At 40.7% G+C, this 72,089-nt stretch overlaps 1 protein-coding gene across 5 annotated transcripts; it reads right to left on the bottom strand.

Moving 5' to 3' along the window:
• Positions 1-46,802: 46,802 nt before the first annotated feature.
• On the bottom strand, positions 46,803-62,763 carry LOC118578460 (cytochrome P450 4A12A). 5 transcript variants are annotated; one of them, XM_036179419.1, is made up of 13 exons: positions 62,575-62,763; positions 62,063-62,077; positions 60,915-61,047; positions 60,077-60,115; positions 59,502-59,629; positions 52,719-52,843; positions 52,044-52,198; positions 51,516-51,622; positions 51,231-51,421; positions 51,004-51,137; positions 50,063-50,127; positions 49,779-49,855; positions 46,803-46,971 (listed from the first exon to the last, which is right to left on the bottom strand). In XM_036179419.1, the coding sequence occupies exons 1-13, from the start codon at positions 62,761-62,763 to the stop codon at positions 46,803-46,805; spliced, it is 1,527 nt and encodes a 508-aa protein (XP_036035312.1). The 5 variants fall into 5 exon arrangements, with proteins under 5 accessions (XP_036035312.1, XP_036035313.1, XP_036035310.1 ...); XM_036179420.1 differs by lacking the exon at positions 62,063-62,077 and adding an exon at positions 61,950-61,961; XM_036179417.1 differs by lacking the exon at positions 62,063-62,077 and having other exon boundaries at positions 60,915-61,056.
• Positions 62,764-72,089: the final 9,326 nt, after the last annotated feature.

Below are 72,089 nucleotides of genomic sequence, written 5' to 3'. Positions count from 1 at the left end.
TCCCCCTTTTCATTTCTGATCTTGTTAATTTGGATGCTCTCTCTCTGTCTTTTGGTTAGTTTGGATAAGGGCTTGTTTATCTTGTTGATCTTCTCAAAGAACCAACTCTTTGTTTCATTAATCCTTTGCTTTGTTCTCTTTGTTTCTATTTTATTGATTTCAGCTCTCAATTTGATAATTTCCTGGCATCTGTTCCTCCTGGGAGACTTTGCTTCTTCCTGTTCAAGAGCTTTCAGGTGTGCTGTCAAGTCACTAGCATGAGATTTCTCCAGCTTCTTTATGTGGGCATTTAGTGCTATGAATTTCCCCCTTAGCACTACTTTCATAGTGTCCCGTAAGTTTGGGTATGTGGTGTATTCATTTTCATTGATCTCTAGGAAGTCTTTAATTTCTTTCTTCCTTAACCCACTGGTGGTTCAGTTGAGCATTATTCAGTTTCCATGAGATTGTAGGATTTCTGTAGTTTTTGTTGTTGGTGGTGGTGGTGTTGAAATCTAACTTTAAACCATGGTGGTCCGATAGAACACAGGAGGTTATTCCAATTGTTTTGTATCTGTTGAGATTTGCTTTGTGGCCAAGTATGTGGTCGATTTTAGAGAAGGTTCCATGAGGTGCTGAGAAGAAGCTATATTCTTTTTTGTTTGGGTGAAATGCTCTGTAGATATCGATTAAGTCCATTTGAGCCATAACATCAGTTAAGACCATTATTTCTCTGTTAAGTTTCAATTTAGCTGATCTCTCCAGAGGTGAAAGTGGGGTGTTGAAGTCTCCCACTATTAATGTGTGGGGTTTTATATGTGATTTAAGCTTTAGTAATGTTTCTTTTACATATGTGGGTGCCCTTGTGTTTGGGGCATAAATGTTCAGAATTGAGACTTCATCTTGGTGGATCTTTTCTGCGATGAGTATGTAATGTCCTTCATCATCTCTTTTGATTGATTTTAGTTTGAAGTCTATTTTGCTGGATATTAGGATGGCTACACCAGCTTGATTCTTAAAACCATTTGATTGGAAAGTCTTTTCCCAGCCTTTTATTCTTAGGAGGTGTCTATCTTTGAATTTGAGGTGTGTTTCTTGTATGCAGCAGAAAGATGGGTCCTGCTTTCATATCCATTCTGTTAGTCTTTTTATAGGTGAATTAAGTCCATTGATATTAAGGGATATTAATGATCAGGATTATTCATTCCTGGTTTTTTTTGTTTTTTGTTTTTTGTTGTTGTTGTTGTTTTGGTGGTAGTGTGTGTGTACTTCTCTTCTTTGGGGTTTACTGCTGTGGTGTTATCTGTTGCCTGTGTTTTCATGGGTGTATCTGACTTCCTTAGGTTGGAATTTTTCTTCTAGTGCTTTCTGTAGGGCAGGGTTTGTGGATAAGTATTGTTTAAATCTGGTTTTGTCTTGGAAGGTCTTGTTCACTCCATCTATGATAATTGAAAGTTTTGCTGGGTGTATTTGTCTAGGCTGGCATCGATGGTCTCTTAGTGTCTGCATTATATCTTTCCAGGTCCTTCTGGCTTTCAAAGTCTCCATTGAGAAATTGGGTGTTATTCTGATGGGTTTGCCTTTATAAGTCACTTGGCCTTTTTCCTTTGATGCCCTTAATATTCTTTCTTTAATCTGTACATTTAGTTGGACTTTTTTTTGGGGGGGGTCTAGTCTGTTTGGTGTTCTATAGGCTTCTTGTATCTTCATAGGCATTTCCTTCTTTAAATTGGGAAAGTTTTCTTCTATGATCTTGTTAAATATATTTTCTGTGCCTTTGAGTTGTTATTCTTCTCCTTCCTCTATCCCTATTATTCATAGGTTTGGTCTTTTCATGGTGTCCCAAATTTCTTGGACATTTTAGGTCATGACTTTGTTGGTTTTAGTGTTTTCTTTGACTGATGAATCTATTTCTTCTACTGTATCTTCAACACCAGAGATCCTCTCTTCCATCTCTTGCATTCTGTTTGTTATAGTTGCCTCTGAAGTTCCTGTTCATTTACTCAGGTTTTCTATTTCCAGCATTCCTTCTGCTAGTGTCTTCTTCATTTTTTCTATTTCCCTCTTCAGGTCTTGGACTGTTTCCCTTGTCTGTTTCATTGCTTTTTCATGATTTTCTTTCAGGGACTTACTGTTTTCTTCTGCTTTAATTGTCCTTTCCTCTAGTTTTTTATAGCGTTCTTCCCATTTTTTTGTTTGTCTGTTCCTCCACTTTATTTTTGATTTCTTCTATATAAGGCTCTAGCCTCTTCATGATGTTACTTATGAGGTTGTTTTCTTCTGCTTCTTCCATTCTGTGATGTTTGGGTCTAGCTGTTGGAGAAGGGCTAGGTTCTGGTGATGCTGTATTGCTCTTTATTTTGTTGTATGTTGATGTCTGCCCATCTCCTCGAGGATTCAATTTTGGTCTTATCAGTGTACTTGGTCCAGACAGAGCTGACAGATTTAGGGAGCCTCTCTCTGGTCCAGATGGAAGCTCTAGGCCAGATGGGAGCTCTGGTCCAGATGAGAGTGCTGGCCGGATAGGAGCTGGGGGGCTGGACTCTGAGTCTCAGGAAGTCCCTGGGGTTTCCTTATCTTGTCCAGATGGGAGCTCCTCTTGTCCAGATGGGAGTTCCAGGGCAGGATGGAATGCTGGACACTGGTTTCTAAGTCTCTGGAAGTGGCTGGGGTCTCCTGCAGATGGGTATGGGGGCAAGGCTTTGAGGTTGTAATGTCCTCCAGAGGGTCTTTCTGTTCCAGATGGGAGTTCCAGGGCGAATGGGAGCTGGGGGCTGGTCTCTGAGTCTCAGGAAGTGGCTGGGGTCTCAGGCAAATGGGTGTGGGGGCAGGGTGTGGAGACTGCAGTGTTTGCCTGCAGTCTTGGAAAATGGGAGTCTTCCCAAAGGGCTTGAGGAATGGCTGGAAACTGGGGCCAAGTTGGGCAGGTCCTCCAGGGATGGCTGGTGTCCAGGGGTGGGACCCAGGGGCAGTTGCCTCTCTGACTACAACCCTAGGTACTCACCTCTGGTCCAGATGGGTGTTCCGGGGCAGGATGGAATGCTGGACACTGGTTTCTAAGTCTCAGGAAGTGGCTGGGGTCTCAGGCAGATGGGTTTGGGGGCAGGGCGTGGAGGTTGTAGAGTTCATCAGAGGGTCTTGGATACGGGGATCCTTCCCGGTGGGGATGGGGGGTCCTGTCCTATGGCCAGAACCTGGGGCCCATTTGCGCAGGTTTTCCCTGGAGTGGCTGGTGCCCCAGGCTGGGAACCAGGTGTGGGCCTCTCTGGATGTAACCCCAGGCACTCACCTCTGGTCCAGGTGGGAGTTCCAGGGCAGGATGGAAGCTGGGGGCTTGTAGTTAGAGTTTTCCTGCCTGGCCCAATCAGGACAAATCTCTCTTACCTGCCAGTCCCACAGTGGCTCAGACCCAACCAAGTAAACACACAGAAACTTATATTGCTTACAAACTGTATGACCATGGCAGGCTTCTTGTTATTTACTTCTTCTATCTTATATTAACCCATTTCTGTTAGTCTATACTTTGCCACATGGCTTGTGGCTTACCAGTGTCTTTACATGTTGCTTCTCATGGCGGCGGCTGGCAGTGTCTGTCTTCCCCAGCCTTCTACCTCCCACACTTCTCTTCTCTGCTTGTCCCACCTATATTTCCTGCCTGGCTACTGGCCAATCAGCATTTTATTTATACAGAGTGATATCCACAGCACTTCCCATTTTCTTTTTTGTTAAAAAAGGAAGGTTAACTTTCACATAGTAAAATTACAGATAACAAAACAATTATCAAGCAAGAATTACAGTTATAATATTAAAGAAGATGTCCTAACTATCTTATATTTGTGAGTTTAAGGTTTTATATCTAACTTACCCTTTATCATAACTAAAGAAATTATATCTATCTAGTCTTCAACTACATCAAGTTCTCAGAAGGATATAATATTACCTGAGAACCAGAAGAGGGATGCAAGCAACTTTCGGGAGTCTTGCAGGGTAGACAGAGACAGCTGGCAGCCTGGACAGTCACCTAATGTTCCTTTGTAAAGTTGGGGCATTTGTCTTCAGCCCACAGGGCTAGAGTCTCTTGGTCACATTTTTTAGGGTCCTGCAGAATGTCTGGCAGTTTCCTCTGCGAAGCAGGAACCTGAAGGACCATTTTGTCAAGCAAAGTTCAGTGGTCACCTTTCTATATGTCCTGCATGTCCAGTTGATCAAGCAGTCCAGGCAAGAACAGTTTCTTGCCCAAATGGCTATTTTTGTCAAGGTGAAGATAAACTCCATATGAAGTGTCTTCAATGCCCATCTACCTCTCTGAAGTAAAACGGTGCTGCCAGGAGCAGACATGTCTCACTGTCTAGAAAGTCTAAATTTAAAAAGTATTTTAAATGCCATATTCTGTAGGTCTTTGAAGTATTTGAAGAATACCTATCTATCTGAAATATCTCTGTATATACCTAGAAGACTTAACTAACATGGCTATGAGTATGATTATCATAGATGACTAATTATTAATCTATTTTTAATTATCCATTATAATTTTAAATGAGCTGTATAAACATAATACCTTAAACAAGAGTAGAAATATACACACAGTATAACAAAATTAACTTTAAGTTTGTATCAATAGACTAAAATCTATACCAATGTAAAACATTTTAAATAAGTTGTCGCTCTTTAGAAGTAAGTTCCTTAATCTACCCTTTCAGACTATTATATCTATATCATATCCCCTTTGCTTCTTTAGAAAGAGATCGCATTTATAATCAACTTGCTTTAAATAAAAATATTGGTTTTTTTCTGTCCCACACCAGAGGGCTCTTCTGATTTGGGATACAAAAATCTCTTAACCTTTTCTTATAGCAGTATGTCTAGGCTTAGAGAAGGAGTGAGCCAATTCCATCTCCAAAGCCAGCTTGATAATTTTGGGAAATTGGGCGTAGTTTTTCTTACTACTTCCTGCTGGAGGGGGGCGCTGTATCTTATGGGGACACAAAGAAAATTTTAGGATTATGGAGTAGTCTGTGAGGGTAAACCTCTGAGACAGTTGCCTTGAAACCATTCTGGATGTTGGATCATTTGGGCCATGTTGTCATCTGAGACCTTTCAGGTGGTCTTGGCTGATCAAACCTGATGCATCTTAATCTGGAACAAATCCACAGCCTCTGGCTTTCTGTGAGAACAAAAGCAGAGACTCTTTTCCAAAGCAACATATCCTTATATCCAAATTTTGAAGTCAAGGTACCTTTAAAATTTACATATTTGTTTAACTCAACAGCTTTTATGATCAAATCTTTTTCTGTAGTTAAAAATTCCAAAGACAACATAAACCAGATTCTCTGTGTAATATCCATCTTTGTAAGACTGAAACACCACTGTGGCTGCTGGCTCTGCCACCTCAGCTTCCCAACATGTGGTGGTACAATTTACTACCAGCTCTGGGTTTGGAGCCAAGTGTACCATCAACTAATAGAAGCAGTTCTATCAAAGTAGTGCATAGCCCAGAAACTTTTTTTTTTTTTAACTAGCAAAGGTGAAACCTACCATGCAGCAGAGTAAAGTGCCACTTGTAGATTCCTCATTCCTGCCACACTGCAGGTCAGACGAACACGCCAGGAACCCACCATAGTAGCTCAAACCGGCAGGCTGCCGCTTACTTGAGAGAGACAACTAGGAAGCTGTTTTTAGCTCTGTTTTAGAATCTTTTTTCTCAGGTTTTAGGTAGAAACTCTTGCCAACACATTGGGCGCCTTCTCAGGTATTATATTCCTTCTCAGGTCTTTGATGAGGTTGAAGATTAGCAGTTATAGTTACAACTATACATATATAATATCTTAGATAGAATATATTATGTATTAGACTCAGGTTCTTTAGGATAGGACACCTTTTGGAATGATCTTTGTAACATGCCACCTACCCATGCTCTAGACTTCCCTGGATTTTACTATGTATTTTTTGCTTGATATTGTTTGCACTTATTGTAATTCCAACTTATCTAGGTCATTATCCCTCATTACTCCTGGACAATATTTGATAACCATCTCTTTATATTTAGTCTTGTATTAGGTTAGAACTTTCTTATTTAGACAAAAGGGGGAGATGTAGTGGATAGCCATCCCAGCATTGGCCTGGAAGTTCCAACCCCCTTTGAGGCTTTGGTAATGGTGGGGTGGAGGAGGAAGTGGAAGACCCAGGATCCAGAGGAGGTCTCTCTCTTGGTTCTGGGATGCTAGACGCAGGAGGTAGACCGAGCAGAGTTCTCCAGAGAACACTGCCAGACTGAGCCATACCTTTGCCAGACCTTACAACCTATCCCTTCATTTGTAAGTTACCCCACAAAATAAACCTCTCTTTTAACCACGTGGAGTGGCCTTAATAATTTCACCAATAGGGGCTGGTCTCTGAGTCTCAGGAAGTGGCTGGGGTCTCAGGCAAATGGGTGTGGGGGCAGGGTGTGGAGACTGCAGGGTCTGCCTGCAGTCTTGGAAAAGGGGAGCCTTCCTACAGGGCCTGAGGAATGGCCAGAAACTGGGGCCAAGTTGGGCAGGCCCTCCAGGGATGGCTGGTGCCCAGGGGTGGTACCCAGGGGCGGTTGTCTCTCTGACTACAACCCCAGGCACTCACCTCTGGTCCAGATGGGAGTTCCGGGGTGGATGGGAGCTGGGGGCTGGTCTCGGAAACTAAATTTTATTGTACGGTGTTGCAATGGTGTCTGCTTGTGGAGCAGATAATTTTGTTTCGTTCACATCTGCCTCAGGAAAAATACTCTCCTCTGCTACTCAGGACTTAGAATTAAGCTGTCTAAAGGCCAAAAGATTCCACAGAACTCTTTCTGCCTGTTTTTCTCATCTTTAATAGATTTTTCTTTGATTCTTCCCCAAGACTTTGCATTCATAATCCCATAGTTGGAAACCAAGGACATAGTTCCTCTGTCTTGTCACTTATTTTATTCTACCTTACCCTAAGTTTCTTTTTACCCTATGTTCCCAATTCTACTCCTATTCTAAATTTCTTCTTATACTATATTCCTATATTATACCTTACATTTTTTTCTTAATTTTTATAGATTAGAAAATAAGAGAGGGGGCTGGGGATTTAGCTCAGTGGTAGAGCACTTGCCTAGCAAGCACAAGGCCCTGGGTTTGATCCTCAGCTCTGGCAACAACAACAACAGAAAAGAAAGAAAGGAAGAAAGAAAGAAATTAGGAGAGAGAGAGAGAGAGAGAGAGAGAGAGAGAGAAGAAAGAAACCTAGATAGAAATATACACCACAGTCTCCTTTTCAACTCCAGCATTCTGCTGCCTAACTTTCACTCCTGAGAATAAAATCCCATTGCATTTATATTTAATTCCTCATCAGTCATGCCTCCTCACACCCAAAAGTCCCCTTGACACTCCTTGTGCCAAATTCCTGGTCCCTGTTCAAAAGCTGGGAGACTGGCTCCCACATTTTACCCCAGGGTACTCTTGAGGAGTGAGAGATAAGAGATTTATATTGAAATATAGAAGGGATAGAAACAGATAGAAATACAGAATAGCCTTGGGAGGGCCTGTTTCCTTATCCACTGGCCCCTCTTGTCTCTTATAAAGGGCTATTTATAGGAATGCCAAGGGGTGGGGCAAAAGATTTCCCCCTAGCTCAGCCAAGTATAGACCCTTCCAATTACCTGGAAACCAGGCACATGGTCAAGCAATCCTCTAATGCAGCTCTGATGGGTAAAACAAGCTCAGATCTCACCAGGAAACCTTTGTGGGCCTCCACAAACCATACCCATGAAAAATAAATGGGAAATAAATGGTCTCACACCTACAAAACCAAAAGAAGAGGGACACACACACATGCACACACACAGAGAAAGAGAGACATACATGTATTCATGCACACTCACACACTACCACCACCAGCAGCAACAACAAAATAACAGAAATTAACAATCATTGGTCACTGATATGTCTCATCATCAATGGACTCGATCCCCCAATAAGAAAAGACATTGGCTAACAGAATAGATGAGAAAACAGGATTCATTCTTCTCCTGCATACAAGAAACACACCTCAACCTCCAAGATACACATTATCTTAGGCAAAGGGTTGGGAAGGGATTTTCCAAGCAAATAAATCTAAAAAGCAAGCTGGTGTAGCAATTCTAATATCTAACAAAGTAGACTTCAAGCCAAAATTAATAAAAAGAGACAGGGAAGGACACTTCATACTAATTAAAGAAAACATCAAACAAGATTATGTGTCAATTCTTAATATTTATGCTCCAAATACAAGGGCACCCACATTTGTAAAAGAAATATTACTAAAACTTAAATCACATATCAACCCTCACACATTGATAGTGTGGGAGACTTCAATACCCCACTCTCATCAATGGACAAGTCATCTACATAAAAACTAAACAGAAATACTGACACTAACTGATGTTATGAACCAAATGGACCCAACAGATACACAAAAGAATATACCTTCTCAGCATCTCACAGAACTTTCTCCAAAACTGACCACATGCTCAGTCAAAAAGCCAGTCTCAACAGATACAAGAAAATTGAAATAACACTCTGCATCCTATCATAACACCACAGACTAAACCTGGATTTCAACAACAAAAACATCAGAAAGCCTATGAACTCATGGAAACTAAATAACTCTATTGAATTACTACTGTGTCAAGGCAGACATAAGTAAAGAAATTAAAGACTTCCTAGAATTCAATGAAATTGAATACATAACATACCCCAACTTATGAGACACAATGAAAGTGGTGCTAAGAGGAAAGTTTATAGTACTAAGTGCCTACATAACATAGTTGGAGAGATCTCATGCTAGCAACTTAACAGCACACCTGAAAGCCCTTGAACAAAAACGAGTAAGCACCCAACAAGAGTAGATTGCAAGAAATAACCATACTGAGGGCTGAAATCAATAAAATGGAAACAAAGAGACAATACAAAGAATCAATGAAACAAAGAGAAAATTGACAAGGTTTTTTTTTTTTTTTGAGAAAATAAAAAATAAACAAACCCTTTTTAAAACTAACTTAAGACAGAGAAAGAATGTTCAAATTAACAAAATCAGAAATGAAAAGGGGGACATAACAGCAGACACCAAGGAAATTCAATGGATTATTGGGTCATACTTTAAAAACCTGTTCTCTGCAGAATTGGAAAATCTAAAAGAAATGAACAATTTTCTCAATAGATACCACTTACCAAAGTTAAATCAATATCAGATTAAAAAATTTAAATAGGTTATGACCCCTAAGGAATTAGAAGCAGTCACTAAAAATCGCCCAGCAAAAAGAAGCACAGGGCCAGACAGTTTTAGCACAGAATTCTACCAGACTTTCAAAAAAAAGAGCAAATGCCAATACTAGTCATATTATTCCACAAAATAGAAACAGAAGGAATGTTGCCCAATTTATTTTATGAGGCCACAGTCACACTGATATGCAAACCACACTAAGATTTAACAAAGAAAGAGAACTACAGACCAATTTCCCTCATGAATATAGAGCTAAATACTCAATAAAACCCACAAACTGTATGCAAGAACACATCAAAAAGGTAATTCACCATAATCAAGTAGGCTTCATCATAGAGATGCAGGGATGGTTTAGCATATGGAAGTTAGTCAATGTAATCTACCATATAAACAAACTGAAAGAAAAATAATGACATGATCATCTCATTAGATGCTGAAAAAGCCTTTGGCAAAATCCAACACTCCTTCAAGATAAAATTATTGGAGTGATCAGACATACCTAAACATAATAAAGACAATTTACAGCAAGCCTATAGCCAACACCAAATTAAATGTAGAGAAGCTCAAAGCAATTCCACTAAAATCAGGAATAAGACAAGGCTATCCAATCTCTCTGTATCTATCTATTCCAGATAGAGCAATAAGACAACTAAAGGAGGTCAAGGGCAGATAAATTAAAAAGAAGTCAAAGTATCACTATTTGCAGATAATATGATAGTGTACATAAGTGACCCCCAAAATTCTACCAGAGAACTCCTACAGCTGATAAACACCTTCAGTGAAGTGGCTGGATACAAGATTAACTCAAACAATCAGTAGTCTTTCTGTATACAAATGACATATGGGCTGAGAAAGAAATCATGAAAACAACACCCTCCACAATAGGCACAAGTAATACAAAATATCTTGGGGATAACTTTAACTAAGTAAGTGAAGGATTTGTATGACAAAAACTTCAAGTCTTTGAAGAAAGAAATTGAAGAAGATATCAGAAGACAGAAAAATTGGGTTGGGGATTTAGCTCAGTGGTAGAGTGCTTGCCTAACAAGCGCAAGGCCCTGGGTTCAATTCTCAGCTCAAAAGAGAGAAAGAGACAGAGAGAAAGAGAGAGAGAGACAGAGAGAGAGAGAGAGAGAGTCAGACAGAGAGGGAGAGAGAGAGACAGAGAGACAGAGACAGAGAGACAGAGAAAGGCTACTGATTTTGATGGGTAGTGATGGTACACGCCTTTAATCCCAGCACTCTGGAGGCAGAGCCAGGCAGATCTCTGTAAGTTTGAGGCCAGCCTGGTCTACAGAGTAAGTTCCAGGAAAGGCACAAAGCTACACAGAGAAACCCTGTCTCGAAAAACTAAAACTAAAACTAAAACTAAAACTAAAACTAATAATAATAATAATAATAATAATAATAATAATAATAATAAAGAAAAGAAAAATGTCCCATTCTCATAAAATGGTAGGATAAAAATAGTAAAAAATGGCCATCTTATCAAAAGCAAACTACAGATTCAGCGCAATCCCCATCAAAATTCCAACACAAATCTTTACATATTTTGAAAGGACAATATTTAACTTCATATAGAAAAGCAAAAAACCCAAGATAGCTAAAACAATCCTGAATAACGAAAGAACTGCTTTCCCTGATTTTAAGCTGTACTACAGAGCTATAGAAATGAAAACCACATGGTATTGGCATAAAAACAGATAGGTTGATCAATAGACTTGAATTGAAGACCCAGATGTAAATCCACAAAACTCATATGATTTTTTATTAAGAAGCCAGGAATACACAATGGAAACGAAAAAAGAAAAAAGAAAGCATCTTCAAGAGATGGTGCTGGTTGTTGTGGGATATTTATACACTGTGTGAACATATATTGCTATAATTGGTTTAATAAAGAGCTGAACAGCCAGTAGCTAGGGAGGAGGTATAGGTGGGATTTCTGGGCAAAGAGAGGAAGTAGGAGGAATCTAGGCATCCAAGAGTTACCAATGAAACATGGAGGGAGTCAGACATACAGAATGAAAGAAAGGTAAAAAGTCATATGGTAAAATGTAGATGAATAGAAATGGGTTAAGTTCAGGCTGGAGAGATGGCTCAGAGGTTAAGAGCACTGATTGCTCTTCCAGAGGTCCTGAGTTCAATTCCCAGCAACCACATGGTGGCTCACAACCATCTGTAATAAGTTCTGGTGCCCTCTTCTGGCCTGCAGTCATACATGCTATACACATAGTAAATAAATAAAAAAAAAAATCTAAAAAAAAAAAAAAGGGCTAAGTTATAAGAACTAGTTAGGAACAAGCCTAAGTTATAGACCAAGCTTTCATAATTAATAATAAGTTTCCATGTCATTATTTGCGAGCTGGCTGGAAGGACAGAGAAAGACTCATTACAGCTGGTCTAACTGGATATCTGCATGTAGAAGAATGCAAATAGATCTTATCACCTGCATAAAACTTAAATTCAAGTGGATCAAAGACCTAAACATAAAATTAGATACACTGAAGCTGATAGAAGGGAAATTGGGCAATAGCCTTGAATGCATTGACACAGGAGACAACTTCCTGAACAGAACACTAATAGGGCAGACACTAAGGTCAACAATTAATTAATGAAGCCTCATGAACCTGAAAGCTTCCATAAAGCAAAGAACATAGTCAATAGGAAAAATGGCAACCTACAGAATAGGAAAAGTTTTTCACCCGCTCCACATCTGACAGAGGGTTAATATTCAAAATATATAAAGAACTCAAGAAATTAAACATCAACAATGTAAATAATCCAATAAAAATGGGGTACATATCTAAACAGAATTCTCAACAGAGGATTCTCAAGGGCTGAGAAACACTTAAAGAAATCCTCAACATCTTTAGCCATCAGGGAAACACAAATTAAAACTTCTTTGAGATTCCATCTTATAGCTGTCAAAATAGCTAAGATCAAAAACACAAGTGACAGCTCATGCTGGAGAGTATGTAGAGCAAGGGGGATACTCTCCCATTGCTGGTGGCAGTGCAAATTTGTATAGCCATTATGGAAATCAATATGGTGGTTCCTCATAAATTCTTGAATCAATCTACCTGAAGATCCAGCTATACCACTTCTGGGCATACATCTCCACCCTACCATAAGGACACCTGCTCAGCTATAATCATAGCAACTTTATTCATAATATGCAGAAACTAGAAACAGCCTAGATGTTCTTCAACCAAAGAATGTACAAAAAATGTGGCATATTTACACAATAGAGTATAACTCAGCTGTTAAAAGCAATTACATCATGAAATTTGCAGGCAACTGGATGAAACTAGAAAAAAAAATCATCCTGAGTGAGGTAACCCAGACCCAGAAAGACAATCACAGTATGTACTCACTTATAAGTGGATATTAGCTATTATGTAAGAGATATTCATGCTACAATCTACAGACACAGAGAAGTTAAGTAACAAGGAGAGTTTGCAGAGGGGACACATGGATCTCCCTGTGAATGGGAAATAGAATAGATTTTTTCAGGTGGACTAGGGGCAGGTAGGGGTGAGAACAGGAAGGATCAGGTGGGGGATGGGGAGAGATAGCCAGAAAGAGTACTGGGAGTGATGACTGGATTTGGGAGGTATTGTGGAAACCTAGTGCAGTGGAAATATCCTGGAATCTATGAGGGTGACTCTAGTGACTACTTCTAGTAATGGGGCATATGGAAGCTGAACTGGTTATCTTCTGTAACCAGTAAAGTCTTCCAGTGGTGAGAATGGGACATCAACTCAGCCACAAAACCTTTGACCTACAATTTGTCCTGCCTGCAAGATGTGCTCAGGAAATAGTGGCACAGAACTTGTGGGAGTGGCCAACCAATGACTGGTCCAACTTGAGGCCCACACCACTAGAGGGAATCCATGCCTGATACTGCCTGGATGACCAGGAACAAATGCTGAATAGCTCAGAGACCTAGGATAGAACCAAACATGACTGTTTTTTAAAAAAAGTCAATTCAATGGTTCCTAATGATATTCTGCTATATTCATAGATCAGTGTACAGCCCAATCATCATCAGAGAAGCTTCTTCCAGCAACTGATGGGAGCAGATGCAGACTTACAGCCAAACATTAGGTACAGCTCAGGGAATCCTCCAGAAGAGGAAGAGGAAGGATTGTAGGAGCCAGAGGGGTCCAGGACATGGTAAGAATATGGCTCATAGAATCAACTAAGAAAGGCTCATAGGGGATCACAGAGACTGAATTGACAATCATGGAGTCTGTATGGATGTGAGCTAGCTCCTTTGCATATATTATGTTTATGTAGTTTGGGGTCCTTGTGGGACTCCTAACAGAGGGAGTGAGTGGTATCTCTGACTCTTTTGCCTGCTCATGGTACCATTTTCCTCCTACTGGGTTGTCTCCTCCAGTCTTGATATGAGGGTTTGAGTCTAGTTTTATTGTAATTTCTTATTCCATGTTCGGTTTATATTCCTGGGAAGTCTGCCATTTTTTGAAGAGAAATGGAGGAGTGGATCTCATGGAGAGGGGAGTTGGAGAAAGGACTGGAAGGAGTGGAGGGAGGGAAAACTGCAGTAGGGCTACAATGTATGGGAGAAGAATAAACATTTAAAGAAAGAAAGAAAATTGGTAAAGGAAAATGAATTTATATGCAATTAGATCAAAACAACAGGATAAATACTACTGTTTTCCCTCTATCTTTTTGGTAGTAGTGTTATTATTTTATAGAAAAATATAAAACACCCCCCAGGAAATCTGCATATGTATTTAACCAGAAAATAAGCTTTCAGAAATGTGTGAAGTCATCTCTTGTGAGTCAAGTTCTTCTAGCTGACACCAAAAACACTAGCCTTATTTTTTTCTCAGTGTAAGATTTCTAGGGACATTTCAATTCCTTTGGGTCCATTGATTAAATAGTCTGACAATCATAAGGAGGGACGCAGGTATCTCCCTCTAAAGTACCTATTCATCCATATGGGTGATGGCTATACAAGGGTAAACAGCTTGGTTGACAGGCTGTTCAGGGCTTATGTGGCCAGTCAGAGACAGTCAGGTGGAAGACAGATACACTGTGGTAATATTGTGTGTCAAATAAAGCTTGCCTGAGGATCAGAGGACAGAGCCAGCCACTAGATTAAACAGAGAGGACAGGCAGTGGTGGTACACACTTTTAACCCTAGCACTCGAGAGGCAGATATCCATTTGGATCTCTTTGAGTTCAAAGTCACCCTGGACTACATAAGGCACACATCTTTAATCCCAGTACTTGGGAGTCACATGCTTTTAATATGGCTGGGCGGAAAAAGGTATATAAGGTGTGAGAAGACAAGAACTAAAGCCTTTTCAGCTGAGGACTCATAGATGTTCAGTCAGAGGATTTGTAGAGCTAGAATCTTGCCTTCCATTTGGCCTGAGGATTCAGTAGTGGTGAGAAGTTTCTCTAGTGGCTTGTTCCTTTGTCTCTCTGATCTTTCAGCATTTACCCCAGAATCTGGATCTAAGTTGTAACACAAATTGCTAAACAGTCTTATTAATCTTATGAATAAAAAAACTTGAAGTCAGATATTGGGGTGAAAGCTGAAAGATCAGAAGAATAGAAGAAGCCAGCCACAAGTTCTTGCTGCTAGGAGATCCTTAGGCCAAGAGAGCTATTTTCTGTATACTCACTTTCTGTGCCCTTCCAGCTTATTTCTTCTCCTCTACACCCAGCTATATCACTTCCTCTTTCTGACCAGCTCTATCACTTCCTGCCTGTCTGTACAGACCTCCAGACCTCTATGGTTAACTAGTGCTGGGATTAAAGGCATGTCTGTCTCTGTTCCCAGTGTGACCTTGAACTCACAGAGATCCAGATGAATCTCTGCCTCCAAAATGCTAGGATTAAAGGCATCTGCTACCATTGCCTGACCTCTGTGTTTAACATAGTAGCTGGCTCTGATCCCCAGGCAAGCTTTATTTGTTAGAGCACAAATAAAATATCACCACGATAACTTTTTATTATAAGACCCTTTAGATTTCATGCAACAGTATACATACAATTGGGAAGAGTCTGGGAGAGTTAGAGAAAGGGCAGAAATCTGGGATGACAGGAGACATTATGGACAGCAGAAGAGAAGGAGGACAGGCGTCATGAAAAAAGCAAACTAAGTAAGATAACCCAAAAACAAAGCAGGTGACAACAGGAAGTAGTGCAGGCAGTGGGCCTCCAGGGCTGTCCTTTCCTCCACTGGTGTATTTTAGCTTCTTGAGAAGCAAATAGATCCCATTCTTGGACTTTAGCATGGATCCTGTCACGAGGACTGGGACTGTGGTGATATTGTGTTCCCCAAATATTGTGCACCCTAATAAACTTATCTGGGGTCAGAGAACAGTGTGGTGATACTATATTTGTAAAATGTGTGCTGTGGATATCGCTCTGTGTAAATAAAGTTCTGATTGGCCAGTGGCCAGGCAGGAAGTATAGGCGGGACAAGAGAAAAGAGAATTCTGGGAAGTAGAAGGCTGGGGAGACACCGCCAGCCGCTGCCATGAGAAGCAACATGTAAAGACACTGGTAAGCCACAAGCCATGTGGCAAAGTATAGATAAGCAGAAATGGGTTAATTTAAGATAGAAAAAGTAGATAACAAAAAGCCTGCCACAGCCATACAGTTTGTAAACAATGTAAGTTTCCATGTGCTTTCTTGTTTGGGTCTGAGCGACTGTGGGACTGTCGGGTAAGAGAGATTTGTCCTGACTGGGCCAGGCAGAAAAACTCCAACTACAAATGTGATTTTATTTGTATATTAATAAAGTTGCCTTGGGGTCAGAGCAAGCCATAGCAGAAGCTGGGTGGTGGTAGTGCATGCCTTTAATCCCAGCACTTGGGAGGCAGAGCTAGTTGGATCTCTGTGTGTTCAAGGACACAGACAGCATGGCGACACATGCCTTTAATCTCAATATCAACCATAAAAGACCTGGAGGTCTGTATAGGCAGGCAGTGATGAGGAGGTCATGTGGCTGGGTTTACAACCAATGAGAAAGCAGAACAGAAAGCCTATATAAAAGACAGGACACACAGAAGTAGGTCTCTTGTGGAGAGGAAAGACAGCAGAAGCCATGAAGGTTAAGCTCTGACCTCGTGGCTTTTACTTCTGCAATTGTTCTGTGTTTCTTATTTAACAAGACAGTTACATCTACATTTGGCGTCCATTGTAGCAAGAATTCATTAAAAAACCGCTTGGCTTGGCAGTGGGTCTGGCTTCCCACCTGGGCGGGCCTGGCTCCCTAGCTCAGGCCTAGCTCGGGTCTAACTCGGGCCTAGCTCAGCTTAGGACTCAGGCCCAACCTACCTTAGCCACAAGCCATTACCACTGCAGCTGGAGTTACTTGCTTGAAAAACTGGTGCTACTAACAACTCAGGTCTGCGGGAGCTACCACTAATTGCAGTAGCTACACGCAACTGCAGATAGGCTGCTTTTGGCTGAAACGCCAGCGCACATGGTCAGTCGGAGCTTAAGGAAGCCAGAGCCCAGGCTCAAACGGGAACACATGGTTGGATTCAAGCTTTAAGCCAGAATGTGACTATGCTTTCTTGCTTTCTTCCTCTCTCTCTCTCTCTGGATTCCCACCTCAGACAATAGGTAGCTGTGTTGAAATTCCCTCAGATTTCTACTGTTCTACGCAGAATTGGTAAGTCAATTATATCAGATATTTTAAAGGAAAGTATTTAAAAGATATTTTTTCCACATTAAAAAAAATGGGTTTTATGTGTACATTGGAAGAAAATTGGGCTTTGTTTGAAATTTTAGGCAGTCTGACAATGGAACAACTGTATGAGAAGATTAATGTTGATCGAATTATGTACATTCTTCTTATTATTATCCTTATTTTACAATTTAAAAAGATAGTCAATTTAAGTGCCAGGATAAAAATTTTAGAAAAACTTGTTAAACCTGTTGAAATGAATAGAGAGATTCAGATTCAGACAGAAGAAATTAACAGTGAAGTTGTTTCAGGATTGGATTATAAGGTTACAGAAAGAAAGCCTGTTCACACAATCACCCTTAATTTATCTGGTAACTATAAAACAGCTACCTGGTCAAGTGGATACACAAAATATTTGGACTCCAGTTGAAATGTTAGACTTATGAAGGTTTAAGGAGGCAATAGTATCTTATGACATGCATTCCCCATATGTAAGGCAAATGTTAAACTCCTGGTCAACTTATAATAGGATTATACCACAGGACTGGCGGGAGCTGGCACAGGCTGTTCTGGAACCCGGACAACAGCTCCAGTGGCAAATGTGGTTCAAAGAGGAAGCTAAAAACATAGCAAAACAAAATAGAGATAAAGGTATACAAGTCTTCCAGGATCAGCTTGTTGGAGAAGGCCAATATGCTGCAGTACAAACACAATGTTTATATGATATCCAAACTCTAATTCTATGTCGAATGGCAAACTGAGTCATTTACAAAGGTTATACAGGGCCCAAAAGAATCTTTCACAGATTTCTTACAAAGACTGACTTCAGCAGTAAAGAGAATGGTCCCAAATTCAGAAGCTAGCCAGATAATAATTGAATCTTTGGCTTTTGAGAATGCAAACGCAGCATGCAAGAGAATAATCAAGCCATTAAAGGCAAGATCTGCACCCTTGGAAGATTGGATTAGAGACACAGTTAATGTTGAGGTGCATGATCATGATAATATGTGGGTAGGAGAAGCAATTTCAAGAGGTTTGAGGAATGTCAGATGTTTTTGGATGTGGAAAACAAGGACATTTGAAAAGGGACTGTAAACAGGGCACTTCTAGAAACAATGTTTCTTCAAGGAACAATGGCAACAGAATGCCCCTTCCTTCTGGAGTATGTAGAAGGTGTGGTAAGGGAAGACACTGGACCAATGAATGTAGATCAACAAGGGACAGACAAGGTAATACTTTGCCTCAGTCTTCGGGAAACTCCTAGAGGGGCCTCAGGCAGCCCCCTACAGTGAATCCAGTTCAGACCTTTCCTGCAATCATAGAGGAGACCCCTACTCAGAGCAGTTAAATAACTAAATGCCTATTGGAATAAACCAGGCTACTCAGAGTAATGGAACAACTGAGACAGAGAGAACAGAGAATTCAGGAGAAACCATAAAGAAAATTTTTGGCAAACTTCTACAAATGAACAAAGACCAAAATTAACAATAAAAATAAATGGTATTTTATTGTCTGGTCTGGTAGACACAGGTGCTGACGTGACCATAATTGCACCAGAATTTTGGTATCCATCTTGGCCTCTTCAGGAGGTAAATGTTCAACTGTTAGGAATTGGAACATTATCTCAAGTGAAACAGAGTGCAAGATGGCTCGAATGTATAGGCCCAGAAGGACAGAGAGGCAAATTAAAACCATATGTGGCTAACATAGCTATGAACCTATGGGGTTGAGACCTGTTAGAACAATGGAATACTCAAATTAACATCCCTCCAACCTCAGAAATAAATCATAAACTAGCACATGTTTCTGAGTGAAATATTAGAAGGTATTATTCTAATGAGTGGTCACCAGCCATCCATATTATACAAGAACAGGGCACAAAAACTGATGATCTTCCAAAGACACCAACAGCTCTGCCTTTAAAATGGTTAACAGACAAGCCTGTATGGGTTCATCAATGGCCTTTAACAACAGAGAAACTCCAGGCTTTAGAAGAGCTGGTAGAAGAACAGTTAAGTGCTCAGCATATTGAAGAATCTACCAGCCCTTGGAATTCTCCTGTATTTGTTATTAAAAAGAAATCTGGTAAATGGAGAATGGTAACAGACCTTAGAGCAATTAACAAAGTAATTCAGCCAATGGGCTCTCTACAATCTGGAATTCCTTTGCCTACTCTGTTACCTAAAGGATGGCCTCTCATAGTTATCTATGTAAAAGATTGTTTCTTTTCAATACCCCTACAAGAAAAAGACAGAGAAAGATTTGTTTTCACGGTGCCTACTTACAATAATTCTCAACTGGTTAAAAGATTTCAATGGAGAGTCCTCCCACAGGGAATGTTGAATAGCCCAACCCTGTGCCAATATTTTGTACAATAACCCTTGGAAGTGATACATAAAAAATTTCCTAAATCTATAATTTATCATTATATGGATGATATTTTACTAGCTGACTCAAATGTAGATATTTTAGAAAGAATGTTTGAAAAAGTAAAGAAAATATTGCCTTGCTGGGGATTACAAATTGCTCCTGAAAAGATACAAAGAGGAGATTCTATTAATTATTTAGGATATAAAATAGAGCTACAAAAAATTAGACCTCAAAAGGTGCAAATTAGGAGAGATCAACTACAGACTCTTAATGACTTTCAAAGATTATTTGGAGACATTTCTCATTTATGAACTATTGTTGGGGTAAAAAAAATGATGAACTGAATAATTTGTTCAAAACCTTAGAAGGTGACAAGGACTTAAATAGTCCAAGAGAATTATCACCTGAAGCTGAGAAAGAATTGGCCTTGGTAGAAAAGAAAGTACATGAAGGACACGTGGATCGTATTGATCCAAAGCTGGATTGCATTTTGGTTATTTTACCTTCTAGGTATTCTCCTACAGGAATATTAATGCAGAGAGAAGATATTATATTGGAATGGATATTTTTACCAAATAAACCAAATAAAATATTAAAAACTTATGTGGAAAAAATCTCTGACTTAATTTTGAAAGGAAAATTGAGACTTCGTCAATTAGCAGGAATAGACCCAGCAGAAATTGTTGTACCTTTAACTAAAGAGGACATTGAAAAATTATGGACAGAAAGTGAACCTTGGCAAAGAGCTTGCAGTAATTTTTTGGGAGAAATTAACAGCAAATATTCTAAAAGCAATAGAATTGATCTTATAAAGAGAACTGATTGGATCTTGCCTCGAATTATACATGAAAAACCCATATCTGGAGTTTGTACATTTTATACAGATGCCAACAAACAAGGAAAGGCAGGTTACAAATCAGAAAATTTAAGTAAAGTGGTTCAAAGTCCTTATAATTCAGTTCAAAAATCGGAATTGTATGCTATTCTTTTGGTATTATTGGATTTTTCAGAACCTCTCAACATAGTTACTGACTCTCAGTATGCTGAAAGAGTGGTATTACATATTGAGACTGCAGAATTTATCCCTGATGCTTCAGAATTATCTTCACTATTTATTCAGTTACAAGATACAATCAGGGAAAGGAGTCATCCTTTATATATAACTCACATCCAATCCCATACAGGTCTGCCAGGCCCTCTAGCACAAGGTAATAATGAGATTGATAAATTATTGATAGGAAATGTGCTGGAGGCCTCAGAATTTCATAAAAAACACCATATCAATAGTAAAGGTTTAAAAAAGGATTTTTCCATAACCTGGCAACAAACCAAGGAAATTGTAAAGAAATGTCCTACTTGTTCCTTCTACAATCAGTTGCCATTACCAGCAGGATGTAACCCAAAGGGTACTCAGAGGAATGAAATTTGACAGATGGATGTGTTTCACTTTGCAGAATTTGGAAAACTGAAATATGTACACCATACTATTGATACTTACTCAGGATTTCAATGGGCGACTGCTTTGAGTTCTGAAAAAGCTGATTCTGTAATCACTCATTTGCTAGAAGTTAAGGCCATCATGGGTATACCTGCACAAATTAAAACTGACAATGCTCCAGCATATGTCTCTATTAAAATGAAACAGTTTTTTGCTTATTATAATATAAAGTAAATTCAGGTATACCACATAATCCTACAGGCCAAGCAGTTATAGAAAGATCCAACAGAACTCTAAAGGACATGATAAATAAACAGAAAGGGGTAACAAAAAACCCCAGAAATAGACTGCACAATGCTCTATTAACTTTGAATTTTCTCAATGCTAATGAGAAAGGAACAACAGCTGCAGAGAGACACTGGATAATAGAAAAAACTACAGAATTAAATCAGCCTAAATACTTCAAGGATGTGCTGACCTCAGAATGGAAACCAGGATATATGTTATGTTGGGGACAAGGTTTTGCTTTTGTTTCTGCAGGAGAAGAGAAGCTGTGGGTACCATCAAAATTGATAAAGGTTCGATCTGAACAAGAGAGACCTCTTAATTAGAGGAGATGATAGTTCATCAACCAACATGACCATCCAATTTAAACTAACTTATACCATTAACACATGCCTTTTCATTTAATCATATATAACTTGCCAAAAGGGAACCTCCCCAAAATTAGTCTTGGGGAAGGGTCTTTTTTTTTGTCTTTTAGGAGAATGAAGGCTGGGGAATCTGAAGAACACTGGACAAATGAGACAACTGAAGAAAAAGGACAAATCATCTGTCCCAGGAAAAAGAGTAAAATGGTCTATTGGTATATCACCTACAAAATTTCATAAATCTTCCCAAATGTTTGTTTCTGCTCTTCTCTAAAAAAATTAACACTATTGGTCTTCTTGTAGTCCCAGTTCAATTAAAATTTAAAGCTGACTTTGGAGTTGGAGAATGGCTCTCTCCTTCTTTAAACTTAAGCATGTTTGTTAAAAGAAAAATGCAAACTCCAGAAGAAAGAACCATCTTCTGACATGGGACAGGAGAAAAACCTAATTAATTAAGGGACTATTCTATTACTAATCTCAAGTATTTGATTCTATTCTAATTCTTTAAACTTTTCTTAAAGTATGAATTTTATATCAAAATTTACAAGATATATATAAATCTATATTTTTAAACTTTGTTAAGATAATAATGGTCATATAGAGTACTAATTAATTCTAGAGAAAAGGCTTCAATTAGCTGCCTATACATGTCTTTGTGTTCAAGTCTCTTATCAGTTTTCTGCAGGAAATCACGGCCAGGCCTAACTTCAACTGAAATCTCCAGGAAGAAGATGGGGCCCCACAATGACAATTCCACGTGGACAATAATAATATCACTAAGCTGACAACCATCATCTACAGATCAGCTTTGGACTACAAAGTGCTTAGAGCAATTCTGAGATGGCTAGCTGAGATGATCCAGTTTCAAAGACTACTTGAATAAGGACTTGAGATAAACCCTGAACTTTGAAATTATGGATAACAAAGAATATAGTTACCTTTCCTAGAATTTAACGATTAACCCAAAATTTTTCTTTTCAGAATAAAGATACCTTCACCCATACCCAGCAGGAAGCAATTTTAAGAATACGACGCCCACATTCCCAAAGGGGTGGTGTGGGGTGGGTGGTTTTTTGGTCTTTTTATGAGTTTCAGGTCTGGGATAGTTTTCATTGTTTAGGAGGGTTGGATACAAGTTGTTGTTAAGGGTTAGGAAAAGGGCTAGGCAAAGGAGATTAGATTTAAGGTGCTTGTTTAAAAAGAAAGAGAAAAAAGAAAAAGACAATTACTAGTTTTAAATACTTTACATTGGATTGGATTGTTTCATATTGTATACAAATTATATATATATATATATTGAGATTGTTAGAATATGCCATACACATATTTCTAATCTTGCTCGAGATATTGTACTTATACCATTCATTTAACAATGTAATGCAATTTGCTAATCCTTGAATGCTATTATTACCAACTATTAGGATATATAGAAATGAAAGTTAGCAGTTAGACATTACAGAACAGAATAGCCACTAGAGGCCAGAAAATGGTGGCACACCTTTAATCCTAGCACTCTAAAGGTGGAGACCTGTCTGGATCTCTGTGAGTTCAAAGTCAAACTAGAAACAGCCAAGCATGGTAACAAGAGCCTTTAATCCCAGGAGGTGATGGAAGGAAGCAGATAGGTATTTGAGGCGTGAGGATCAGGAACTAGAAGCTAGTTAAACTTTTAGGCTTTTGAGCAGCAGTTCAGCTGAAATCCATTCAGATGAGGACTCTGAGGCTTCTAATCTGAGAAAACAGGGTCATCTGAGGAATTGGCAAGGTGAGGTAGCTATGGCCTGTTTTGCTTCTCTGATCTTCCAGCATTTACTCCAATACCTGGTTTCAGGTTTGTTTTTATTAATAAGACCTTTTAAGATTCATGTTACACTGGGACCCTGGTGGGATCTGGCAGCAGCTCAAAGCGAAGCAGAGTCAGGGCCATGGCCACCTTCAATTCATTCATGGCAAACTGTTTCCCAATGCAGTTTCTGGGCCAGGCAGAGAAAGTGAAGTAAGATTTGGCCTCAGACCTGTTCTTAGTTCATCAAGCATTGGCCCGGGAGCCTCATCCAGAGCTGGACATTAGGGTTCTCCTTCATGGTCCCAGCCTGACTCCTGATGACTTTTGATAAAGCCTTTCACTCTTCCAGGACTAGCTCTGCCCCTAATATTGCTCTCAGATACATGGGATATCATTTGAATAGTGCCAGCACTGTGGGGCATAGAGTGCTACCACATTCGTCTTTTAATGAGTATGGTTAGCCAATTCCCCAACTAATAGCTTCTGGATCTCCAGCCTGGACTCTACTGTTTGGGACAATATGAGAAGGGGTGGGTCATATTCCTGGACATTATTATCTTTCTATAAAATATACAAATGATTTCAGCATAGGAGTTAATTATTAGTGAACAGATTCAAAACATTATCTTGGTGTTCCTCAAGCTGTGTCCTTAATCTTCTTCCCATTCAGGGTCAGATTCAACACTTTAGTTCTTCAAACTACCAGCATCAGTAGCCATGTAACCTCATCTTGAAAAGGTAGTCTTCTGCCATCCAGTGGCTGCACTGGTTTTTTGTTTTGTTTTTTTGTTTTTGTTTTTTTTTGTTTTTGTTTTTGTTTTTTTGAGGTTTCATTTTTTTTCTTTATTTTTATGTGTTTTAATTTTATACATCAGCCATGGGTTCCCCTGTCCTCCCCCTCCAGCCCCCCCCCACTTTCCCCCCAGCCCCTCCCCTCCATTCCCATGTCCTCCAGGACCAAGACACCCCTGGGGATTCATTTAAACCTGGTGGATTCAGTACAGGCAGGTCCTGTCACCTCCTTCCAGACTGAGAAAAGTGTCCCTGTGTAAGCCCAAGGTTCCAAACAGCCAGCACATGCATCAAGGACAGGTCCCTGTCCCACAGACTGGGTGCCTCCCAAACAGATCAAGCTATTCAATTGTCTCACTTATCCAGAGGGCCTGATCCAGCTGGGGGCTCCACAGCCTTTGGTTCATAATTCATGTGCTTCCATCATTTGGCTATTTGTCCCTGTGCTTTTTGCAATCTTGGATTCCATAATTCATGCTCTTGCAGACCCTCCTCTTTCTCGACAGTTGGACACCTGGAGCTCCACCTGGGGCCTGGCTGAGGATCTCTGCATCCACTTCCATCAGTTATTGGATGAGAGTTCCAAGACGACTGTTAGGGTGTTTAGCCATCTTATCACCAGACTAGGTCAGATCAGGCTTTCTCTCGACCATTGCCAGCAGTCTATAGAGGATGTATCATTGTGGATTTTGGGGGACCTCTCGAGCACTCTGCCTATTTCTGTTCTCATGTTGTCTTCATTTATCATGGTCTGTTATTCCTCATCTCCCTTTCTGTTCTTGTCCAGCTGGGATCTCCTGCTCCCCTAAGCTTTCTTTCCCTCAAATCTTGCCCTTCATTACTCCTACTGTTGTCCAGATTGTTCATGTAGATCTCATCCATTTCTCTGTCATTGGGTGATCCCTGTGTCTTTCCTAGGGTCCTGTTTTCTAGGTAGCCTCCCTGGAGTTGTGTAGCAGTCTAGTCATCTTTGTTTTACATCTAGTATCCTCCTATGAGTGAGTACATACCATGTTTGTCCTTCTGAGTCTGGGTTACCTCACTCAGGATGATTTTTTCTAATCCATCCATTTGTCTGCAAACCTCATGATATCATTGTTTTTCTCTGCTTAGTAGTACTCCATTGTGTATATGTACCGTATTTTCTTTATCTGTTCTTCAGTTGAAGGGCATCTAGGTTGTTTCCAGATCCTGGCTATTACAAACAAAGCTGATATGAACATAGCTGAGCAAATGCCCTTGTGGTATGATTGAGCATTCCTTGGGTATATGCCCAAGAGTGCTATAGCTGGGTCTTGGGGGAGATGGATTCCCAATTTTCTAAGGAAGCGCCATATTGATTTCCAAAGTGGCTGTACAAGCTTGCATTCCCACCAGCAGTGGAGGAGAGTTCCCCTTGCTCTACATCCTCTCCAGCATAAGCTGTCTTCTGTGCTTTTGATCTTAGCCACTCTGACAGGTGTAAGGTGGTATCTCAGAGTCGTTTTGATTTGCATTTCCCAGATAATTAGGGATGTTGAGCAATTCCTTAAATGTCTTTCATCCATTTGAACTTCCTCTGTTGAGAATTCTCTGTGGTTTTTTTTTTGTTTGTTTTGTTTTGTTTTTAAGCTGGTTAAGATGAAATTCTTAGCCCTGGATAAACTTTGTCCTAAAAGTATTCCTTCCAGTGAAACACCATGCATCTAACCAACTGTATGGAAGTTGATTCAGCATTGTAGAAGTCACAGAATTATTGAATCAGAAGAGCATACTTTGTACCCATTAATTATGAGACTTTGGCCACTTGTGTTCTACAGAATGAGTCCTGTATACTTTGTGGATTGTCACAGGAGCCCTTTGCTGCTTGTCTGGCTCAGCACCTTGCCATTATATACACAAGCACCATGCAGAGGGATTTCCTCAGGAGCAGTTAAGTCCTCATTCCTGTTTGCCATCACATTCCTGGGCATATCAAGCCAATTTACTAAGTCCCTTCCCTCATGTATAATTTTTTGAACAGGGAAACTATACAAATTGTCAGAATTTTTATCTGCAGTGAATTTTTGTGAGACTAAAAGCCAAAAACGTGTGAGATGACTTTCACTGTGTCCAACCTACAATGATCTGTGAACTTTCACATATATGACTTTAACAGAAGGACCATCAAAGTCTCTGGATTTTCAATATATTGACATATAATATGTTGCCTAACATATCACATTACAATATTAAATACATATACTTTATATGTATTTCACATATATTAATGAGTACTTATAATTTCATTATAGTATCCAGTTGTTTAATTAATTGAAAAAATATGGTAGGCTATAGTGAGAATTTGGGGAATGAAATCATCCCATCAAGATTTCTGACAATTGGCCAGGCAGTGGTGGCACACGCCTTTAATCCCAGGACTCAGGAGGCAGAGCCAGGCAGATCTCTGAGTTCAAGGCCAGCCTGCTCTAAAGAGCAAGATCTAGGACAGGCACCAAAACTACAAAGAGAAATCCTGTCTCGAAAAACCAAAAAGATTTCTGACAATTGAAAAAAAAAGTGCTTCAAATTTGGTTCATGTGAAACTCTGAAAATTTGATATTCAAAAATCAGGGAATTAAGGTGGGAACCTATACACAGAGGCAAATATCACTTCTGTCTTACAGCAATTTTGATCCTTAAGCATTTGAAGATGGGTGACCACTAAGGCTTCCACACTTGCTATGGTTCTCATGGGTTCTTGTTTGGTATCTGGATTGGGTCTAATTTGAAATTTAACTTGGCCCAGAGCTGGATCACAACCTTGCTGTTTGGTGTCTATGAGCATCTGAGCTGTCCCTATACCCTGCCTTCAAGTAAGTTTACAACAGTTGGTAACACCAAGGATCCTAAGCTCAGTAGTTGTTATGTTATTCACCCATCCAACTGGACACTACCCTGGTAACTGAAGGCACACTTCATTATTATCTCCATGGTCATTTAAGAGATGTGTTGGTAGATCTCCAGAGGGCAGTCCTGATCAACAAGCTGCTCCCACTTGTCCTGTGGTAAGAATGGGGAATTACCTTATTTTCTACTAAATACCTATGTTAAGGAGTCTGTGATCTTTCTCTAAATCTACAGATAATCTGATCAGAATGTCACAACTTTGAGAGCAGGAAAAAACAGCAAGAATCAAAATTTTATAATCTGTTGTCTGTTTATTAAAAAAATTAACAAAATTGAATACATCTTTTCATGATGTCAGATCATGTTTTTCACTTTTTTGAAAATGAGTATGTCTTTTCAGTTGATAAAATGGGCCCGAGTCACCCTTCTGTTTTCTGATGGATATACTAAACTCATAGAATCAGAGAAAACATATATATGAGAAAAAAAATGTGGGAATGGAAGAAAGCCTGCTGGCCTCCATGAAAATGCTTCATTAGTACTATCACAGACTTCAATTTCTTCTCATTTATCAAAAATGTTCTGAGCACTGTGAAAAAAAGAAATCAGAGTCTGATGGATGGTGATTGTGTGGAATATTTGGGGAGAAAGATGCTGGCCTTGAGTCACTCAAGAGATCCAGGACAAAACTTGATTTGGAAGTCCTTTCTGACAGTGAAGCTGCTATTGCTCAGATCACTCTGGAACTTACAGCCATGCTGCCTGCTGGGATTACGTTGTGGTAGAAACTTTGGCCTATAATCACTGTGATGCTCTGTCTTGGAAAATGATTCTGGTATGGCTTGGTCCTGCTTATGGTGATCTCTCTGTTATCCACATCGGGAAAACTCACTAAGACGGTAGATGGTAGTGGCATGAGTGCTGTGCCATGTGATTGTACATAATAGGTATGATTGGGACAGTGTGTGAATGTTGAGTCATATGTACCTTGAATACTTGTATGGACATGAGAGGAAGGATAGAAGGGGGATAAAGAGAAAATGAATTGGCATGGAAAATAAGGGCATGATAGATAGATAGATAGATTGATAGATAGATAGATAGATAGACAGACAGACAGATACTCACTAGCATTACATGGACAGAGTCTGCCATGATTCCCACATAAAGCTTAAGGATACTTAAGGAGTTAACATCCGCCGGTGTTGGAACCACTTCTTCCCATTCAACAGGAGCAAGCCATAACCTGGGCCAGAGATATGTATGCATATGTGTTGAAGAAAGAGAAAATCAGAGATGCTTTGGACAATTTTGGAGGAACTTTGGCTTGAAATGCACGAAACAACAGGAAGAAGATAGAATTTCTTGGACAAAAGCATAAGTGGCATAATATATTTCAGAAATGGAATTTTTCAGAAATGGAATAATTTTTCTTGCAGGTGAGGTGGTGTGACTACTGTGACCGTAGCAGCTGTGAGATGAAGGCTGAAAAACAGTTGTAAAGAATAGTAGAGCCGGTTGGAGTTTCAGAAGAGCGACGTGCCAAAAGTTGAACTTCAGGTGGTTCAGCATTAGGAAGGAGTGAGTCTGCTAGAAGAAAAGAAGTGAGACTTGAATTGGGGAGAGATCATGACAGAGGCCACAGGCTGCTGTTACCATATGATGCAGGAACAACTGTTGGGATAGCTAAGTGGGTAGTGTCCTCAGTCCTGGTTTAGACAAACATACCAATGCAGGGAGCAAAGGAACTGTATCCATGCACAGCCTTTGGATCTGCAAGAGAAGAACAATATGAACAACTAACTGGAGATCAGATAAAATGGCCCCAAACAGGCTGTTCCACTTTGGACAGGCAGCTGGGAATTTCCTACCCATAAAAGTGTCTGCTGGACGTTCTGGTCCTTTGGGAACAGATACACAAAGAGAAATAATTTTTGAAATAATCATGTAGTTGTTACTTTATTATAAAAAAGGAGAAAGGGAGGGCCTCCACAGGGGCAATGTTGAATTTTTCAGCAGAAGGTGGGGTCCAGATCAGTTTGATGACCTGTCTGCATTATCATCCAGACCTTTATTGTTTCTTAGGATTTGTCTTCACTAGACACTGTAGCCTTGGATGGAGCGCTCCTCCTCAGAGGAGTTATTAGAGTAGGAGCTTCAACCCTTGATAAGAGCTCCACATATTCTTTCTATTCCTAAGTGTGGTCATTGCACAAGTTTTGTTGAGTGCCTCTCCATACAGCCATATACAAAACAGTACTCTCTATCAGAGATAGAGATCCAGGAGCAAGGTAATGCCCACCCCCATCTTTCAGGCAACACCTCACAGTCATTTTTCACGACTTCATATGTATGTGCCAGGTTCTGTGCTAGTCACCAGTGTAAAGGAGATGCTGTTCTTGGTGGCTAGGAGCTTATGGTACTGGGTGTGTGTAATAAAGCCCAAAGTTCAATGAATCCTGGACAATAGGGTAGTGCTCACATCAGGCCTTCTCCCATCCCTCTCACCTGTGTGCAAGATTTTCCTCCCAAGTCATAACTTCCAGAAATTACCTAGGTCTCCAACAAATATAGCCACTTTTGTCCTGTACCTGACATTGTTCCCCCACAAGAACATCAGGCTCTTTCTTTTTTTTTTTTTTTTAATGCCTTGGCACATTTGAGATGCATGTTTTTTTGTTTGTTCGTTTGTTTGTTTGTTTTTTGAGACCGGGTTTCTCTGCGTAGCTTTGTGCCTTTCCTAGATCTTGCTCTGTAGCCCAGGCTGGCCTCAAACTCACAAAGATCTGCCTGCCTCTGCCTCACAAGTGCTGGGATTAAAAGCATGTGCCACCACCAAGATACATGTATTAAAAACTGATCAGCCCTCAGCAAGAGACTGTGCACTTACCTCACAAGCAGCAAACTGAGTAATCTTTGGAAATCACATACTTACCATATAACAGGCTGCATCTTCTTACCTTTAGGTGGTTCCCAAAAAGCCAGTGGAAAGGTGTAGATGGGAACTGCTAGAGACATGTGAAGAGCCATTGTCTGTGCAGGTCGTATTGGGCTGCTTTAAATAGCAGAAGCAGTAAGCCAAGCAAGGAGATCACTTGGAGGAGTCCAGTGATACTACACACATTTGTGATGTGGCTCAGCTCAAACAAACCCACAATGCAATGGCCTGTGGATCACTGACTATTGCTGAATTTCCCAAACACCTGTATTTAAAAATTGTGTAATCTGTGGGAGAAACAAAGAAGAGAACAGACACTGGCCCCAGGGTCCAAAGGGTATTAATCAAAAAGATCTACTTCCACAAACAGTGAATTCAAAGCTGTTAGAATTGAGCTTGGGGCGAATCAGAGCACATTTCCCTTCAGTCTTATGGTAACGAGCAGGCACCTTGCAGAACATATATCTGTGAGTCTACAACAGCTCTCTGGGTTCCTGGGCTTCAGAAAAGAAAGGCTTGAATCCTAAAGATGAGGCAGCTGTTTTCATCTGTGGTAGCCTGGTTCTCATAGCTGATTCTTGGATCTTTGCTAAGGTGCAAATGCTGCCCAAACAATACACCTTAAAGTGACCAGTGTCCACATCTCCCTTTGTCACACAGTAAGCAGGTTCATTCCTTAATGCTCCACAGTTCAAGCTTTTCCTTCCCTCTTCCTCTCAACAGCCTTATTATTTATTTATTGGCAGTATGTATATGCATTAGTGTGTGTATGGGTGGACATGTTCATATGAGAGTTGGTACCCAGAGAGGTCAACAGTGTCAGATCCTCTGGAGCCAGAGTTATGGGTCCTCTGTAAGAGCAGTAAAAACTCTTAACCACCAAGTCATTTCACAAGCTCCTCAAATGAACTTTTTTTTTTTTTTTTTTTTTTTTTTGCCTTTCCTGTTTTTTTCCAAATGCCCTTATTTCTCTTTGGTCTCACCACACTCTCTCTGGTATTAAATAAATCTTGTGTTCCTAAGGCACAGCCTGTCTGAATGCTCTCTGGCATGTCTGGGGCCTTATAAAAGCTTTATCAGCTAGCTTGGAAATAGTCATGTATATTGTATTGGATTACTAGGATGTATTAAAGATGACAACCTTTGAGGAGGTAGGGCTCCAGAAACTTGAAGGCTACCACATCACCTCAAGCCAGTGATTTTGGGTTCTTGTCTCTCAGATTTGATGAATGAATTTCATAGGCCAAGAGGATGGGTTTTGGAGGGGTTTTTTTGTTTGTTTGTTTGTTTTAAATAATGAGCTTAAAATGGAGGAAAGGAGACAGAGACAGAGAGGCAAAGAGAGAAAGAATAGTTTCCATAGAGAAGATGATAGAAGGAAGGTTATCATCAAGCTGTAATCTCAAGAGTTTTTAAAAGACTTATGGAAGAAATCAAGATGAGGTGTGGGGAGGAGGCTGAGGCCAACAAGGTGTCCAGTGTCACCTCTCAGTTTCAGTTACATGGTCACATACAACTTTCAGGCAGAGGTGTTCAATAGGAGATAACTAAGAGAAAGGAGCCGAAAGGTCAGGCATTCCTAACCTCCAATAAGGGATTCATATTCTAATTTTCTAAATGCCTAATGGGCATTGTTATTTGTTTATTATTATGACTTTAGGGGTGAAAATGGAGAAGTTAGTTTGTCTAGTTGAATATAGTTATTGAAGGTCTAAGAGTCTGCACTAGACTCCAAATAAATTATTTGTATATATATAAAATATTTTCCCCTGGGGCTGGTGTCAGCCACTTTCCCGTCATGACCCAGGGCTACTGGAGGAGGTAGACTCAGGAGGTTTAAAGTCCAGGTGAATCTCTCTACATTAAGTAGTTAACAATTTACTCTCACTGTTTCTCAGTGACTTTGTTAATTGAGTGAGATAATTATACATTTCCCAAATGCCCATCATGAGCTTAAATATTAGTTAACTCCAGGAATACTTCTTGAGCTCAAAGTTGGCAAATACTGAGAAATATGTTTATGGCTGTCCTTGAGGAATTTCTGTCCAAGGAGAGTAGGTAAAGCAAAAATAGAAAAAAATGAGGTCCTGGAAGATTACTTGTTCACCAACCAGACAGTGCTAAGGTGGGTCCCAACAGCTTATGGAGATTACACCTAAGAAGACACATGGAGAGGATGGTTTTGTCCCTGGGATCCTTACCCTCACTTAAAAAGAGAGATTGCTTCCCCCAGAGAAATTCCAGTTTGGAAACTTCAGACCAGAAAAATGTAACAGCCATTTGAGGAAGAGTCCTTCAGGAGGCAACTCTTCCCTGTTCTGCTCTTCCACTCCTGGTTTGATCCTTCAGCCATCCCAATGCTTTCTTCAACACCCTCTTTCTTTACCTTCTGCTGCAGCTATGAGGTGTTAATCATTAGCTATCCTCTAGGGTCAGAGTTTTTTTCTTCTCTGAATTCTGAGTTCTGTCATTACCAAGAACAGAAGGGACATACAGCTATTTATAGCCTATGCCTCTAACCTTTCCCCCTATTCTGTGGTTGTTTTTTTACTGATGAATGGATAATTAAAAACATGGACATTCATAATGGAATAGTATTCAGTTGTTAATGTTATGCCCAGATCATGGGGACCCCCAAAAGACCATCACGGAGACTGAATCCCGCATGTAAAAACAAAGAGGCTTTATTTTCTTTAAGCTCTGGGCTTGGTCTCTCTGTATATCCAATGCAGCAGTAAAAAGAGAGAGCCCTGAGCTCAGGTGGGGCAGCGTCTTTATCATAGCAAAGGTTGAGGTGAGGGGATTTCCAGGGTTCAGGACCCTGATTGGCTGACAATTGTCTAGGGTTATCTGTAAAACAAAAATAAGTATGTGCTAGACTCAGGGACATCTGGCCACCTTATCTATGGTTGCAAAGTTTGAGATGTTAGGTATTTACTCCCCCCTGAGTGGATCCCTGGGTAGTATCAACTTAGGGCTTTTCCTGGATGTGGGTATTGCCTGCCGGTAAGCCTGTCACAGAAGCTGTGTCTAGGCCCCTAAGCCTGTCATGGCCCCTGTGTGGTCAAGCTGTTTTGGGGCCCCTCCACAGTTAAGAAAAGTGAAATAGGCAGAGAAATGTGTAGAATTTTAAAATAGATGTACTCAGTGGGATAAACAAGGCCCAGAAGAACAAATACTGCATGTTCTTTCTTATGTAGATCATAGCTGTAATTCTTCAGGCCTTATTTGCTTAACACAGAGTACTTATGGAAACCAGGAAACTAGGAAGGAAAAATTCAGGGAATTCATTCAGGGAGTGGGGATAGCCAAACATAGGTAAAATACAAGTTAAGAGGGAGAATACTATGGGTTGTATGACTTAAGCAAGGAGAGGGAGTGGGGAGGACTGGGCAGATGAGGGTAGAGGAAGATAGGAAAGAATAATAGAGATAAAGGGAGTATGAACAAGCCATATGCAGGCTTACTGTCTTGTCATCCAAATAAAACACAGAAGAAGAATTGAAAGGAGTCACCCTGTATGATAGAAGGTGCTGCTCTCAGAAACTGTGGAGTACTGAACATAGATCCCATAATTAGATCAGGGAGGCTCCAGAAGGCCCCCAATCAATACTATCTCTCATCAATCCTCTTGAGTATCTATCAGAACTAATGGGCAAGAACATACTACAGAAGACATACATACTGTCTTCATTAGGGTTCCTATTGCTGTGAAGAGAAACCATGACCACAGCAACTCTTATAAGGGAAAACATTTAATTGGAGTGGCTTACATTTTTAGAGGTTCAGTCCATTATTATCATGGTGTGACATGATAACTCACAGTTAGATATGGTGCTGAAGAAGTAGCTAAGATATCTACATCTTGACTTGCAGGCAACAGATAGTGTTCTTAGTGTCACACTGAGCAAAGCTTGAGCAAAGGAGACTTCAAAGCCCACCTACACAGTGATGCTTTTCCTCCAACAAGGCCACACCTCCTACTAGTGCTACTCCCAAAGAGTTTATGGAGGTCAAGTACATAAAAACTACGACATTACATTCCCCAGCCCCCATAAGCTTGTAAGAATAACATAATGCAAAACACATTTAGTTCAAAGTCTCCATAGTTTATCACATTCTCAACAATGTTTTAAAGTTCAAAGTCTCTTCTGAGATTCATGAAAATTCTTAACTTTAATCATGGTACCCAAGCCTCAGCTTAGCTACACTGCTGCCATGACAGGCTCCATAAAAACCAGCTAAAAAGTAGGCCTGAGTTTTGGTTTACTGGTAGGCTGTACCTGGATCCAGGAAAAGCCACAAGCTGACACAACCCAGGGAAGGCCAGCATCTAAGGGGAAGTATCTGACATTCCAAACATTCCAACCATTAGATAAGATTAGATAAGATCACCAGATGTCCCTGAATCCTGCACTCACCTAATCCCCTTTTGCAAAGACACATCTAGACAAGTGTCAGCCAATCAGGGTCCTATACCCCTGGAAATCCTCTCACTTCCAACCTCTACTATAATAAAAACCTTACCCCGTCCAGGCTTGTGACACTCTACTCTCATTGCTGAGTCAAGCTCAAGCTTGAAATAAAGTCTCTTTGTTTTTACACATGGGATTCAGTCTACATGGTGTTCTTTTGGGAGGCCCTGAGATCTGAGCATAACAGTAATCCCTATAAAACCAAAATTAAAAAATCACATAGTTCTAACATATAATGGCACAGGATATACATTCCCATTCCAAAACATAGGGAAGCAAGTGTAATGAGGAATTACTGGACCAAAGAAAGACCAACCAACCAACCAACCAACAAACCAACCAACCAACCAACAAACAAAACCCAAACAGCTGGGCAAACTCCAAACTCTGCATCTCCATGTCTGATGTCAAAATACTCTTTAGATCTCCAATTCCATTCATCTTTGTTGACTGCAACACATTTCTTTCTCTTGGGCTGGTTCCACTCCCTGTTAGCAGCTCTCCTTACCAGGTGATCTATGACTCTGGCATCTCTAACATCTTGGATTCTCCAAAGCAATCCAGGCTTCTTCTTCACAGCTTCATACAATGGCCTTTCTGAGCTTCCATGTAGTGACATCCCTGACACATGCCTGGCCTCAGTGGCTTTCCTTAGTGGTAGAGGCAAATTCCATAGCCCCTTTCTTCTGTCCTTAACTCCAGAAACATGTGGATGAAGCTGCCAAGTTCTGCTGTTTACTGGGGCTAGAACATAGCTGCTTCATTCAACTACATCTTCACCAACTTTCTGTTTTAGATGGTTTCCTTCATTGCCTAAGCTTGGCTGTCCTGAAACTCTATCCATAGACCAGGGTGGCCTCAAACTGAGAGACTGGCTTGCCTCTGCCTCCCTCCCTAGTGCTGGGATTAAAGGTGTGCACTACCACATCCTGCTCTAAACCTTTCTTTAATTCAATTTCATAAGTTGGAAAGTTAGCTGGGTGGGATCTTGCTCTGAGGTAAATAATCCCTTTATTTCATTTTTCAATCTGTTTATTTCCTTGAACACATAACTTAGCTCCGTTCAACTTCCTGGTGTTGCTTTTCTCCTCAAATTGTAGATTTTTGTATTTTTCCTTGCTCAGCTTGTTCCTTTTCATTATAAATATGTATAGAAGTGACCAGTAATAACCACACAACACAGTTAATACTAGGCTGGTTTGAGATTTCCTCTGCCAATGTCACTAATCCAAATCTCTTCATGTTAGCCTCAAGCAGATTCTTTGGACAAGGGCAAAAAGCAGACACATTCTTCACCAAAATATCACAAGAATGATATCTAGGCCACATATTAATATTCTTCTCCTCTGAAATCTCTTGAGCTAGGCCCCCACAGTTGAAATAACTCTTAGCACCACTGTCTTCTGTGTTCCTACTAGTATGATGTATTAAGCAGCACTTAAAATATTTTACTGCTTTCCTAACCCAAACTCCCAAAGTCCATATTACTCCAAACTAAAACATGGTCTGACCTATCACACCAATACCCCAGTCCCTGGTACCAACTTCTGTCTTATTAGAGTCTCTATTGCCGTAGAAGAGACACCATGACCACAGAAACTCATATGAAGAAGAAACATTTAATTGGGGTGGCTTCCATTTTCAGAGGTTTAGTCCATTATCACCATGGTGTGACATGGTGGCACACAGGCAGACATGATGCTGAAAAAGTAGCTGACAGTCCTACATCTTGACTTGCAGGCAACAGATAGTGTCTTAGTGTCACATTGAGTGAAGTTTGAGCAAAGGAGACCTCAAAGCCCACCTTCACAGTGACTCACTTCCTCCAACAAGGCCACACCTACTCTAACAAAGCCACATCTCTAAATAGAGCCACTCCCTATGAGCTTATGGGAGTCAATTATATCCAAACTACCACACACTTGGTTGTAAGTCAAAAACAAAAAAACAAAAAAAAAACCAAAAAACCAAAAACAAAAACCACAAACAAAAAAAACAGATTACTGAGCCAGTAACTTCTTTCATGCTAGCAAGTATTCAAATCACCAGAGAGTGCTGGGGGAAGAAGAGGCACCATCAGTCTTGGCCAGTTGTAAATTCTATGAAACAGAAGTCTAACGTTTTGGGCAAGATAAGCCCACCTATGTCAAAATTGCTTGAGAATATTGGGGATAACCTACTGCCCTCTGATTGGATTTGAGGTCTAGTCTATGGGAGTGGGGTGTGAGGGATGACTCCTGGCTGTAATTGTCCACTAACAACCCAGGTCTGGAGAGGTCATTGCTGTGGATATCACTCTGTATAAATAAAATGCTGATTGGCCAGTAGCCAGGCAGGAAGTATAGGTGGGACAAGCAGAGAAGAGAATTCTGGGAAGGAGAAGGCTGGAGAGAGACACCGCCAGCCGCTGCCATGAAAAGCAACATGTAAAGACACTGGTAAGCCACAAGCCATATGGCAAAGTATAGACTAACAGAAATGGGTTAATTTAAGATAAAAGAAGTAGATAACAAGAAGCCCGCCATGGCCATACAATTTCTAAACAATGTAAGTTTCTGTGTGCTTTCTTGGTTGAGTCTGAACGACTGTGGGACTGGCGGGTAAGAGAGATTTGTCCTGACTGGGCCAGGCAGGAAAACTCCAACTACAGGTCATCATACCAGGTAGGAAACTTTTTACTTAATCTTAACTAAATTAACAAAGCAGCAAACTGCCTTCTAATTCTAACCCTCCCTCTCCCCTTTCCAACTTTCTGTCTACCCCCTACTCTCTCTCAAATTCTATCTCACAGCAGGCATCCTGGCCTCTGGCTCTTACAATCTGTCTGTCTCCTCTTCTGCAATACTCCCTGAGCCTTAGGTGTGGGGATTAAGTTAAGATGTATTAATTGATGTTGGACACACCATAATTAGTTGTTCTCTGCATTTGGTCTAGTTGTGGATCTTTATAATGGTCTCTACCTGCTGCAAAAAGAATATTCTTTAATGAAGGATGAGAACTACACATATCTGTGGGTACATGAATAAATATTTAGAATATAGTTAGAAATAATAATGTTGGTTTAGAAAATAGCAGTAGTGGGTTCTCCTCCATGACCTAGCTCTTCAGGCCTGGGTAGTTGGTTAGGCTCACAGTACAGGCATGGATTTCTGTTGTTAAATGAGCTCCAAGTCCCATAGACATCTACAGGTTAGCCCTAAGGTAAAAAGTGCCACTGTTTCACTACTGGAGATACTTTGATGGAACAATTATTGTTATAGCTTGTAGACCTTGAAGCTTGGTAGGATTATTGCTTGCATTTCTCCCTTGGAAGCCTTCATAGCACCTTCTATACTATGAGAGATAGTCCTCAGGGAGAAGGAATCCAGGTTACTTCCAGTTGGATTCCTCCAAGTCTAGTGTCTGAAGTGTGTAGCATCTTCAGCAATGGGTCTCAGTTTCAAATTCTGAGTTCCACACCAATTTCCAAGGAAGCAAGGACAAAGACATGTAGATGTAATGGTCTTATTAAATAAGAAACACAGAACCAAATGCAGAGTTAAAAGCCCAAGAGGTCAGAGCAGTAGCTGAGAGCTGAGACTTAAAACTGCCTTCTTAACCTCCGCTGCCACTGCCGTCCTTCCCCTGAGAAAGAGACCTACTTCCCATGTATCTGTCTTTTTATTGACTTTCTGTTCTGTCTTCTCATTGGTTGTAAACCCAACCACATGACCTCCTCATCATTGCCTGTCTATATAGACCTCCAGGTCTTCTATGGTTGGTATTGAGATTAAAGGCATGTGTCTCCATGCTGGTGGTGTTCTTGAACACACAGAGATCTGCCTGTCATGTGATCGGGATTAAGGGTGTGTACTACCACTGCCAGACTTCTGCTATGGCTTGCTATTAGCTCTGACCCCCAGACACTTTTATTTATTAACATACAAATAAAATCACATTTCAGCACAAATAAAATATCAGCATAATGACAAGAGTCTATTTGGGGGATGGTTCTTGGACTCCCATGGCCAACAAAATAAAGATAACATTTCCCTACCTGTAACTTGTGTGTGTGTGTGTGTGTGTGTGTGTACATTCTGTCTATATATTATATGTGTGTTTTAAGAAAGCATGAAATGTAGGTGGAGTTTCTCTGTGTCTCAGCAACTGCTGCCAAATAACCATTCAGAGACTTATTATTAATTATAAATGTTCACCTGATAGTTCAGGCTTATTACTAGCTTACTCTTACATTTTAAATTAACCTATTTCTATTAGTCTATGTGCTGTCCTGAGTCTCATTTACCTCATCTATAAACTTCCTATGTTGCTTCTTCTTTGTCTGGCTCTAGAGTTGTCTGACTCTGTCCTCCCCAGCATTTTCTCTGTCCTGAAATTCCTTCCTAGTCATCAGCCAATCAGCTTTTTATTAACAATGAGAGTAATACATATTCATATTGTACAAAAGATTGTTCCACAGCAATAAAATGTTTCATACAGCTTTTTATAAACATCCTTAATGTTACTTATCTCACTGTTTCCTTCCTGCACTGCTCTTCCTGCCCCTTGCCAGCTGAAGCTCTCCCTTCATTTAACCCTTTCATAGCACCTGTGTCCTACTATCTTCCTTTCTAGAGTGCATTCTCCTGTACTCTCTTCATGGCTCCTTCTTTTATGCTCCTGAGTTCACTTCAAGTCATATACTCAAATCTAAAGATTTGGAGCTAAGATCTACAATTAATAAAGAACATGTGGCATTTGTCTTCCTGGCTCTGAATTACCAATTTCAGTATAGTATTTTTTAGTTCCATCCATTTACATGCAAATTTCACTTTTCTTTTTTTTTTTTTTTTAGCTGAGGATCAAACCCAGGGCCTTGTGCTTGCTAGGCAAGCGCTCTACCACTGAGCTAAATCCCCAACCCAAATTTCACTTTTCTTTACAGCTGGATAGAGTTTCATTGTGTGCATGTACTATATTTCATTATTCATTTATAAATCTTAGTTGTTTCCATTTCCTAGCTATTGTGAATACAACACCAATCCTATGGTAGGTTTATTTTTAGATTTTTGGGAACTCTCCACACTGATTTCCAGAGTGTATGCACCAATTTGCAATCCCATCAACAGTGAACGAGAGTCTCCCTTTCCCCATGTCCCCATTGAGAGGGCCAGGAAAATATCATGGCAGCCTTTCCTAATAACTCAGTTAATAACTAGGCCTTGGTTCCTGCTTCTTGAAACTGAGATGTTTCTGAGGAAGCCACAAACAAAAGACAATTACTCACTGGTGCCCCTGACAATGGGGATGAGGAGAACTGCACATACTAGGCCTGAGCCCCCACCCACAGCAGCTCAAGATGATAACCAAATAAGGACAAAGCCTGGGACTTGTCCAGTCCTGCCCCAAAATGGAAAAACTGTAACCTTAACCAGCCCTTGACTAGCCCTAGCCAATTGGAATATAATAATATGATTGCCACTCACAAAAGTCAGTCACATCTGAGATGACCTAATTGTCCCTGGAATGGCCCTTAGCTGTGCTTAAAAGGAACCTGTGAGCTTCTCTTGGGCTCATCTCCATTTTATCTTTGTATAGGAAGGATGGCCCCAGCATGCTGCTATAATAACGCTCTTGCTGATTGCATACATGGATGGTGGGTTTTTTTTTTTTTTGTGGTATTTCTCTAGGACACTAACATCTGCTCATTGGCCAGGAAGTTCCCCCAAGACTCCAAATACCAGTCTGGTAACCTGGCTGGTAAGTGAACATTCTTTGTCTTGATCTGTATTCTGACTGTTACTATGTTACTGTTCTGTTCCATGTGTTCATGTCTATTGGAAGCTCAAACTAACTAAGTCCAGGCCCTAGTACTAGGTGGATGCACTACTGGCACTTGCACCATGTAGGTCAAGAGATGTCTCTGACCAACCTCAGTAGGAACAGAGGGACCCCCTTGTTGAACTGGGATTAACAGGTCTCTCCTGCCAGATAGGGCTTATGTAGAGCAAGAGGGGCTGTCGGATAGACAGGACTCAGTTAACATCCAGAGTGGCCATTGTCTCAGTTCTGGCATACTGCTACTGGGTTGTCTGCATCATTGTTATTTGTCTATTAACCTCCTTTATTTTCCTGAAAGGGAAGAGGTATGGTGTAGGCTACCTCCCTCCTCCATTGCTCCCTTGCTCTCTAGCCCACAGCATGGGTGAGGCTTTCCCTGGCATGCAGTAGAGGCTGCATCTGGTGGAGGCTCTTGCAGGGGGCAAGGGCAAACTCGGAACAGGCATGGCAGGGACAGGGCTATGGGGAGACACACTCATGTGGTCAAGGCAGTGAGGAGTCACTGCCTGCACTAATTAAACTGTGGTGAATGCCAGACAAGAGAATCTGAGGTTAATTGTAAAGGCTAGAGGGGTTAACAGTCTTTTGCAGAACCACCAGGGGCACTATGTGCCCACCAGCTGCTGCTTCCTCATCCCTTCCTCCCTTACTTCCTATGAGAAGTTCTTCACTGTTGATATAATTTACAGCCTTGTGATAATGCCAAGGTCTTTGCTGCTGGCCAGCTAACTTTCCCAATTCAACCTCTTTCTGCCCTGACTGCCTGAGAAACTGCTGAATTGAACCAGCCTATAAAGTATGTTTGGGAAAAATTATGCTTTTGTTTCCATAGGAAAGAAAAAAAATATAGGTTTTGGTCATTTGGATTCAATGAGTAATAAATACTTGTCATCCTTTAGGGGAATTGGTTACAAATTATTTTTGGTCATGGTAAGAAAATAACTATTCAAATGTTTCACATTGGCAAAATAGTCTTTTTGTAGTCCCAGTTCAATTAAAAATTAAATCTGGCTTTGGAGTTGAAGAATGGCTCTCTCCTTCTCTAAACCCAAGCATGTCTGTTAAAAGGAAAATGCAAAATCTCTGTATCGTGTCAGAAGAGCCACCTGATATGGGGCAGAAGAAAACACAAATTAAGGGACTATTCTACTGCCACCAATCCTATAATTCTTTGGTTCTGTTTTGATTCTTTAAACTTTTCTTAAGTTATGATTTTATATCAAAATTTATAAGATTAATGTATATATTTTAAACTTTTGTTATGATATTAGTGGTTATATAGAGTTCTAAATAATTCTAGAAAAAAGGTTTCACTTAGCTGCCTATACATGTTTTTGTGTTGGAGTCTCTGTCATTTTTATGCAGGGACTATGACAAGGCCTAGCAGCAAATTTGAAGTCTCCAAAAAAAATGATGGGACCCCACAATGACAATTCCACATGGACAATAATAATCCACTAAGCTGACAACACATCACCCAAAGATCAGCTTTGGACTACAAACTGCTCAGGACAATTTCTAGATGGCTAGCTGAGATGATCCAGCTTCACAGACTATTTGAGAGAGGACTTAAGATAAGGCCCACACTTTCACATTATGCAGAGACTGGACAACAAATGATACAGCTACTTCTCTCAGGACTTGACAATTAACCCAAAATTTTTCATTTCATGATCCCCTAAAGATGTCTTTACCCCCAGATAGCAGGAAGCAATTTTAAGAACATAATGTCCACATTCTCAAGAGGTGGCATGGATGGATTTTGGTTTTTCAATGGTTTTTGGATAGTTGTCATTATTTAGGCTGTTTGGTTACAAGTTGTTATTGTTAATGGTCAGGAAAAAGACTAAACAAAAGAGGTTAGATTTAAGGTTTGTGTTTGAAAAAAAGAAAAGAAAAAAGAGGATATAGATAAGAGGTAGATTATTGAATCTACTCTGAAAAGAAAAAAAGAGAGGATACAGATATGATATAGATAAATGACCCATCCTGCAGGCCAGGTTATTGGGTAGGACATGAGGAGGCACCTCCTGAAAGACAAATGGGGGCGAGAGAGAAAGGAGACCAGGCGCATAAAGAAAGACAGAGTCAGTCTGAGTCACGTCAATGATTTTGGTGGATATGAGGGGAAGGGAGGGAGATGAAAAATTGTCAGAAAAGGGTCAGGGTGAGGTCTCTTTGGTCCCATGCTTGATCAACCAATCAATCAAACATATTCCAGGAAGTTAATCTAAAAGTACATTTTGTGGTTTTTCCGGGAACGGTTGTATTGTAAGTCAAGGGAGTAGTTATGCCAGATCATCCAAGCAAGAAAGGTCAAGGCGCAGTCATCCAATCTTTGGTTCCCAACAGATAAAAAGGTAGACTATTGAATTTACTTTTTAGAAAGTAACTACTAGTTTTAAATATTTTACATTGGATTGGATTTTTTATATTATATACAAATTATGTATATTGATAAATATTTAATTGATTTTGTTAGAAAATACTGTATGTATATTTCTAATCTTTTTCAGTATATTGTACCTATACAGTTCATTTAACAATGTAATGCAATTTGCTAATCCTTGAATGTTGTTATTACCAACTATTAGGATATAAAGAAATGAAAGTTAGACATTACAATCAAACTTGTAGTCATATTAGATATGTTTTCAAGGTCAATCAGAGATATATTTTAGATAGATAGGTCATCTTCGAAACCTTCAGAGATCTTTTTTTATGACTATTAGACATGTCTGTTCCTGGCAGCATCAGTCTACTTCAGAGAAGATATGGGCATTGAAGAAAATGCATATGGAGTTAACTTTCATTGTGGCAAAAGTTAGCCACTGGGCAAGAAAGTGCCCTCATATTGACTGCTGACAGTATGCTGTCCAAAATGGACAAGCAGGATTCACATACACACACACACACACACACACACACACACACACACACACACACACACACGGGGGGGGGGGGAGGGGGGGGACTGCCAATCCTTGCCAAGACAAGTGTGGTTGCAGCTTTGGCAAAAGGCATCCTCTGAGACCAGGACAATAAGGCACCATTGCTGAAGTGGCTTTGCAATCTGGAAAAGGCACAGTGCCCCTCCCTTCAAAGGTAGCTGAACAGGCAGGGGGCTGATGGCTCCAGATGTGCAGTGGAACAGTAGCTACAACAGTTATTCTTGGAGGAGTAACTAGGCTGACTGAGTCTGGCCTCTCAATGGCAGAGTGGCATTTAATAAAGAAGATGAAGCCACCCACAAGCCAAGAGGAATGGGATGCTGAGATGAAGCCACCCACGAGCTGAGAAGAATGGGAAGCCAAATTCCAAAAATACCAGAAATTTCCAGAATTTAAAATCCTGGATCATGACATGACACTGGCAGAATTCAAGTTTATCTGGTACATGGAATTCTTGCACTGAATGTGGGTTTGAGCTGTAGTCCTTGTATACATCCTGCTTCACAAATGAGTCTGTCAGATATGCTAAGCCTGTAAGATGAAGATGATGTCCCAATGTTGCAGAGAAACCTTGAGTGACAGAGCTGGGCAGGAAGAGGAGGTGATATATTTGGACAGAGAGACCAAATCAGATGGCAGAACAGCAAGGCATATAGGCATGGGTAAACAGGAAGTATCTCGTATTTGAAAGCTGCCAAGTTGGTGAGGTAAGGTTAGCTGTGGCTTTTCCTATTTCCCTGATCTCTCAGGTTTTTGCCCCTATATCTGGCTCTGTGTTTTTTATTTAATAAGACCATTTAGAAATTTGTCTACAGTTGTTATTTGCATTTCCCTAATGATTAGTTATGTTAAACATTTTCCACACATCTGTTTCCCTTTGTACATTCTTGTTTGAGGAATTTCTAATTTGGGTCCATTGTAAAATAAGGGTTTTTGTTGGGTTTTGCTGCTCAGTTTCCTGCATATTCTGTTAATTTTTTGGATGAATAGCTGGAACACATTGTCTCTGCTTTGTGTGTTGATTGATTGTTTCTTCTGCTGTGCAGAAGCTAATTTAGTTAAATATACTCTGTTAGTCTAGTTTAGCATTTGCTGACTGTGCTATTAGAGAATATCCCCAAAATCCTGTCTAGCCCAATTTCCCGAAGTCTCTTTACTGTATTCTGTTGTAGTAGTTACATGTTGAGATGTATAGGTCTAGTTAGACATCAGCTTTCCCAGCCCCATTCATTGAAGAGATTTCCATTCTTCAGTATATTCATTCCTACTGCCTTTGTAAAACAAAATAAAACAAAAAAACTCAATTGATTGTAAATGTGTGACTTTGCTCCTGCGTTCTGAGTTCTGTTCCATTTTGTCTAGATAATGGATCTCATCTTATGTTCTTTTGCTTATGGGTCTTTATAGTACAATTTAATCTGAGTTATTATAATTCTACCAACTTTGCTCTATTTTCTCAAGGTTCTCTGACTAATTGGACTCTTTCTATAGTTCTGTACAGTTTTCACAGTGCTTTAAAAACTTTTCTATTCTTTTTCAGAACATAGCTGAACTAATGTAGCTACCTGAAAAACCAAGGAACTAGAAGCAAGGCCCTGTCTGAAGGTAGTACAGTGGGGTGAAACCCACTCATGGAAGCAGAAAATGATATTATATCCCAAGCAGAAGACCACAGAGAGTTCTCTCTATGGCATCCAGGGTTTTGACCTAGAAATAGTTTGGAAAAATAGGGAACTTGTATTTACAAGAAACAAGAGAAGCAAGTTCAAATTCAAATGAGGTCCTAGAAGCAGAGGCAACATTCCAGTGTATGGAAGATATGTGTAGGCAATAGTCCCCAGGGTCATGATAAGCAACACTCAGGTAGTAATCAGATACAGGCAGGATTAGTGATGTCGTATCTCTTTCAGGGTTGACAGAGCGGGAGGCAGAGGTTCACCAAGGAATCATATGTAGGAGGACCTGATGGGGAGGATATCTTTCCATAGGCTTTAAATATGTGTTCTCTGATTGGTTGATACATAAAGCCATTTGGCCTATGGCAAGGCAGCTTAGAGGCAGGTGGAAAATTCAAAGAGAGAGACAGGAAGAAAGCAGGGGAGACACCAGTGAGCCGCCCAAGGAGCAACATGTAAGGGGATGCAGGTAAAGCCATGGAACATGTGGTGATATATAGATTAATAGTTATAGGCTAATTTAAGATATAAAAGCTTGCTAGCAAAAGGCTTGAGCCATGGCCATACAAATTTTAATTAATATAAGCCTGTGTGTTTACTTGGGGGATGTAAGTGGGAGAGATTTGTCCCAACCGTGGGCCAGGTGGGACACAGAAAAACTTCATCTACAAGGACCTGCTTGAGATCTCCCACTAGCAAGGCCTATTTTCCCGTTTAAGCTCTTTTCACCCCTCATGGGGCAGCTGTCCATTCATTAAGCCTTCTGAAGAACTTCCAAACACTAATGTGAGGCAAGCTGGCAGATGGCATGGTTAACCTCCACTGTTTTAGTATTGTGAAGAGCAAGGTTCCCAAGGCTCACACGACTGACCAAACCTGAAGCCTTTCTTGCTCAGGTCAAATCAGGCTCTGACTTGGTACTCTTCTGAGGAATCCAACACGAGGGATGTTAATCCTTGAATAGATAGAGGCCTGATTAGTGAGTGATATTAATCCTTTAATAGCCTGGAGACCTGATTATTGTTTTCACAACAGGTGTGCTCCTTCCTCTGATCCCACAGACAAGAGCCCATTGTCTAAGCTCAGTCACATGAGAACCTTACAGCTGAGCAAGTGTAGGTATCAGATGTCATATAGGTGAGGCCTCCTGGAGCATGTGGGATCCATCTTGACAGTCTGGGGGGAATCCATAATACCAGAGAGCAGATGTCACCTCCTTCCCTGGTCCCAAAAAGGACCTGTCACCTCCTAAAATCTCTCCCCTCCCTTAGTCTCTCTCTTTACTTCCCTCTCCTTCAAAAAGCACAGGAACAACATGCCACCTTGTGAACTTTATTGCAGGGAGGAAAAAGGTAGTGAAGCTTGCTTTAAAAATAAGCCGGTAGATGGAGACTTTGAAGGAGAGATTTAGATGGATAAATGAGGGACTGTATTAGGTTTGTTGAACAATGGAGCTTCTGACATGCATGTCCTAATCTTGGTAGAACTATGAGCATGGCCAGTATGGTATGGAATGTATAAAATGAGCATACACATTGGAAAGATGGAGAGATGATCTGGAGACAGAAGTGTCTTTAAGTATACTTAAAGATGGTATTGGATTTTAACCCTTAGGAGGACTCTTGAAACTGAGGAATGCAGCTCTAGATTATGGAAAAGGAAAAAGAAAAGGTATAGCCATAGCCAAGGGCCTAGCATGGCATGGAAAATCTTAGCTTGATCCCAGTGAAATCATGTAAAATGGCTGATATTTAGAACCATAAGAGCACATGCTTCTGTTGTAATCATTTATGGCATCAGTATAAAGCTCATTCAAGGGTACATAAGCAGCAGAAAGGAAAGAAAGACCCAGAAGAGCAGGTGAGGTGGAAGTCACAGAGATCAGTAGGTGGACGGTCAGACAAGCATTCAAGTAGGGGACAGGTAGAGAGAAAAAATAGGTGAGGATCCTGGAAGAAGGCGAGAGATACTGACAGACAAGGAGACAGGAAGCACTCAGAAGGGGATAAACAAGGAGGGAAGAAAGAAAGGAGTGTGAGCAGGTGGGCTGTGGACAAGAATGAGTGACAGAAAAACAAAATGGTAGGCAAAATGCCATTGGATCTGTCTTTGTCCTGAGAAGATTATTGGAGCTTTTTGAGACATAGATGAATCCCATTTTTAGACTTTAACACCAGTCTTGGTACGGGGACCGGGATCCTGTTGGGATCTGGCAGCAGCTCAAAGCGGAGCAGAGTCAGGGCCACAGCCACCTTCAGCTCATTCATGGCAAACTGTTTCCCAATGCAGTTCCTGGGTCAGAAAAGGATAGTAAAATTAGTGGCCTCAGGTTCTGTTCTGAGCTGTGCAGGCATTGTCCTTTTGGCCCTAGCATAGAACTGGGCATTCAGGACACTCTTTCATGGGATTCAGCCTGACCCCCTTCCTTACAGGTCTCTGCCCTGGTGCCTGATTCTTGCTGTCCTTTCTTTTTCTTTTCCTTTCTTTCTTTCTTTTTTTTCCTTTCTTTTTTTTTTTTTTTTTTTTTTTTTTTTGAGACAGGGTTTCTCTATGTAGTTTTGGTGCCTGTCCTGGATCTCGCTCTGTAGACTAGGCTGGCCTTAAACTCACAGAGATCCACCTGGCTCTGCCTCCCAAGTGTTGGGCTTAAAGGTATGTGCCACCGCCACCCAGAGATTTCTGCTGTCTTAATCTTTCACAAATAGATCTCTTTTCTGAGACTGACTCCTGCTTTGAGAGTCAAGGAATCAGCTAGTCTTTGCCTAGTTGACTCCCTCATTAAGAATGTCTGATTCTCCCAGTGTAGATTCCATTGAACAAGGCAACATGGAGAGGGATGGATCACACTCTTGGGAATTACTGTTTAGGGGGAAAGTCTCTATAATCCTAACATGGAGTTGGATGCTGATGGAGAAGTTCCTGGAGGACATACCAGGTTGGAGAGCCTCAAGCTCTTGCCTACCTGCCTCCCACTCATTGGTCAGGCTCCTGCTTCTTCTCAGTCTATGCTCTCTAATTCTATCCCAGGGATGTCCCTGTGTGCTGCCTTCAGTTTCCTGTCCTAGACTTCACTGGTCCCCTAATCCCTTCTCTTCATATTTACCCTCTCACCCTTTCAATCTGGTAGCATAATGTCTAGATGTCTCAAATGCAGCCACACTCCTGTGAGTGGCTGTCTCCTCAACTCTTACCTGCCCAGCCCTTACTTTCTGTCTCAGCAAATGTTGTAGAGGCCAAGGAGAACCTGTCTGTCTGTCTGTCTGTCTGTCTGTCTGTCTGTCTCTGTCCCTCTCTCTGTCTCTCTCTGTCTCTCTGTCTCTCTCTGTCTCTCTGTCTCTCTCTCTGTCTCTCTCTCTCTGTCTCTGTCTCTCTCTGTCTCTGTCTCTCTCTGTCTCTCTCTGTCTCTCTGTCTCTGTCTCTGTCTCTGTCTCTGTCTCTCTCTCTCTCTCTCTCTCTCTCTCTCTCTGTTTCCGCATGCTCAAGGCTCAGAACAATGAGCAGCTAGCCCTTATCCTTCTGCCCGCTATTTCTCTCTTGGACACTAGGCACCAAGGTCACAGCATAGTCCAGGGACTAGGACAGTGCCAGGAATGTGGATCATTCTATTAACTTCTCAGTAAGGAAATGAAAGTATCAAAGAAAGACATGTCTATTTCACACAGGGGTGGCTGATTCTGTAGACCAGCTTTCTGTTCTTGTTGATGAAGCAGAGGCAGAACCCTATGTCTCCATGTTTCTGTCACAACATAGGACTTGGCACAGAGAAAAATAACTTGAATAAATGATTTTGTGTGTAAATTTAGCTAATTTAAAAAATAAAATGCATTCGAATATACAAAAGGTGAATATTTTAAATAGTAGTTGAGCAACCTGGTACTCCCCTTTCCGTTAATGACCTCATCACTGATCCCTAAGAGGAACTGTTCACCCCTAGGTAAACTCATTCTAGATCAATGATATGCTTACAGCCTGTTCTGTGAAAATTGATTCAGCATGGCAGAGGTCACAGAATTGTGGACACAGAAAAGCCTTCCTTTTCTTCATTACTTGCTGGGAAATCCACTTTCCACAATAGGATTAGTCCTCCAGTCTTCATTTATTATCGCAGCAGCTCCCTGGACTATAACTTTTAAGCTCAATAGCTATTTCAGGAGTGTTTGTTAGTGTTGGGTCAGAGATCAAAATTGTGAAGGAGAAGATTCATTGATGTCCATCCCACCATAGTGGGCTCTGTACTTTTCCAAACATGGCTTCAACAAAGTTCTAAAAACATGAAAATCTTTTTATACTCATCGTTGTGACCTCTGCTGAATCAATTTTCACAGAACAGGCTGTAAGCACATTGTTTATCTAAAATGAGTTTACCTAGGGATGAACAGTTCCTCTTAGGGATCAATGATGAGGTCATTAACAGATAGGGGAGTATCAGGTTGGTCAACTACTATTTAAAATATTCACCTTTTGTATATTCTAATGCATTTTATTTTTTTAAATTAGGTAAATTCACACACAAAAGCATTTATTCAAGTTATTTTTCTCTGTGCCAAATCCTATGCAGTGAAAATTTTCTTGGGTTAGAAATCAAAATTGTGTAGGAGAAGATTCATTGGTGTCCATCCTACCACAATGGGCTCTGTACTCTTCCAAACATGGCTTCAATGTAATTCTAAAAACATGAAAATCTTTTTATACTAATTGATGTGACTGATTGGGGAATTAAACAGAGTGCTGGAATGGGTAGAGAATGATGGGGACATATATTCATCCTTTAAGAGATCTGACAGATGAGGAAAAAATGCCCAAGTCAGTTTACATGGGAGAACCTAAGTATGAAGATTCATATTCTAGAAATGGTGAAAATGTCAACAAACACTGAAGTGTGATACACATACTGACACAAATTTATAAGACTTTTGGGAAAAGTAGTCTGCCAAAAACCCATGTTGCCACCTTAAATACCAACTCTGTAGGGCACAGAAAATGTATCCCACCCACAAACACCTGAAGACATCATGTAGTAACCTAGGGAATCACAAAGACTAGATATATACCCGGAGACTACCCTTTTCTATACTTATTCCACACAGTGGGCACTTCACCTTGGTCCTCCTGAGAAGGGCAAGAATGAGTGACTGTGTCGGGGAGACTCAGGTGCAAATCGAGAAGGGTCAAACACCTGCAGTGAAAATACCAGGGCCAGGTCAGGTAGGAGCCAAACTTCTGTTTTCAACTCGTAAGGGAACCAGATGTCCGGAAGTGAGAGGAGGAGCAGGTATCGGTCCTGAGCCATCTTCCCCTGACTTCTCCCATTGCCCCTTTACCTCTGGAGCAGGTATCGGTCCTGAGATACCTTCCCCTGACCTTCTCCCATTGCCCCTTTTACCTCTGGGTTTGGCCACACAGTTGGGTTGTGATGAAGGCCGTAAAAGGAGAGCAGGACTGGGATACCTGTGGAATGAGTAGTACAAAGAGAGACTGGTTATGCCTGTGGGGTAGGGCACTTGCTCCCTTATTCAGCAGAGACCATGTATATGCAAATGGCACATGTGCTGGAAATCATCGTTTTGTTATAGGGAAATAGGGTGGACCAGGCCAAGCACTGTGCACAGGCTAGTTGCCAAAAGCCATGAACCTAGGTGTGAGAACAAGGAAGCATTTGAAAATCACTATTATATTGAGTGAAGTGATAAATCTCTCTCATCAAATGTCTTCCCTGAGCCTTTGCCACACTCAACATTCGCAAGCAACTTCCAAAACACACTGTTGTATACCCATTTGTCAGCTGAGATTCTTCACTCTCAGCAAGACTGATTATCTTTTCTTGTTTACACAGCTTCAGTGTGGCAGAAGGGGAAATCACACCCAATGATCTGGTGAATATTTTTCTGCCATGATGTGGGACTAAGATTTAATGATCATTTAAACTATTCCATCAACTTGAGGTATCCTCAGACAGTGGAACACATTTTATCCATGACTTGGGAGTCCCTGAACTTTCTCCTTTGCCTGCACCCATAGAAAAAAAAAATGCATCTTCCCAGGACTTACCTAATTCTCTTTTGAATCAAGTAATAATTTAACAACCAATGCCTAAAGGCTGGAATTCAATATAGAGGTTGGTTTTTATTTACTGAGATTTTGCTGAATTCTAACTGTATGTAAAGCAATTCATGCACTACATTCTAACTTAAAGTAAAAAATCCCTTCATCACTACTGATAAGAAATGGGATAGTCATTAGAGATTTCACTAGTTCGGAACTCCTAAAGAAACATGGAATTCCCATTCTTCTTTGCCTGGCTGAGTTGATCTGGGAAGCCCATACCTTTGGGCAAAGAGCGTCCATCTGGGAAGGTGATAGGTGTGCTGAGATCTCTGCTCACAGTTGGTACAGGTGGGTAGAGCCTCAAGGCCTCCTTGATGCACATGGTAGTGTAGGGCATCTGGTCCAGGTAGTCCCTGAAATAAGGCCAATCTAAAAGTAACACCGATGACCAGGAGTTCCCCATTATCAGAAGGCAGAAATCTCTTTTATCCTGAACTCCCACTTACCAGGTGATGGGAGATCCATCTCCTAGAAGACTCTGTACCTCCTCCCTGCATCTCTTCTGGTGTTCAGGTTGTGTAGCCAAAGCATAGAAGATCCAGGAGATGGCACTGGCTGTGGTGTCATGGCCTTCAAACATGAACGTATCTACCTCAGCACGAAGGTCCTTATCAGATAAGCTGCTTCCATTTTCCATCTGGAAAAGGCCACAGATGAGAGAGCAATGTTTGTTCCTCAATCTATGATTCTAGGTCAAGTATCAAGCCTTTGATCAGGTTTCACACACTCACTCTGGCAAACAGGAGGATGTCCAGGAAATCCAATCGCCTTTTCTTCTTAATCTTCTCTAGCTCTCCCTCATCCTGAAGCTGAGCCTTCCTCGATTTGATCACTTGGTCTATCCAAGGACAGTAGTTACCAGGTAGAGATAAGAGCAGAGTTCCCAAGAGGCCCATGTACCCTCTTTCTCAACCTCTGTTCCCCCTAGAGGCCAGGATAAATATGGTCAAGGGTTGGGTAAGGTGTAAGAGTCTAGCACATCTGATAGAGATCAAGCTGCCCCTTGGGATAACAACTGGGGATCTTTTTCAATGCTGATATGATGGATTTCATTTAATACCACCAATGTGATACCCCAGGTAACCACTGCATGTCATCCAACACCCTACATCTTAGCTTCCTTGTACTAGGAAAGTACCCAACATGAATTCATCTTACATCCTTCAGGACCAAAGAACGTGAATCTGCCTCAGATATCATGGCTAGCCTCTTTAGGCTGAGCCTGGTAAAAGAGGGGAGAGAAAAGAAAGAAACAGAACCTGTGTGATCATGGGCAAGTCGGCAGGCATTTTTGGCCTGGCAGCCATTAGAGGACACACTGTAGATGGTGTCATTCTGGTGAAACATGTTCCTCACACGGTAAAAAATGAGAGAGTTCAGATCCTCAACTGCTTGGATGTAGGACTGGTATTTTCTGTGAACACAACATAGTGACAATAAGGAGATATGACCCAGAGACAGAGTGGTAATTCCCTTAATTTGGACAGAGATAACACTAAAACTCATGTTATTAATGTCTTTTTTTTTTTTTGGTTTTTCGAGACAGGGTTTCTCTGTGTAGCTTTGCACCTTTCCTGGAACTCACTTTGTAGACCAGGCTGGCCTCGAACTCACAGAGATCCACCTGCCTCTGCCTCCCGACAGGTGTACGCCACCACTGCCCGGCCATGTTATTTCTGTCTTATACTCTTGTAACCACCATGTCTTCAGAAGATAGCATGGCCATTCAGGCTTCCATCGTTCTGGGAATCCATGGTACATCTGAGGCATGGTGGTGTCTGATCTAGAGTTAGAGTTTGGCCTAATTTCTTACTGTATAAGGAAAGATCTTGTGTTTTGTGGTTGTTAGTATCTAAGGTGTTCCATCTGCTTCTTGGGTAACACCACACTAGTTGGCAAGACCAAAGACCCTATAGTTCAGGTATATTACTCACTTATCCAGCTGGACACTGCCCTCATGGCTGAAGGCACACTTCATGATGGTGTCCAAGGTCATCAAGGAGATGTGTCGAAAGATCTCCAGGGTGGAATCCTGGCCAACCATCTGTTCCCATTTATCCTGTAATGGAAGTAGAGACCTGACCCCAAATCTTCAAGAAGGCTGGTACTGACTGGACCAGACTCATTCTCTGCACTCTAGATACCATTTTTCTGACTCCCTGTACCAGATGATGTGATGGCTGATTTCCATTGTCAGCTTGGTTGGATTAAGAAACACCAAGGGGACTCCCTGGTAACTCACAGGATATTCCAGCTAGGAAAGCAGGTAGGCTAATTGTGGACTTTTACTTTCTGTCTGCTCCTCCATATTAATCCCCCAGCTCTGCAACAGAACATCTCCTGCAGCTTCCCCTCTTCCCTGCCTCCATCTCTAGTGGATCCCATAGCTCTTCCACTCCTAAACTTCCTTCCCAACTCCAGCTTTATCCCAGCCCCCAACCCCAGCAGGTACTACCTGGGAACCCACTAGCTACTCTAACCAGGGAAGCAATTGGGCTAGCTACAGAACTTTGCCCCTTCCTCTGTTCCTCCAAGTCCAATCGCCTAGTATCATGCCCAACTCTTAAGTAGACATGCTGCTGTGGCTTCTCTTCACTCTCTGCCCCCCATTCCGAGGGGACTAACTAAGCAGATCCTAGTAGAACACCTGCTTTCCACCCCCTCTTGTGAAACCCCTCCATCATCCCCAGCTCATATACCATTCCCAAGTCCCAATACCTAGAAACCAATTTTACCTGGAACCCCCAGTGCCCACACCTATCAGGACCCAGAAGATTTTCCTACAGGCAAAACACAGCCACCACACACTCTTAAGAACCACAGAGGAAACAGAAACTAAGGAACAAAACACCTACTCAACAAAATCAAGACCAGATAAAAGCAACTAGAATTATAATCTTTATAACCCCAGAAGTCTAGACACCAGAGTAAAAATATAGTCAACAACAGCCAGGACAATATGTCTCACTAGAGCCCAGCAACCCTACCACAGCAGGCCCTGAATATTCCAACATAGTTGAAGCACAAGTAAAAGACCTTATGAATATGATTTGATTCTTTAAAAGGAAACAAATAAATCCCTTAGAGAAATCTATGAAAACACAAATGAACAATGGGAGGAAATGTACAAAGTAAATCAAGTCCCAAAAATGGAAATAGAATTAATACAGAAAACCTAGACTGAGAGAAGTCTGGAAACGAAAAGTTTAGGAACTTGAACAGGAACCAGGGAGATTCTACATTCACCAATGAAATACAAAAGGTGGAAGAAAGAATCTCAGGCACTGAAGACACAATAGAAGAAATGGATGCATCAGTTCAAAGAAAATGTTAAATCTAAAAATTCTTTGGCACAAAACACACAGGAAATCTTGGACACTAGGAAAAGATCAAATCTAAGAATAATAGGAATAGAGGAAGTAGAAAAATGTTGGTCAAAGTCATAGATAATATTTTCAACAAAATCAAAGAAGAAAATTTCTCTGTCCTAAAAAGAGAGATGCCTGTCAAGGTTCAAGAAACATACATAACATCAAATAGGCTGGACTGGAAAAGAAAGCCCCATCAGTACATAATAATCAAAACAGTAAACATACAGAACAAAGAAAACTTATTAAAGGGAAGACCAAGTAACATATAAAGGCAGACTTCTCAGTGGAGACTCTAAAACCCAGAAGAGCCTGGAAAGATATTCTGCACACTCTAAAAGACCAATAATGCCAGCCCAGAATACCATATCTAGCAAAACTTTCAATCACCACAGATGGAGAAAATAAGGCGTTCCATGATAAAAAAAACAAATTTAAGCAATATATTTCTGCAAATCCTGTCTTACAGAAGGTGTTAGAAGGTAAACTTCAAACTAAGAGGTTAACTACATGAGAAAAGAAAAGCCCACAGGGAATAGATAATCACAGACCAGCAAAATCAAAACAGGAGAAACAGACAGACACAGACACCCACACTACCCCCACCAGCAGCAGCGACAGCAACAAAGTAACAGGAATAAAAAAAATTATAGGTCATTGATATTGCTCAACATTACTGTCTAAATTCCTCAATAAAAGGACTAACAGAATGAGGCAAAACAGGATCCATACTTCTGCTGTATCCAAGAAACAAACTTTAACATCAAGGAAAGACATCATCTCAGGGTAAAGGATTGGAAAAAGATATTCTGAGCAAATACATCTAAGAAACAAGCTGGTGTAGCCATTTTAATATCTGACAAATAAATTTCAAACCAAAACTAATCGGAAGTTATAGGGAAGGACACTACAAAGTCATCAAAGAAAAAGTCCACCAAGGTGACACTGCAATTGTTAACATCCATGTCCCAAACACAAGAGTACTCAAGTGTGCAAAAGGAACCCTATTACAGTTTAAATCACATATTGACCCTTACACATTGATAGTGAGAGAGTTCAATACCTGACTCTCACCAATGGACAGGTCATCCAGACAAAAACCAAACAGAAAAATTCCAGAATTTACTGATGATATAAACCAAATGAATCTAACAGATATTTACAGAACATTTCGCCCAAACACAAAAGAATAGACCTTCATATCAGCAGCTCCTGGAACTTTTTCCAAAGTTGACCATATTAAGATATAAAGCAAGTCCCAAGAGATAAAAGAAAATCTAAATAGCACCCTGCATCCTATCTGACCACCATAGGTTAAAGCTGGATATTAACAACAGAAACAACAGAAAGCTTACACATTCAAAACTGAACAATTTTCTACTGAATGAAAAGTGTGTCAAGACAGAAATTGAGAAAAAATCAAAGACTTTCTAGAATTGAATGAAAATGAACACACAATATACCCAAATTCATGAGACAGGGTGAAAGTTGTTCTAAGAGGCAAGTTCACAGTACTAAGTGCCTACATAAAAAATTGGAGAGATCTCATACTAGTAACTTAACAACACACTGGAAAGCTCTAGAACAAAGAGAACAAATCATACTCAAAAGGAGTAGGCAGAAATAAATAATTAAACTTAGGGCTTAAATCAATAAAATGGAAACAAAGAAAAAATGAAAAGAATCAAGGAAAAAAAGAGGTGGTTCTTTGAGAAAATCAATAAGATTGACAAACTCTTATCCAAATTAACAAAAGGCAAATTAACAAAATTAGAAATGAAAAAGGGGACATAGCAACAGACACTGAGGAGGTCCAAAGAATAAGAATATACTTTAAAAACATATACTCCACCAGATTGGAAAATCTAAAAGAAATGGATAATTTTCTCAATACATACTACTTATCGAAGTTAAATCAAGATCAGATAAGCTATTTAAACAGAACTATAACCACTAGTGAATTAGAAGCACTCATCACAAGTCTCCCAACCCCCCCAAAAAAATCCTAAGCCCACTTAGTTTTAGCACAGAATTATGACATACTTTCAAAACACAGTTAATCACAATACTCCTCAAATTATTCCACAAAGTAGAAACAGAAGGAACATTGCCCAATTTATTTTACAAAGCCAGTTATTTATTCTGGTACCCAAACCACATAAAGATACAACAAGGAAATAGAATTACAGACCAGTTTCCCTTAAGAACATGAATGCAAAAAAAAAAAAAATACACAATAAAATACTTGCAAACTGAATCCAAGAACACATCAAAAAATCATACACAATGATCAAGTAAGCTTCATCCCAGAGATGCAGGGGTTGTTCAATAAATGAAAATCAATAAATATAATTCACCATATAAACAGACTGAAAGGCAAAACCACATGATCATCTCATTAGATTCAGGAAAGGTCTTTGACGAAATCCAACATCCTTTCATGATAAAAGTTCTGGAGAGATTAGGGACACAAGGGACATACTTCAACATAATAAATGCTGTTTACAGCAAACCAATGGCCAACATCAACTTAATGGAGAGAAAGCCAAAGCAGTTCCACTAAAATCAGACAAATGGATGGAATTAGAAAAAAAAAATCATCCTGAGTGAGGTATTCCAGACTCAGAAAAACAAAATGTGGCTAATATTCTTTTATATGAGTATATTAGCTGTAAAGTCAATAATAATCAAGCTACAATCCATAGAACCATAGAGGATAAGTATAGAGTAACAGACTAAAGGTAACTATATCTTGTTAGGAAAGAGGAATAGAATAGATAAATATGAATAAAGGGGATGGGGCTGGAAAGGGACGATTAAGAAGAAGCAGCAGAAAAAGTGTAACATCTAGAGGGGATGGAGGACACCAACAAAAAAAGGTCCTCTAAATCAACATGAGCAGAGCTAATATAAACTCACAGACACTGAAGCAGCACTCACTGGGCCTGCCTGGGTCTGCACCAGGTCCTCTGATTATTTAGTATGGCTTCCAGTAAAGTGTTTTTATGAGATTCCTGAGTGTGTGAATGAGTGAGTCTCTGATTCTTGTGCCTTCTCTTGGGCCCCCTTTCTTCTGTTGGTTTGTTTTGTCCACCTTCCGTGTGACAGTTTTTGTTTTAGCTTATCATATTTTATTTTGTTATATTTTTTAAGTGAATGAATGAATGAAAACATAGCCACTAGGGTAAAGGTTAACAACTGTCATTTATACCTTCTGGGAGAGGGAAAATTAATTTTCTCCAATGAATTGATACTGGGTATATCAACCACTCCAGAGAAGGTCTCATGTGACCAACATATAATAGACTCCATAGGTTATTTTTGTTGTTGTTTTTTGGGTTTTGTGTGTGTGTGTGTGTGTGTGTGTGTGCGTGTGTGTGTGTGTGCTTTTATTTGGTTATAGTTTGATTTTTTTTCTTTTTGGGTAGTGTTTTATGCTGTGGATATCGCTCTGTGTAAATAAAGTTCTGATTGGCCAGTGGCCAGGCAGGAAGTATAGGCAGGACAAGAGAGAAGAGAATTCGGGGAAGTAGAAGGCTGGAGAGAGACACCACCAGCCGCCGCCATGAAAAGCAACATGTAAAGACGCCGGTAAGCCACAAGCCATGTGGCAAAGTATAGACTAACAGAAATGGGTTAATTTAAGATAAAAGAAGTAGATAACAAGAAGCCTGCCACAGCCATACAGTTTCTAAACAATGTAAGTTTCTGTGTGCTTTCTTGATTGGGTCTGAGCAACTGTGGGACTGGCGGGTAAGAGAGATTTGTCCTGACTGGGCCAGGCAGGAAAACTCTAACTACAGTTTTATTTTGTTTTCTTGGTTTGGATTTGTTGTTGTTGTTGTTGTATTGAGTTTTTGTTTGATTTTAGAGAAACAATTTGAAGTTGGGTGGGTGGGAGGGGGATAGGATCTGGAAGGACTTAGGGGATAGGAAGAAAATGATTAAAATATATTTAAATTTTAAATTGATTTAAATAATAAAAATAAATAAATACATTTTAGCTCCCCCCCAAGAAAGAAAGAAAGAAAGAAAGAAAGAAAGAAAGAAAGAAAGAAAGAAAGAAAAAGAGAGAGAGGGGGGGGGAGGGGGAGGGAGGAAGGAAGACCAAGGACATCATTGAGACACACTTTTGAGCGTCTCTGTGTAGGCATTTGAAGAATTGAATTAAGGTAAGAACATTCCATGGATTAGGATTTTAGACTAAATAGAAGTGGGACAAAGGAGAAAGTCAAGGAAGAGTTGGTATTCCTCTTTCTCTGTTTTTGATTGGGATCATGAAACAACTGTTCATTCTTTCTCCACCACAATAAACTGTATCCTCTGAAGTGTGAGCCAAAATAATCCCTCTCTCTCTTTGAAAGCTTCTTCTCAGGTTTTTAATCTCATCAACAACAGAAATAGCTAATATAGACATCTTTTAGAAAACTAAATGTGAAAAATATTTATAGTCTAATTCCTACTTCTCAGAGGAAAATTGTAACATTAAACATATCTTCATTTTGAATTTTGTGAATCAGTTACAACCTTTCAATTGATGAAGAAGACCCCAGAGAACCCTTCATTTTTCTGACAGATGAGTGAAAAAACTAATGGAAACTCAAATATGATAATAAAATAGTCAAGGAAAAGAAAGCCCATGGGCCTACACATGTGTTCCTAATGGGGATCATCTTGATCTAAACTCTTTTTCATTCATCAAAAGTTCTATGAGCACTATGAAGTCAGAAATTTAGAGTCATATGGGGTATGGTGGTACATCTAGTTTAGCTGTGAGAATGTGGCCCTGGCATGCATTTTATTACATGTGTCTTTCAATTCTATATAGAAGCTCTGGGTCCCAGGACAGAGTGACATCTTGGGTGGTAGACCTGGTCACTAAAACTGCCATGCCCAGGACAGCCAGGGACAGCTAATATTGTTGCCTGGCAGGATTCATGATTCATCAAGTATGCTGTTAGACTTGACTATGTACCCACTATGATTTCTCTTCTTTTCTCCTCTCCTCTCCTCTCCCCTCCCCTCCCCTCCTTTCTCTTCTCTTCTCTTCTCTTCTCTTCTCTTCTCTTCTCTTCTCTTCTCTTCTCTTCTCTTCTCTTCTCTTCTCTCTTCTCCTCCCCTCTCCTCTCCTCTCCTTCCTCTCCTCTTCTCTCCTCCCCAAATCTGGATCCTCTCTGTGGCATTGACTTTTGAGGAACCTATTTTACATAATTATTTGAGTGCTGTTCCATATGACTGTGTCTGATGGTTTCTACGTTAAAGAGTAGAATCTGAGTATATGCTATGAGTGGGTGTGTGGGCATGAGAGTGAAAGAGATGCGGGAGAGAGTCAACAGAGAGAAGACTCACCAGCATTATGTGAACAGAATCTGCCATGATTCTCACATAAGGCTTCAGGATATCATAGTGGAAAGCTGGGGTCAACATTCGTCGGTGCTGGAACCATCTCTCTCCATTCAACAGAAGCAAACCATACCCTGGACAGAGATGGTTGTGTGAATGAGTGTATGAGCAATGGTATTAGAAGACTAGGGGCAATTTGGAGAGACAAATTGGAGGAATAAGAGATCTTGGAATGGGAAGACAAATAAGGATGGAAAAAGACTGGTACTTTTCAGTAATATGTTTTCCCCAGTTGGCCTAGTACTTATGGTGTGATCATGATAGCTACAAGATAAAGATTTTAAATAGTGAGAGAAGGATATAGAAGGGCATATATGTCAGACTACGAATGTTGGTAAATAGGAGATATGGAAACACAAGGAAGAGGTTAATGTCCGGTTAGAAGAGAAATGAAATTACAAGTAAAGGATATATCTTGAAAGTAATGACTCATCTCCCATTGTTCTCAATGAGTTGATACAGTTCTTAGCAAACCCAGGTGGAGAGTGACCACAGTTGGTTTTTAAGATGGCTATACATACCAATCCAAGGAGCTAAAAATCTGTAGGAACCTTTAGGGTCTGAAAAAAATGAAGCATTAATTAGAAACAAAGAAAGATGAAGCAGCCTGAAATGGCTACAGATAAGACTAGAGAGAACCATGAAATCTTGATAACTGTCTTCCAAGTGTTGTATTAGGATTACAAACACAAGTCATCACATGTGGAACAAAATATTTTTAGTGATTCACTTTTCTATTGATATTAGGTCCCCCAGGATCAGGAGCTTCAAGATATTGTAACACGGACAAAAAATTTCCCAAGTGACTGCCCGCAGTGGCTCTGGGGGACCAAGATGCGCTTCCAACTGTTGACAGTTTGCCTCATGCTACCTCCCACTGTCTCCCATCCCCTTCTTGGCAGTTTGCCTTAGGGAGGCAACCTCCCTACACCAGAAGCTAAACATCTCTGGGATTAGAATAGCGAGTTATCGAGAAACAGGGATTATTATATCCCCAACCCCAAGGAATAAGACAACCTTGTGGTTTAACTGCAGTTTCTAGTAGCTTAGTTATCCACAATGCAGAATAGAGCAATTAGAAGATTCAAACCCAAGTAACTATGAATATGAAATTTATTTTTATTTATAACAGTTCAAAAAAATTAATTGAATTCATAGTACTATTTTAATGTTGCAGTGCTAAGTACCAAGACAGTATTAAGTAAGTACTGCTGATCATACACAAGGTTGTAAGCAGGAAAAATGAAAGGTGCTGTTTAGGCATTAGTAACTAAATTGTCATTTATTCCTGTAACTTCACAGGCCCAGATATAAACCCAGAATGGAAGATCTATGGTGGTGATGGAGTTTCACCCTCACCTGATCTTCCCAGAATCACCTTCATGTAGTCAGGGTCATACACTTGGAAGCGCATCTTGGTCCCCCAGAGCCACTGTGGGCAGGCACTTGGGAAATTCTTTGTCCGTGTTACAATATCTTGAAGCTCCTGGTCCTGGGGGACCTAATATCAATAGAAAAGTGAATCACTAAAAATATTTTGTACCACATGTGATGACTTGTGTTTGTAATCCTAATACAACACTTGGAAGGCTGAAGCCAGAGGATCTCTGGTTGGTATACATACTGTGCTACATGGTGAGTTCCAGGCCAATCTGGGATACCTTGCAAGATATCATCAAAACACAAACAAACAAAAAACAAAAAATGAACTAACATAACCTCAAGAGTAAAATGAAAATAAATCATCTCTTGTTTTAGATCTTGGTCCTAAATAAAGGGCAGAACAACCTCAGGGACATGGTGAGGACAGTTCAACAGAACCTGGGATTGGAACCCAGCTCCATTGCCTTTTAGTGCTGTCGTTTAGACCTTTGCTCTTTCCCTTGATCTGAGCCAGATGCTGTAGTCCTGTTAGCTGTACTTCCCAGAAGCTAGCCCCATAACCTCAGTTCTAGCTCATATTTCACATACTGTCTTCTCTTAAATGTAGTCAATATGTAACCTTTGTCACAAGACTCTCCCCGCAACCTTTTGCCTAGTTCTGTGCCCATTCCCCTAGAAGTGACAGAGGCTTTCTCCAGCCCCTGAACTGCTTTTTTTCTCTCCTTTCTGGAAGACTTGTGCCAGGCCCTTGATTGGTCTCTGAGGTACAGTGTGCTTAGCAACATGGAACACACACTACAGAGTATGCAGGAGGAAAGCCCATAAATAAATGGACTTTGAATAATAGAACATCTCTAGCAATGGCCTTCACATCTGCAGAACAACTTTCCTGATCCTTAGGATTTAAACCTAGAAATCATCTATGTAGGCTGCTCTTTCAGTCTGAGGTAAGCCTACAATATCAATTGTTTTGCCCAATAGCAAAGTGAGTCCCTTTAGCACACTTGGCACCCCCTGAGATTCCTGCCTGTTGTTACCATGCACAGGACAGATCCTACCATACTAATGTTCTCAGAGAAGCTCTGTGCGAGGCGCTGAGGATGAAGAGAAATGGGGCAAGGAACCACCAAGAAGTCCAGCTTTTTGGTAACAGGTGAGGTTACAACAGAAGCTGGGATTGGAACCCAGCTCCATTGCCTTTTAGTGCTATCTTTTAGACCTTTGCTCTCTCCCTTGATCTGAGCCAGATGCTGTAGTCCTGTTAGATGAAGCTGTACTCCCCAGAAGCTAGCCCCATAACCTCAGTTCTAGCTCTAGTTATATAAGTTACTCAGACTGGAAAGGAAAAGGCTTAGGTAGGACCAACCACAGCCTCCCAAGTCCAGGGCTCTCAGAACAGATTAATAGATCTGTGTGAGGAAGGAGTGTGGAGTAGAGCAGTAAAACCAGGCTCTTTTGAGCAGGAAGCCCCCATTTCTGAAGAGAGCCCAACTTGATGTGTGTCCCACCTTAAGCAGAGTGGCCCATGAAGGACCTGTGCTTGTTTTATAGCAAGCTCTGTTCTGTAAATCTGATGGCCAGTCTCTGAGATACCATCCTCCCTGCTCTCCCATTCACCTTTCCCTTCCCTTCATACCTTGTGCCCAAAGAGCCAGTGAAAGGGTGGGGATGGGAACTGCTGGGTGGCTCTGAGTAGCCATTGCCTGTGCAGGTAGAACTGGACTGCCTTGAAGAGCAGCAGGAGTAGGCTGAGCACAGAGGCTACTTGGAGGAAGCCAGAGATGCTTCCTGGGAGTCTGGTGGGGCTCAGAGCAGAGACACTCATGATGCAACAGCTTCTGGATCACTGACTGTCCCTCACTTTCACTGAACACTCTTGTGTCTTCAAGCCCCAGGAAGACTGCCCCACCTACTTATGGGAGGGAAATGGGAGTGATCAGAGCTTGATTTCAAGACCAGAGTTGATCAACGTGAACAACCTACTTTGGAAAACAGTGAAATGAAAGGCATATCAAGTGACAGTGGTTAAATGTCATTTTATCCACATAGCTCACAAATATTTGTGAAAAAGCTACAAACAGAGCAGGTGAAAGCTGACTTCAAGGAGTTCATGGTTTAGTTTACCAAAAGCTCATTAGAAGTGGCTGTTGGTTTTATTTCCAAGATTTTAGGAATGGAAAAAATTATGACAAGGAGGTAAATTGAGGAGTTACATGGAAAAAAGTCATTGCAAGCATGCTGTCTGTGCCAGCCCCCTCTGAAATATTCCCCTGATATTGTCACAGTGACTGTGTTGGTGAATAGTGTATTGAACTTAGATTCAGGAAGTTTAAGACCCAGGTCAACCTCATTACACATGCAGCCAGCAACTTAACCTCTCTGAGCTCAGTGTCTTCATTTACAATGTGAGATCATAATCTCTTTCTAGATATCTAATAAGGTACACTGTTTTTTCATCATTAAGCAAATTTCACAAGTATTCATTAAACTCGCAGTCTTGTGATTGATGACAGAAAGCAGTATTGGTGCAATAAAACTTGATAACGTTGTATTGGAGGAAGAAGTGTTGTGTTAGCTACTCTCCTGTTGTTATGATGAAACAGTGATCAAGGCAACTTATAGAAAGAGGATCCATTTGGACTTATGGTTCCTGAAGGATATGTATCCATCATGGCCGAGAGGCATGGCGGCTAGAGCAAGAAGCTGAGAACTCCAATCTTCAACTACAAGCAGAAAGCAGAAAGCAGAAAGAGAGGGTCACAATCCAATGATGGATTTTCCCAGCAAGGCTTCACCACCTTCCTGAACTGCACCACCAGGTACAGACCATGTTTTCAAAACCTGAACCTAAGGGGGGCATTTCTCATTAAAATCATCACAAATGTAGATGGATTTCTAAATGGTCTTATTAAATAAAAAACACAGAGCCAAATAGAGAGGTGAAGGCCTTATAGAGATCAGGGAAATAGGGAAAGCCACCAGCCAACCTTACCTCACCAACTCTGCAGCTTCCAAATGTGAGTTACTTCCTGTCTACCCATGTCTATATGCCTTGCTGATCTGCCATCTTGATTTGCTCTCTCCTTTCAGCTATATTACTTCCTCTTCCTACCCAGCTCTGTCACTTCTTGTCTGTCTGTATAGACCTCTAGACCTCCATGGTTAACTGCTTTTGAAATTTAAGGCATGTGCCAATATGCCTGGCTTTGTTTACAGTGTGGCGTTGAACACACAGAGATCCTGCTTGCCAAGTGATAGGATTAAAGGCATGTGCTAACATTGCATGACTTCTATGTTGTGGTGGGCTTTTTCCTCTGATCTCCAGGCAAGCTTTATTTATTAAAGCACAAATAAAATATCACCACACAAATTTCTACCACAGAAGGGAAAAACTGAAACAGAATAGAGCTAAAGGAGACAGGAAATCACCCAGGTAAAGGGACAGTCACCAATGAAGTTGGGCAGAGCATGGAATGAAAATATGTTCATATTCAGGACCTTCACTCTCACTTTTTCATGGTTTTCTAAGGTCAACAAGGAAAGTTCAAAAGCAAAAGGTATTTCAGGAAGAATTCTATAGAAGCCATCTCTCCTGAGACTGCAACTTGGCATGTTTCTTCACACACCCAAATACATTTCCTAACACACTTCCTTCATTGCCCTATATTTCATAGCTGTCTTCCTTCTTCCCTGAGCTCTGTTAGAACCCATGCATCTATGTATACCTTCAACATTCCCTGATTCTGAGGTCATTTTCCATCTTGAGTTATTTGATCTCAGGCTCATAATTGCTAATATGAACTGCACATACTTTGTTCAAAGTAATGCTCAGCTTTTGCTAGTTTTTTTTCTCCTAACTACCCTCTAAAACAACATTAAAAATGTAAACATCTCAATCTAAAGTAGAAAGCCAAGGATTATTCTGTAGCAGGCTTTCTTTTGGGCCACCAACCAGCTCCAAAATCATGACACAGGGACTTATTATTAGTTATCAATGCCTAGGCTTATCTTATGCTTATCCCATTAGCTCTTATAACTTAATTTAACCTGTTTTGTCATCTATGTTTTGCCTCAGGCTTTTTACCTTTATTTCATTCTGTATGTCCTACTCTGTGTCTGGCTGGCCCTGTGACTCTGTCTCTCTGTCTCTGTCTCTCTGTCTCTCTCTCCCTGCCTCCCCCTCCCTCCCTTCCTCATTCTCCTTCATTCTCTCTCTCTCCCCATCTCTCTTCTTGAACCTAGATTCTTCCTCCTATTTATTCTCTCTGCCTATCAGCCCTGCCTAGCCCTCTACTGCATAGCTATTGGTCATTCTGCTTTTTATTAGACCAATCAGGTGCCTTAGGTAGGCAAGCTAAAAACAAATATAACACATCTTTACATAACTAAACAAATGTATCACATGTTTTCCTGGTTAAACAAATGCAAAATAAACAAATGTAACACATCTTTGCCTAGTTAAAGTAATGTTCCACAACATTCAGCTGGTAAGATTTGCAGCCAGGCACTATAGGTCAAAACAAAATCTAATGTTAAGCATTAATGTGGAGAAAGTGAGGACTAGGCTAAGCAACTGGTCCATGTAGCAGCTTTGATTATAACAGGATCATTCCATGACAGTTATAGTTTTTTGGAGTATTTTGTTTTGTGTTTGTTTTGCTTTGTTCTGGTGTTTCAAGTAGCAAGAAGACATGGTACATTATCTACTCTATATATTGGCACAAATGTAGCTCTTACTGTTCAGAAAAGCTTCTGTGAGAAGACGTATGGCAAGCTGTGTGACTAGAGGTGCACAGCCAGTGAACACGATGTTCATGGAGAATTCTGGAGGACTTTAGGAAAACTTAAAACAACATAATAAAAGCAGAGTGTAGCGGGGAGAGATGGCTCAGTAGTTAAGAACACTGGATACTCTACCAGAGGACCTGAGTTTAATTCTCAGCACCCACATGGCAGCTCACTACCATCTGTAACTGCAGTTCTGTGGGATTTGATGCTCTCTTCTGGATTCCATCAGCACTGCACTCATGTGGTGCCTGGACACACAGGCCAGCAAAACATCTCTAGACATAAATTAAAAAAAAAAATTAAAGCAGAGTGTAGAATTGTGTGTAGACTACAAACTTACATATTATTAAAATTGTAACTAAGCATCATCTGTTTTCTGAGAATAATGTAGAGGCCTGTGCCATCTGTTCTGACTATTAAACACTGACTAATTTGGAGAATTGGAGAAATGAAATGCAAAGAGCTTGAGACTGGTTACATCTGAGTCCAGTGTCAGATGCTACAGTTTAAAGGTAAATAAATGTTTTTATTCCTACATGCTTCTTGGTTTGTTTTATTTGCCAAAGGCAAAGGTAAGGTCAGTCTGTACCCAGGGCAGTATCTTGAAGAGGATTTTTCCTGTGGGTAGATTGCATCAGTATGTTCTTGATTTCTGAGTTTGGTAAAATTGAATTCAATACCAGAGCAATTTTATATCACTCACTTATATTTATATCTCTCCAAAGGCCAAATATCTCAGATAAACCTCTTATTATTTTTTTAATTATAATTTCAATCAAATTTTATTAACAATGAAAAATATTTGTGAAAATGTACCGACTTATAGGAGAAGGGAGGAGTGTTTACCTGCACTGAAGCCTTGGCTCACAGTGCACCAGTGCATGCGTGCATGACTGACATTCAGTAGGAGTCATGGGCAAGCATGCTTGAGCATCCTTGTGTGGCACTGCTGTGCATGCTGGCTTACTAAGCACATCTCTGTGGCTCCACAGGAAAAGATGCTCAGCTTGGTTTCCACAGAATGTGCCCAAAACACTATACCTTTAATGGTCTTATTCAGTATGCTTTCTCTGCATGTCTAGTAAGTTTCCAAGTTCTGTGACCTCTAGTGACTTGTGACAGCCAAAAGTAGAGCTGATACCTCCTGACTCACCTTCCTTTGATGGAAGATTTCTCCTTTTAGGCATCATCTGTATCTCACTACTCTATTTGCTTTTACAACATCTGGCAGAGCTTAAAGCACTTGGTCAATCCCAAAAGACCCTTTACTCACAGATTCCAAAATGGCCAGTCACAACCTAGCCACAAAACAAAGAGAGGGCTCCATATTTGGTGCTATATCTGACCTCTATATCTCATGTACTCAGCCCTAGCAATGGCTATATTCATGTCAAGCATGTTTAATATAGTTAGGAAGCAGCACAAGAGAACCTTATTTTATAGCCAGGCTGCTGACAGAGAGGACAATCCTAGTTCCCAGCAGTTTTCTGTTGGGGATCCTCACCCTTCCTCTCAGAAACTCGGTTTAGTGCTACATAGATACGCTCTGCTCATGCTGCAGGATAGGAACCCCAGTCTTCACCCCAGAGAACTTCTCTTAGTTAAGAAGTGGCTGCATCTAGAAGGCTAGCCATGCATAGCCATCTAGCAGTATTAGAAGGTAATTCTGATATAAATAGTTAGCAGTAAACTCTCTCTACAGTTTACTCTTTACTATCCTGTGCTCTGAAAAAACTTTCTTGAGTAGGAGAGAAAGAATTACAAGTATATTGTGTTCTATATTTCACAGAGAGCCTACAACCTGCCTTACATATGTCAAGCATGAAAAAATGAGTAATTTTGCTAGCCATATACCTATAACATGCTTTGTAGTTGTCTTCTCCTATGCCTCAATCTAAGAAAAGACTTAATATAGTTATCACCCTAGAGAACTAGGTCAAGCATATGAAATACTGTGTAAATGACAATCTGAATGCACACAGTCTGAAAATGGCAGAGTCCTGGCATTGGATGATATAGTTAGATAGACTCTTCATTTTACATTTAAGTAAACCTGAATACCTCACATGGTACAGGTTGTACACTGGCATGACACACTGGCATAAGATAAAGGCCAATCCTTACCTTTACAAAGGATAATAAGCCACTGAAAGTTTCTTATTTCATATTAACACAGAGCTTTAATGTTCTTTTAAAAAACTTAACATTCATTCATTCATTTGTGTGTGTGCATGTGCATCTTTTAAAACAAGCACTTGGATTTGTAAGCATACCAACTGCAAGTGCCAATGCCACTTTTATTAAATGCATGCTGACTGCTTGGAAACCCGGGCACACACTCAGGTTCATTTCCTTTCTCCTCAGGCGGTTTCCACAACCTCCAACGTTTTCATTTTAACAGTCCTCATTACTGGTATCATTTAATAATTGAGGATTTGCTCAAGTCAACACCAATCTTGCTGATACTGCAAACACTTTAGAGTGTGTTGACACAACACAGTCGAAATCCATAGCTGGTAAACAGAAGAATTTAAAAACCATCCCTTCTCAGAATATGGCACTGTGTGCTAAGATCACCTCTCTCCAGTTCCCAGGGGGCGGAGGGACTCATGGCCGAAGTACACTGGAAGGTCTTGGAGACGAGCCCGGGCCAAGCGCTCAGCTTTAAAATTGGTGTAGTTTAGCCTGCCACACTTATGATTAGAGTCAAGGTGAAATGGCCCACTCACCTGATGCAGCCTTCTCTTCACCTGCTTTGTTAAGGTCTGGCTCCGTTTATGAACCTCTTAAAAGCATTAATCTCCCAAGACCTGGTAATGAAACTCTTATTATTTTTTTTTAAGAATTATTTATTTATTATGTATACAGTGTTCTGCCTGCATGCCAGAAGAGGGCACCAGCTCTCATTACAGATGGTTGTGAGCCACCATGTGGTTGCTGGGAATTGAACTCAGGACCTCTGGAAGAACAGCTGGTGCTCTTAACCTCTGAGCCATCTCTCCATCCCATACTTCTTTTTTTTTTTTTTTTTTTTTTGGTTTTCCGAGACAGGGTTTCTCTGTGTAGCTTTGCACCTTTCCTGGAACTCGCTTTGGAGATGAGGCTGGCCCAACTCACAGAGATCTGCCTGGCTCTGCCTCCCGATTGCTGGGATTAAAGGCATGCACCACCACCACCCGGCCAAACCTCTTATTTTTCAGTTACCTTTTGATTTTTATTTTTCCAAAATGAACAAGTCTCTGGTAAAAACTACATTGAGAGAAAACTTAATATAATTATGTAACTATGAAATTACTAATAACATTGGCAGAAATGCCTATGAGAAATTTAACAGCTTAATTAATTTCAAAGACGCTTATGTGCCTTTTTAAAGAAAAATATGAGGAGAGAAAGTTCTATGCATATTAATATTTCTGCATTTTGAAACCACTAAAATACTGATTTTTCTCCTGAAGCCACAATAGAATACATGTAGTACAAGTGTAGGCAGACAACATGAATAAAACGGACATTTTCAAAGAAAATGATTAGTTACACAATGAAATCAAAGAGCACCTTTTTGTTTGTTTGGGTTTTTGGTTTGTTTTTGTTTTTGTTTTTTTTGAGACAAGGTCTTACTATATAACTCTGGCTGATCTGGAACTCACTCTGTAGATGAGGCTGTCCTCAAACTCAGCTAGCTTCTGCCTCCCAAGTGCTAGCATTAAAGGTGTGCACCACTACACCCATCTGGTGTGTTCTCTCCTTTGTTGCTACTAGCTCTGATCTTCAGATTTGGGTATAAAATCTGAATTATGCTTGGAGCCAAGAAAGTGGAAAGAGACTTTAGGGGAGGGAATAAAGAGCTCTAGAGAGGGGGTAGTAGGTCACAGGTGCTATGAAAGGCAAAGGGAGAAAAGGGGGGCACTTTAACTGAGGGGCGCGGGGAACAATGAAAGGGAAAGGGACAAAGAAATAAATGGCACTAAGGATGCCAGAGAAAGCCACAGGGAAACATATTGATCCAGTGGCTTGCATAGAAATATATCGTGTGTGTGTGTGTGTGTGTGTGTGTGTGTGTGTGTGTGTGTGTGTGTACATATATTTGGGGGTGAGTATAGAGTTATGCTGAACAGGGAAATGACATTCTTCCAGGAGCCAATGACCACCTGATAAAAAAAACCTAGGGCTGGCTATGAGAAGCCTCCCTTTGAGTTGTCGGTCAGGAGAGTCTGGAGACTCCCAAAACAATGCAGGGTATTGCATTACCCTTGGTTACTCCCAGAACTCGAAGGTAAGACCCTACTGCCAATGACGCCACACATTTGGACATAGGACTTGTTGGAATCTAAGCAGGTCCCCTCATACCTGTTGGATGCTTTCCTAGTGCTTTTGTCCTTTCCAGCACCCATTGCTGACTGTGATTATTACCTTTAGTGGTCTACTTGTCTATTTTCTCTCTTCTCCAAGAAATAAAAGGACAAATCGTGTTTCTCTCATTGCCCTGAGCTGTCTGTAAGAAAGCCCCAACTGAGCAGGTATCACAGTAGAAGGCACTTGAGGTGTGTGTGTGCATGTGTCTGTGTGTCTGTAATACAATAAGCAGGAACTACCCGTGTTATGAAAGACTTTTCATGGTGACAAGGAAGTGCTCTCTGGCTACAGTGCAGAGAGAGGGCTGTTGGCAGGTGTCAAGTAGAGGCATGTTGCCAGGTGGGGTTGTCAAGCTTACTGAGGTATGAGAAGACAGCAATGGAGACTTGGAACAGCAGCTTTGGAGCACTGATTTAAAGGTATAAGAGAAGGGAGCAATGCCTGAGGCTCTTTTATCCTCCTTAATCAGAGACATGGAACCTTTCTCTTGACAGTGGGCTCCTGAGTTTCCTGGTTTTCTGTTATGAATTCAGATTCAGTAGTGGGAGCCTGAACAAGGTTCCCCTATGCCTAGTCATTCCAGTATGGGCAGTTTATTGCTTCCTCAGCATCTATGCCGAAGCTATACACAGCTATCGGGTTAAGCACTTCCAGGAGAGGGTGAGGCTTCCTTGTAGGAAAGGGTTCAAGACCATGGTGGTAAAGAGCCTGACTGGCAGGGGAGGAGGGTTGGGTTACTTTCTATCCTGAATGGTCAGTTATTGACCTGGCCTTATTGTCTATTGAAACTCCTACCAATATAGATATGATAGAAAGAATGATTTTGGTGTTACAATCTTAACCATGACTTTTTACATTGGTTCTGGATTTTCTAGAATTGGTTCTCCCCAGCAAATTAGGGAGCCAGGATAGTGGAAGTGAGGGGAAGTTATGTATCCCCAGAAGAGGATGGGGTTTCCTCAGAAAAGGGCTCAAGGAATATGTGGGAAAGAAACTAGGATTTATGTCCAAACTCTGAGAATAGATGACCAAGTCCTGTAGGTGGAGAGTTTCTCTCCAGCTCCCACTAAGCCCCAATAGTCCTGCAGCCCACTTATAAAATAAACACACAAACTCTTATATTATTTAAATTGTTTGGCCTAATGGCTCAGGCTTCTAGCTATCTAGTTCTTACATCTTAAATTAACCCATTTCTATTAATCTATACCTTGCCACATGGCTCATAGTTTACCAGTATCTTATATGTTGGTACTCATGGCGGTGGCTGGCAGCGTCTCTTGACTCAGCCTTCCTATTCCCAGAATTCTCTTTTCTGCTTGTCCCGCCTATACTTCCTGCCTGGCTACTGGCCAATCAGCATTTTATTTATACAGAGTGATATCCACAGCAAAGTCCCCACCCCATTCACCAAAGAATGTAAATTACTTCTTTCTCCAATGCATCTAGAGAAGGCATGCCTCCCCTCCTAGCCCTCCCTTGCCATATTTGATGTTGGAAGGTCTTCCATGCCATGATGTAGCAATGGAAATCAACAGAATACCATCAGTTGGGTGCTACTAATCAAGTAACTTTAAAAATGGAAACCGCTAAGCTTCTAGATGGCCTGTGTTTGATACCTTAGGATACTTAGCCCAATAAGGAGTATACTTTGGGTAGCTGCTTCCTCATAACTAAATAAAATGGGGGAAAACAAAAAGATAAGAACAAAGATTCAAAAATGGAATTCTTGGGGCTGGAAGGATGAATGGCTCAGCAGTTAGGAGCACTGGCTGCTCTTCCAGAGGTCCTGAGTTCAATTCCCAGAAACCACATGGCAGCTCACAACTATCTGTAACTCCAGTTCCATGGGATTCAACACCCTTACACTAAAGCACATAAAATAAAATTAAAGAAGCCGGGTGGTGGTGGCGCACACCTGCAATCCCAGCACTAAGGAGGCAGAGGCAGGTGGATCTCTGTGAGTTCGAGGCCAGGCTGGTCTACAAAGTGAGTTCCAGGACAGGCACCAAA

The sequence above is a fragment of the Onychomys torridus genome, chromosome 2 (assembly GCF_903995425.1).
Source record: "Onychomys torridus chromosome 2, mOncTor1.1, whole genome shotgun sequence".
Lineage (NCBI taxonomy): Eukaryota > Metazoa > Chordata > Mammalia > Rodentia > Cricetidae > Onychomys > Onychomys torridus.
Note: the sequence above shows the minus strand (reverse complement) of the source record. Positions and strands in the feature narration are given on the sequence as shown.

Bases quoted from the DNA above. Each gene is read 5' to 3' on its own strand.
- LOC118578460 (XM_036179419.1), bottom strand. From the start codon at position 62,763: ATGAGTGTCTCTGCTCTGAGCCCCACCAGACTCCCAGGAAGCATCTCT. The intron at 59,630-60,076 runs GTATGTATAGCC...ATCTCTGTCCAG, and splicing joins ATTTTTAGCTCCTTGGATTG to GGTATGGTTTGCTTCTGTTG. The intron at 52,844-59,501 runs GTGAGTCTTCTC...CTTCCATTACAG, and splicing joins ATTCTGTTCACATAATGCTG to GATAAATGGGAACAGATGGT.